Source organism: Peromyscus californicus, unplaced genomic scaffold (assembly GCF_007827085.1).
Source record: "Peromyscus californicus insignis strain IS unplaced genomic scaffold, ASM782708v3 Scaffold_22__1_contigs__length_63687245, whole genome shotgun sequence".
Lineage (NCBI taxonomy): Eukaryota > Metazoa > Chordata > Mammalia > Rodentia > Cricetidae > Peromyscus > Peromyscus californicus.
The window spans coordinates 58,637,582-58,709,670 of NW_026294525.1; the positions used below are offsets into that span (position 1 = coordinate 58,637,582).

Genomic DNA, 72,089 nt, shown 5'->3' on the forward strand with positions numbered 1-72,089 from the left:
CAGGAAAGGACGGTGACCATGCCATGCAGAAGCAGGGGGTGTGAATGATAATCTCCCCCACTTTGTCCCTCACAAGTGCCTGGGGAGGACAGGCCAGGACCAGGCCTCAGGGCCACCTCCTGTGACCGAGGCAGAGTGGATGAGTCTCTGTTTGAAGCAGTGTTTCTTGGGAAGAAAGGTCTCTGTGGCCCACACATGCAAACCCACAAGAGTACTATAAAGATTCCCCCCAGGGTAGCAGCTGCATCCCAGCCTAGCTCCTTAGCTCTTGGCAAGAAATGGCGCTTCCCAGGGTCTCCCTGCCTCACATGACACAGTCAGGCTGGAATCAGGATACAATGGAGGCCCATCCATCTCTAACATTTTTTCTTATAACCTTTGGCTGGCTCTGCATTGGTGAATCCCAGCTCCACTGCTCAGCTGTTTACCAGGGCAGATTTCCCCTCCGCCCTCATCTGTGATCACTGATAATATGAATGCCCTTGCAAGCATATTATAAGGATTAAAATAATGAACAAACTGTTCTGTGGCCCCGAGTAGCTGTTCCTCAAAGGGCAGTTACGACCTACCATGATTTTTATATGTACACCCATTAGCTCAGCCAGCCCAGTGCTCTGATTTAGCCGGTGGGTACCTGAGAGAAGGTTCAGCACCGTGTTCCTCCTACAGGGTTATGGGCAGCTAAACCTGCGGCACCATAAAAGGAAAGAGGGGGTAAATTTAATGTGTCTGTCCACTCAGGACTGAAGAAATTATGGGTTATACTTCTCTGCATATTTGCATTTTTAACTATGGGTGGCTGTGTTTATTAGTTTATCAAAAGTGAGTTATAGTTTACCCTTTTATGTACCTCCTCCTATTTCAGTTGATTCATGGTAAGTTCAATAAGTACTCTCACTTTGTTTTTTCAGACAAGGTCACATCCTAGCCGAGGTGTCCAGGAACTCTCTGTGTAGCACAGGCTATCCTGAAAAAACTCTAGGTAGACCCAGAAGGCCTTGAATGTGTGGTGACACTCACTCCTCTTGCCTCTGCCTCCTGAGTATTGGGATTGCAGGCATGTGTCTGCCAGTAATTTTTTCAGGTATTTTCTACTCCATACATTTATTGTTAAGCAAACATGTATAATTGTGGCAAGGTGCTGATAGTGACTTTCAGAAGGGGGCGGGAACCCCTCCCCCAGCTCTCCACAGGAACCCCTCCCCCAGCTCTCCACAGGAATTCCCTCCCCCAGCTCTCCACAGGAACCCCTCCCCCAGCTCTCCACAGGAACCCCTCCCCCAGCTCTCCACAGGAACCCCTCCCCCAGCTCTCCACAGGAATTCCCTCCCCCAGCTCTCCACAGGAACCCCTCCCCCAGCTCTCCACAGGAACCCCTCCCCCAGCTCTCCACAGGAACCCCTCCCCCAGCTCTCCACAGGAACCCCTCCCCCAGCTCTCCACAGGAATCCCTCCCCAGCTCTCCACAGGAACCCCTCCCCCAGCTCTCCACAGGAACCCCTCCCCCAGCTCTCCACAGGAACCCCTCCCCCAGCTCTTCCCAAGCATTTCCTCTTGTTCACTCTGCTCTTCTGGCTACACTCATTCCACCTGAATTAGTGGATCCTTCTAGAACCCTTCAGTGGAAACAGGCCTCTGATGCTTGCTTTCCTTTTTTTCTGAACACTTAACCAACCACTCAGGTGCACATCGCTCAGGTTCACCCTCCAGACATAAACCTGACCTCTCTGTTTGCAAGGTAAGTTTCTCAGCAGCTGGGGCTGAGCATGAAGATGGTCCCCTCCCTGTCCCCACACAGAGGGGTCTGCTCGACTTACATAGAAAGTTCAGACCACTGATGTTTTTCTATCTTCTTCTTAATATTGCTTGTCTTAGATACTTTTACTATGAAATACTTATTCTTTAGGCATGCAGGTCAGTGCCAACCAGATGTTTTCATCACACAGATTAAATTCTCTAGAGCACTGAGCCAATGTTAATCCAAATGTGCCAGATTTGTGGCGCAGGAAAGGAATTTGTAAGCAGGGCTGTCTACCCGCTCCTCACCTGTGAGCAGCCCACACAGCCCATGCTGAATGTCATGCTGCTTCCTCTGACTGCAGGGCCCCATATGACATCCTGTCACACCTGATTTTTTTTTCTGAAGTGTGCCAAACTCCACAGAACTCCCTCTCCTTCCCCCAACACTCCCATGCTTCTCAGAGGTCGCCCCCTCACACAATCCAGATTTCCCCTGCCCCTAGAAACTGTTAGAAAGTGAAGTAAGCTGCTTCCATCACGGAATTTATAGTGTGACTGAGCAACCTTGGGGACTTCTCAGGGAAAGCAAAGGTGAACAGAAGTGGTCTGTGCAGATTTTCTACTCTGCTGAGACTCCAGATCCTCTGTGTTTCCTTCCTCTTCCCTCCCCCGTCCCAGATTAATGTCAATCTGTGACCTACTGACCTACCTACTATGGGAGGAGCCTGGAAGCCCGAGGGTGTGGGTGTATGGGGAAGACAACCACCTCTTTCCCCTGGCTCTTTTCCATCCCAATTGCACAGGCTTTCTGCTCGGCATGAATCCACGTCACAACAGCCTCTCTCCGGCTGCTCAGTGGTCTGGAGTGAAGACTGAGACCCTTGATTCTTAAGGGCCTAGGACCTCTGATGCCATCCTCTAGGCAGAAACATGTATGAGGATGCTTGAAGGTAACAGAGAGAAGCACCTGGGAGCCAGGCTAAGAGTTCATCCTTGAAATCATCGTTGCTGCCTGCACAAGGCTGCTCGTGTCTAGAGTGCCTCCCGGGATGGTCTTCCAGCCCAGCCCTCAATGTCTTCCCTGTGAGACCCCGGGTCCCGGTTTTTCTGCAGCTACTCCAATCACTAGGCTGTGCTCTGATGAGTTCCGACCTTTCTCTGATTCACCAAAGGGCAAATCCTCCCCCCCACTAATGCTAAAAGTCTCTTCATTAGCAAGGCAATGGTGGTGCACACTTTCATTCGCAGCACTTGAGGGCAGAGGCAAATAGATCTCTGTGAGTTCGAGGCCAGACTGGTCTATGAAGCGAGTTTCAGGACAGCTTATCAGATATTTATATTACAGTTCTTAACAGTAGCAAAATGACAGTTATGAAGTAGCAGCAATGACATAATTTTATGGTTGGGGGTTACCACAACATGAGGAACTGTATTAAAGGGTTGCAACATTAGGAAGGTTGAGAACCACTGACTTAACCAAAGAACGTGGCTTACCTGGTCATCTCTCAGTAGCCCGTGGAGCCACTCTGGCATGCTAACATTTTGATTACACTACTTATAACATTATTACAGTTTCCCTTCCTTTTGGAAGTTGGCACACATCCTCTGCTCTAAGAGATAAAGTGGAATACTGGATGCACAGGATATCTCACAAACGCCTTGCGGAGAGGTGAGAGGCCAGTTTGTTTCTTCACAGCAGTCCACAGCTGCAGAGAAAGGGAAGACACAGTCGCAGAGACTTGGAGGAGGTGTTGAAGACAGTGCTCAGGACTGATCAAGGATAATAATACCAAAGTTTAGGATTGGTGGACAAAACAAAGCGGGGGTTTTAAGTTAAGAATTTCCAAGAATCTTAAGATGCAAACTGTTGTCTGAGGCTTTTTCTTAAAGGATAGTTTTTCCAGGAAGTGTCTAAAATGATCCATAAAGCCAACTCTGACTTCTATCTCCTAAGGAGTTTCCCGGGGGAGTAAAGTTATATAAACAAAGACGGTAGAAGAGGAAAATTATGTGTACACATTGCAATGTAGAGATTTGGTTCTCAATAGTATCAAGATCCAATAATGCCAACTTTACTGTCCAATTGTATCTCTCCATTCTGGTCCCAGAGAGCCAGCCTACCCTGCTGACAGAAACTGTAGACCTACAGGGTTCAGCCACTCTCACAGCTGCTCTGTCCTCATTCCCGTCACTGCCTGGAAGGTTCCCATTCCCAACCCTGTCCTTGAAGCTCATCGGGATTTTATGCAAACAGAATCCCATCCAGCCCTCCAGACAGGTCAGGCGTGCATGCTGGAACTCACACACAATAGCTGTGTGACATGGGTCCTTGCTCGACAATGGTCACAGGTAATTTGACAAGAAAAGGAAATTGTGCAATTCTGGTACATTCTAAAATGGTGCCAAGTTTCAGGGTACCATGGGAAGCAGTTGTTATTACAGGAAGTAGCAGAGATGAGAGATACCCACCAACATTCTCATCCCCTCTTTTGCAATGTAACATTCTTGCTAAGAGGTGGCTGGCCAGCCAGGGGTCCTGCTTTCCCAGCTTTGCTTACTCCTATGTGGCTGGGTCTCGCTAAGGGAATAGAAGTGACATCTGGCCTTACAGGTCCGGGCTTTGCATTCTCTTCCCCATTCCGCCAGCTTGAAAGGCTCCGGGGACAGCAGGGGAGACAGAAAGAGCCTGGCTATTGGTGTCTTAGGGTTTCTGCTGTTGTGCTAAAACCCCATGACCAAAAGAAACTTGGGGAGGAGAGGGTTCATTTCATCTAATAATTCCACCTCACAGTCTATCCTTGAAGGAAGTCAGGACAGGAACTTGGAGGCAGGAACCTCAGAGGAATGCTGCTCACTGCCCTGCTGCCTATGGCTTGCTCAGCCTGCCTTCTTTTACCACCTAGGACCACTTGCCTGAGCATAGCACCACCCACAGTGGGCTGGACACTCCCACATCAATCAATCTTATGGAAGCATTTTCTCAATGGAGGTTCCCTCCTCTCAGATGACTCCAGCTTGTATCAAGCTGAAAAAAAATAATATCAATTAATAATAATAATAATAATAATAATAATAATAATAATAATAAAACTAGCCAGCACACTGAAGGGCACCAAGCAGAGGGAAAACCACAGACCTCTATTATGGTAACCATGAAAAACATTTGCTCTCTGTGTTTCAGCAGCTACCCAAAGAAGTAAAAAGTGAAGTCCAAAGACAATGATTGCTGCCATGGATCTAAAGAAACCAACCCAGGAGAAATACCAGGCTCTGGCTTTGGGTGGCCTTCGTGGGAACTTATCTTTAAGCATGTTAATAAAGTATCAAGTATTTTTAGACCATTGTTAGCTGATAACTCTATGTGAACCAGCTTGCTTCTTGGGAGGGGTTTTGGCAGCTGTCAAGAGGCCAGTAAGTTTTCATGGTTTCTGTGTTCATGGCGGCCACTAAGATGATTCTGATTTATGTGCCCCAGGTGGAAAGAAAGACAGGAGTGAAGTCACATTCCAGCCAGAATTGCCTCTATGCACAGGCCATTTAAACCACAGTTGGGGTCGCTGTAGCATCAGATGAATATTCTCCCCCAGGGCCTTTCTAGACCATGATCCTATCCCGTCCCCCCACCATGGCCTGAAAGAATAAATACTGGGACCAAACAGGAGCCCTGACTTCAGGAACCATACTGCAGTTTTGCACAACTACACGAAGGCTTGGTCATGCTGCTTTGGGGTGAGTCTCACGTCAAAATACATTGCTGCCCTAAGACATCAGTCCTGTGTGCGCTGGCTCCAACTATCACTACAGCCATCTTATCAGCATTAGGGCATCTAAACCACCTTCTCCACCTCCGCCACCATTTTCTGTAAAACAGGACTGATGAAATTGGCCAAGTTCATGGGGGAGGGGTAGCTCATAGATGTTGGATGATAATGAGCTATAAACACAAAGATGCAGAGCACTGTATACAAACACTGCGTGCATGCTAATTAGTCTCAATGTTTCAACATCTTCCCACGAGGTATAAGAAATCCAATGGATTCAAACCAACGTATCTCCTCAAAATTTCCCTTCCTCAGCGAAACATTTACTTGGAAAAATTAAATGCAGCATTTGGCTTAAGGATTACAAAAGGAATCTACAGGCAAAATAATGTTATTAGAAGCTATCGAGTTCATACTTGCTCGTTCATTAGTAAGAGCTTGAGTGCTCTCTGGCAAACTGGTTCTGGGACATTCTATTATGAGGAAGTCACATGGGCACCTGCAACACATCTCCAAGTGTGAATCCTGGCTTCCCTGGTGCTGTTTGTGGGCAAAGCCTGATGAAAGAGTGCAGTTTTTGAGGTGGAGATGGGAACAAAGTTGGCTTCAGAGGCAGTTCTGTTTTCAGATAGTATTTCTTCAATCTTATTGACATGATAAATGCCAAGTTAGAAAGGACCGCAACGGACGAGGCCTGGTTGGTCCATGGAACACAGCAGCAGATAAGTGAGGGTGCTTTGCCTCAGTGTCTGCCATCCCTGGTCAGGTGTACCCAACAACTTCTAGGGAGCAGTCCACCTTCCCATACTTGAGGACCACAGGGAGTGTCTTTGTAGTCTTTTTAAATTTTTAATTATGTGTCTTTGTGTTTCTGTTTTTTGTATGTTCACCTGAATGCAGGCCAGTAGAGAGAGTTATAGGTGATTGGGAGCCACCCATGGGTACTAGGAGCCAAACTAGGGTCTTCTGTAAGAGCAATAAGCACTCTGAACTACTGAGCCACCTCTCCAGTTCCGGCTTAATTTCTTCATTTCTAATAACATGAGATTTTAAGATAAATTAGTAGACCTTCATTCGCTCTTGATCCAAATGTGCTTTTTGTCCTAAGCTTTCCAAATAAAATAAAAAGTCTTAGGGCCACTTAAGTCACCTGAAGTAACAGGGTGACTGTACCACTCATACACTTGGAGGCTCTCCCTGACCTCTTGACCTGAGGTGAGGAGCAGCCCAGGTATTCACGCTGTACATCTTGCCTGATGCCCCAGAGTGTCGGCCAAATATAAGAAAGAGCAACTGTAGTTGTTCCTACTAGACGGACAGAGACGCCTAAAGATAGCTGAAAGGCGATTGATTGGGGAAATACACAGGGGCCAGCAACAACAGTGCTTTAGCGCTATGGGGGGGGGAGGAACTGCGGGGGTGGGGGTGGGGTGGGGAGGTGTTGAGGATTTAGCTCAGTGGTAGAGCGCTTGCCTAGCAAGGGTTCAGTCCTCAGCTCCAGGGGGGGGGGGGGGCGGGAGGGGGGTGGGGAGGAACTGTAACAGACCCATCCCCAGCACTGCCACAGACTCCAGGCAGGCAGTGGGCCTCACGCCACACAGCTCTAAGATGTGCAAAACTCCCTGTCCAATCAGTCTCTCTTCTCTGCTCAAAATGTTCCAAAGGCCCCACGTCACTCATGGCCAGATGCAAAGTTCTTATCATGACCCACAGGCCCCGTGTGACCACATCCTTCCTCCAGGGCCTTTTAAGGATTTTTTTCTTATTATGAAGAAAGTTTAAACACACTAAAAAATAGTATAATGAGTCTCATTTATCCATTGCCCATCGGATGTCCGGGTTTTGACCATTTTGCTGACTCGGTTCCCCTTCAGCGTTTCCCTTGCATTGTGTGTGTACTGCCTGAGATGGAACCCAGAGCCTTGCACCCGAAGTCCAGCGCCCTACCACTCCAGCACTCCCTGCATCATTCCTAGGCCTCCCCAGCACCTAATATCTAGTTTTTCTCCTGATTGGTTTGTCTCCCCACTAGGATATCAGCTCCATGAGGGTTAGATTTTTGTCAGTTTGGTCCACTAATGGATCACTACTCCCCAGATGAGTGACTGACACATAAGAGAAGCTCATTAATGAGTTGGCTGAAGCAATCCTATCACCATGGCACCTGTTTTCCTTCCCACATCCTTCCTCCCATCTGACGTGCACCGCCATGAATGCAGTTAAGCACCCCCCGCCCCTCTCTGACTCCACCCAATGGCTGTCAAGTCATTGCACCCACTTGTCCCTCTCCCAGACTCTCAACAGTTCCTGGATCATAATCCCAAGAGGCAAAACCAACTGGTCCAGTTCTCTTTGTGTGTCACGTCACAGTACTCTGGCTCAGACTGTGAATGAACTCCCCTGCAGCCTTCTGGCCATCACTGATCACATGATACCCAAGTGGACAACCACCAGGGGCCATGCATGGAGCAGTTCCCTCATTAAGGAATACAAATGATTGACACCTCGCCCTTTTAAACAGGTGGGTGACTCTCCAGGCAGCCTCTAACCAGCCTAGCCGTCCTTGAGTTATCGCGCACACCTAGAAAAGATTGTTCCTGCCGGGTTCCACCTGAGAGTGGAAAGCATGCACGGGACAACACACTGTCGCTCGGTTCGGTTTCTTTCTTCCTCCATTTCCAAGGTTGCCAGGCAGCAAAGACATGTGGGCATCAGACACTCTTCAATTAAGTCTTCAATAAAAGCCAGGGGATGTTGCCAGCCACGATGACATGTTAGGAACCTGCAGGACCAGTAATGTGCCAGCCAGCTCTCCAGCAACCACAACCAGGATGGCTGGGTCACTGCCACTCCCTCCAAACAGTGTGTCCTGTCTCCCCGCCAAAGAGGAGTGCCTCCAGGTCTTAGCCATTCTTGGGGAAAGCAGGTCACGGCTGGGCAAAAGCAGATCCAAAGGAAAAGGCCACCACATCAAAGCTCACAGCAGGGCTGCCACAGTCTTCCCAGTAAAGGCCAGTGCCTCGACAGCTGGTGTTCCACCTGGGTGCCACATGTGACCATCTTGAAGGTCACTTTATTTCAACGTCATCTTATAAGGTTTTGAGGACTCAGTAGATGTGAGTGCTAATCCAGATTCCAACTTTAAAGTTAACAGTAGGGGCCTGGAGAGATGGCTCAGCAGTTAAGAGCTCTTGTTCTTGCAGAGGACCCGGGTTCAATTCCCAGCACCCACAGGAAGGTTCACAACCATCAATCACTCCAGTTTGAGGGGATCTGACATGCTTTTCTGGCCTCTGTAGACCACAGCATGTAATGCACATACATACATTCAGGCAAAACACTCATATACTCATATAAAATAACATTCATATAAAATAAATAAATGTAAAAACTAAAATTAATGCATACAGTTAACACTGGGACTTTTGAACAGTTAGCACCAACTGAGACCTCACAAGAGCATGTCGTTTTTCTAGAATCTTTTGGGGGCAGAATTGACACTTGAATGTTTTTTGTTCGATCTAGTCATTCCATGGCTACTTCTGTCTCCTCTCATAATCAATGTTCCAGCATCTCTTCTGGGAAAGCATCTCACCCCAGCCGCTCCAGGCTTTCTCCTGAGATCCCCGAAGGGATCGATGGTGACACCACAGTCACAAATGTCCCTCTGACTGGCAGGCACCTGTGCTGTACTGGGTGCTAAGAATTGTAAATGTCAGTCACTCTTGCATCTAAGTTAAAACCAACCACAACTGCTCCTTATGTGAGCCCCGCTGGCTCACCCTGACATGGAGAAAGACTTATTGGGGTGTGAATTGGACCAAGATCCCAATCTCATATGGATGCAGGGTGGCCGGAAAGAGCACTCATCATTCAGTCAGTCAGGCTATGTTTTCTCCCGCTTTGGACATCTCTCCCACAGAATGACAGGCACAAGGACAAGGGTTGCTGTGTGCTCTACAGCTGTATCAGCTCCCAGCAAAGTGCTTCAACAGAATCCAGGAAGTGTTCAATAAGTCAATATCGCTCCTGGAGCCCAGGTGTTGCCTGAGCTGACAAAGCAGGAAGACTCTTCAACTTGTTGAGATTCCTCAGCATCAGTATTTCCCTTAGTTATTAAATTTTTTTTACACACCAAACCCTATTCACCACGCCCAACACTGTCCAAGTCCCCAATAGGCAGCAGGTGACACTCATAGCCATTCCCTGAGACCTGTGAAGTATTTCAATTTCCCCAAAAGACTGTGATTTTTATAACCAGGTCATTAGCCTCACCCGTGACATCATTTTGACTAACTCAGAACTCACTTGAGGATTTCAGCTGGCAAACGTAAGAGAGGACAGTGACGCTCTGAAGTCACAGCTTTGTCACAGCAACAGTGACAATCTGGAGACTCAGCTCCATCACAGTGACACTGTCACAGGCCAGGGCACATGGCAATGCTTTGGAGATGCTCCAGGGCCGTGGATTTGGGTCAGGGACAAGGGAGAAGTCCTGTTAGCAGGCCTTTAAGGACCAGAGTAAGAAGAAAGGCCACGAGAGGGGAGTAGGTGTGTCCCTCTGCCACGCTTCAATCACCCAGGAGGCGTTGTTTCCCATCAGTATGGGGAAACAGTACAAAGGCATGAAGTCTCCAAAGGAAAACTTAGAATTGATGACATGTGAAAAATCACCTTTCTCCCGAGGAAGTGCCAGCCTGTGATCGGTCCAGGGGACTCGAGTTGGGGGTTGTTATGGTTTCAATATGAAATGTCTCAGCCAGTTCCATGTTTTCAGTGGTTGGTTCCCACCTTGTGGCCCTGCTTTGGAGGCTGTGGAGTCTGCAAAGAGATGGGACCTGGCTGGAGGAAGAAGGACAGAGGGGCCAGCCTTCAGCTATAACTTCGGTGGTCTCTCTTCCTGGTCTGAATTACAGGAGGGCTCTACGTCACATACTCCTACTGCTACCAACTGAGTTAGCTCAGGATCCCCCCCCTTGCCAACATGGACTGTCACTCACCAGACTGTGAGCCACACGAACCTTCCCTTCCTAAGCTGCTTTCTGTCAGCTGTCTGGTCACAGCAACACAAAAATAATGAATGCAGAAACAAGTGTTCCAACACAGGTTTTCTAGTGAGCACCTTTCTCCTCGGAGCCTAGCTCCTAAGATGAATTTTTTCTACTTCCGTACTTCAAAAAACCAAAACAAAATGAAAAGCACCTCCTTCAGCTAAGACAGCAGAAGGTTGATGGCCACAACTGAGAACAGAACCAGTCCTGCATGTCACAGGGCAAACGGCCAACATAGGTCTTCCTCTGCACTCCAGGGACACGTTGCTGCTTCTTCCTCTTGGCTCTCATGTTTTCTAGGAAGGTGGCATTGAGGCCAAGAATTATCTGCTTCACTTCTAAGCCCAACATAGATGACAAGCGACACAATTTACCAGGCCTCACAAATTACAGTTTTTAACCCCTTTCATCCCTGCATTGGCACGCAGCTGCTAACTTTAATAGCCCCTCACAAAGCAGCGAGTGTCATTATACCTGCACTAAGGTTGAAGAGTCACCCACGGGCCACAGGCTGAGTCAGTGCGAGAGCGAGTCTGAACTCCTGACTACCAAATGCCTTGCCCTCATCCCACTGCGGGAGCATGTCATACTTGAAGCTGGTGACTCCAGCTCAGTGCCTTCTTGTGGGAGGCCAGCTCCCACCTTTTAAAAGGGTTCCTAGGAGGAGGAGAGAGGGATCAGAAACTTTTAGATAGAAAGTTACTGAAGCAGTGAAAGACAGAAACACAGGATAACTTCGGGAGGACCTGGATCAAAACCCAACAGTCCCTTTTGCCGCTTCAAAGGGGCTTTTTATAACAATGCCAAGGAGCGAGGCAAAAAGACCTCCCCCTTGCTAGATCAAAGCATACTGCGCAGCCAAGTGTAGACCCTTCCAAACACCTGGTAACCAGCCTGTGGTCAAATCATCCCCTTATGCAGCCCTGCTGGGTAAAGCAAGCTCAGATTCTCGGACCCTGAGTAAGTTCTCACAAGGAAACCTCTGTGGGTCTCTACACCTTCTCTATGGTCTCATTTTTATTCTATAGCCATCAAGGTTGTTGTAACCTAGCAGAGGGAGAAGATGGAAGGGGTGCGACTTGAACACTCTCTCGTATTGGAGAATATCTGAGGAGCTAAGATACCAAGAATTTCAGCTTTGGATGCTCAGCAAGCAGGGCTTGGTCCGTATTCATTCTCTTGTCAAGATGATTTTATACAATAAAAAAAAAACAGCACAAGGGCTGGAGCTGGGACTCAGTGGGAAAGCCCTTGCCTAGCACTCATGAGACCCAAGGTCAGTGTCACGGATTGTCAAAAATCAAAGGAAAACAGACAAAATAAGACAAAACTGTACAGCCTAACCCAACAGCACTGAGGAATAACAGCACCTAACACGGGAAAGAAAGAGTGGTTTTCCTTTCCTTAAAGAAGGTAACGCCTTAACTGACCCTAACTAGGGATTCACACATCCAAGATGCTAGGAAAAGAGGATAGCATGATCAAAAGTGAGCAAAGAAGAACACATTATATGCAGGGAAGTACAAATAGTTTGGTACGTTCAAGTATAAGCCAGGGAGTGGTGGACAGGGTGTTGGCAGAGATAGACAATACGGGGCAGGTCTATCTAGTATACATAAGTTCCATGTTCAATCCATTCAGTGTCTTATACCAGATCTGCTCCTGGACCCTGTACGGCCTCATCCTCCCGCCTCCATTCTAGTACAGAGCATCAGTTGCCGACACCTGGCACTCTGAGGCCAATGATGGCATAGGCTCAGATAATCAGCCTTCCTGGCTTCAAGTTTACATTGAGACCCTGTGTCAAGGGCAGTCGTGTGGGGTGGTGGTGGTGGGGGGTTGTGGGAGGTGGGGACTTACTTGTCAACTACTGTTATGGTTTGGATCTTAAATGTCATTAAAGGGCATGTTAAAGGTTTGGTCCCCAGCCTATGGTGCTATTGGTCAGCAAAGGAACCTTTAGGAGGTGGAGCCTAGTGGAAGGAATTGGGTCACTGGGGGGGGGGGGGGGGCTGTGTGTCCTTGAAGAGGACAGTGAGACTCCAGGCCTTGACTCACTCTTCGCCTCCTAGGTGCATGGGTGAGTGGCTTTGTCCCACTGCCCACAGTGATGTCCCTTCTTGGCCCAGCCCCAAAGCAACTGGCCATATGACCATAAATAAAAATCTCTGAGCCAGAATAAATCTCTCTTCTCTTTATAGTCTCTGTCTCGAACATTTTGTTACAGTGAGGAAAAGCTAAAGCCAGATATTAAATGAAAACTTCAGTTTTGTTGCTGTTGTTACCCTTCTCTGGTCTGAAACCTGGTCTAACATTCCACGCCGGGGCTCACTCAGATATCTCAACAGAAAAAGAAATGGTCCCTCTCTGAAAGCAGAAAAAAATACTGCATAGCATTGGGACATTTTACATGGTACCGTTCTGCCATGAATATAAAATCTGCCACTTCAGAACAGTGTGGTCCCTCTCAAATGTCACCTTGCCTTGGAAAGCTAACCTGTACTTAGTGTATTAATCAAATGCTATTAAATTAGTGAATATTTATCTTTTTATATATCATCAAGACAAGCAAAATGGATATATTTCCAGGGCAACATTGTGAATTTATATGTAAAAACACAAGCACAGACCTGATAATCTGTTTTACTCATCCATCTCAACCTGGAGTGTTGGTCATAGCAACTGTCATATTCAATAAACAACTATCTGGCCAGGTGGCAGTGGTGCATGCCTTTAAGCCCAGCACTCATGAGGCAAAGGCAGGTAGATCTTTGTGAGTTCGAGGCCAGCCTGAACTACTGAGCTATTTCCTGGATAGCCATGGCTACACAGAGAAACCCTTCCCTGAAAAACTAAATAAGTAAACAAATAAACATCTGTTGAACATCTAATACAGTCCTAAAAGAGACACGACCTGAGTTTCCGCTACAGAAAGTCAGTCTGTAAATGGATGCATTCAGCTACCAGAATCACAAGGACGGGTTTGAGGACATGCACAGAGGAGGCTGGATGAAGGCAGGTTACTCCCTTGTCAGCACGGTGTCCTTGGCCATGCACTTAGGTCACACTTATCAGTGGTATTATGCTGTCATGGGATAAAAACCCATATCACAAAGCAAGGTGCCAGATATTTATAATTCCTAGAACCTCTTCCCAGAGCCTGTCTCCCTCCATACCTGCCGTGTGTTCTTGGACACACCTGCAGCAAAGGCTTGTTATCACAACCTGGAACAGCCTTCACTTTGAAAGCCCTCAGAACCTGTCAAGTTACAGAACCTGTGCAAGTCTATAAAACCCAGCCCTTGGGAGGTAGAGACAGGAAGAGCAGGAGTTCAAGACAGGCTCGGCTGCCCAATGAGGTCGTGGCCAGGACACGCTGCATCACACGGTCTAAATACCAATAAAAACCAATCCAGTGGTTGGATTAGAACTGAGGGAAGGTGCCAGAGTTCACTGGGTGCCAGTCTTTAGGGAGGTGTTTGAACTAACATTCCCAACTCCTAACAACAAGAAGAGGTGAGGCAAAGGGCCACCGTTGGGTTCCAGTTTCTAGCGTGACGCTGGAAGCTAGATGCTGCTTCGTTTTCTTAGGACGTATTTCTTTCTCCTGTGTGTGCATACAAGTGTGCATGTGCTATAGACACACGTGGAAATCAAAGCTTTGACAACTTGCAGTTGCTCCTTCCAGAGTATTGGGGACTAAAGGTGGGGGAAGGTGTGTTCAGTCCCTAGGCAACCTGTGTACAGCTAGATGCCTCTGGTGATAATTGAAGGGAGATCTGGAACTAGCAGAAACATTTGGGGAAAGGAAAAAGTTAAGCTTAATTGGCACATCCGCCAGGTAGTCTGGACACTTAAGTCTGTTCTTAGAGAGTACAGAGGTATCTCTGATAAGGTACTTCCTCCGTCTGGGGATGGACCTGGCCGGATGCTGCCAATGATGATAATTACAGGGAGACTTGAACTGGGGTTCTGGCTGTGCATAGCTGTCAGCGCACAAGGTTATCTAAATATTCCTTTAGCAGAGGGGAAATTGGTGCCCAATAAATCATGGGAAAGCTACAATAGCACACAAGAAACTCATAGCAGGAAACGGCTGATAATCAAAAGCCAAATATCACCAAGGCTCCTTGAACCTCAGCTTGACCTCTGGAAGGCCCCTCGGCTTCTTCCAGGTATTAGGTTTGTCATAATCAGCTGAAATCCTACTTTGTATATCTTTGCGGCTTGCAGCGCCAGAGACTGAGCTCAGGTGTTCAGCCTTGATGGCCATCACCTTCATGCTCTGAGCCATCTCATCAGGACTCCTAGCTGATTTCCAGAGCTTAGTAAGTGTTCCCCCAGGGCCCATGGTTTTCAGACATGGTCACCAGTGTTAGTGGGGCTTTTAGGAGTTGTGGCCCAGCAGAAGGAAGTTAGGTCATTGAGGGTGTGCCCTTGAAGGAGAACCTGGCCGCCTCTCCTTGTCTCTGTGCCCCAGCCATCATGAGGTGAGAAGCTCCCTCTCTCATGCTCTCCTCACTGTGATGGGCTTGGCTGCCTCATCACGGGTGCAAAGAAACAAGGGTCAACCGACTGTGCATTGAGATTGTCAAAACTGTGAGCCCAAATAAACCTTTCTTCTTTTCAAGACGATTCACCTCAATTATTTGTTACAGCAACACAGACTAACACCCCACCCCTGCTCACCTCATCGTTCCAAAGCCAGAGTGCTGGTATTGTGTTGCACTCATACCTGCCTCGTCCATTTGTCTAGTTAGTGGAGAAACGAGATTTGGAGCACATATTTTCTCATCTGTGGAAGTTCACAGGTGAAGGACTGAACACTTCAATATTGACAACGGACAGAAGCTGTCAGTCAAGCATCCCAAGGACTAGGAATGTAGAAAGGGGGAGACGCTGGTCACAAGAGATGAGGAAGGCTTTGCACTGAGCTCGTCATTAATAATCCACACAACACTGACTGTGACCGTCCTCTGTGCCTCTGTGTCTGGTGTGCTTACTATCTGTCCTGAGGGATGCTCAACGCCCAGACTTTTAACAACTGAGTGGTTGGGGAGAGGTGAGTGTGTTGTTGGGTACGCCATTTCTATCCACTCAGATGAGAATTCAGCTTGTCCTAGTGGGTGTGCATCTGAGAAAATAAGGAAAGCCATCTGATGATCTAGACGAGGAAGCAGACTTCAGTCAAGAGACCACAGATCTTTAGCACGTGTGTTCACACACGTAAGCATGGACACACACACTCATGTTCATGCTTAGGCATCTGCAGGACAGAAGCTTGGAGTAAGGTGACCTCCAATAATGGGAGGATATGAAAAAACAAACACATTTTATACCTAATGGCACCAAGGAGGTTTGGCTTAATCTTTTGAGATAGATAAATAAAATAGTAATAAAACATGTATAGAGCCCAAGAAATTTTGACCTTCACCCCTATCTTTTGTTCCATCCAGATTCCCTCTTGTTTCCTATATCGTTCCATGTGCTCCTTATACTGCTAAATGATTTCGTTACTATGGAGACAAGAAGATCTGCATAAAGCCCAAACACGATGTCAAATTACGAAGTGCTTTGACTTTGTCCCACAGCTTCAGAAGAATACAAGGAGAAATGACCACATCCCGATGTTGCAATGTGCTTAGATAAACACGTATCACAAATGCATCTTCTTTGGCAAGGGTGGATATGGGGACAGGCATGTGTGATTAATGAATTAATATCTCACAGATATCATTCTGAATGAAAATCAAGCTTGCTTAGAAAATTCCAGGCTTGTAAAATCATCTTCGCCAAGAGTTACGGCCAGCAGAGTTCAACCCTCACACACTGTCTGCCTTGTTTGTGCAACACACACATCCTAGCTTCCTAGATCTGCTTAACAACTGCACAGACATCTCAGGGGGATTCTTTTCCAGTAACTTCTTGAATGGAGATAAAGCACAGAGGAGTCCTCCTCTTGGAGTTCTTTTCCAGCCTTTGTCCTCCCAGTTTCCCCACTGGAGAGCGTGTTCTCATCCCCAAAGCCAAGTTTTGCCTTCAGACTAACACATATGTCCCTGATGTCATCTTTTGGCCTTGCGTCTGTATATGATTCAGCGGTAGTGGAATTTGCTGTAATACTCTGAAATCACTTATTACACTGATAGCTGGGGAGGGGGCAAGAGGGGAAAGCCTGGGAACGCACAACCAAAGCTCTACCGAGGCTGCTGATTTGTGGGAAAGCCACCAATCTGTGAGAACCCCTTCGACAGAAAAGACAGAACGTGACAAAGTGGGAGGAATGGGGGGGGGGGGGGTCAGCTGCTCTGCTCCCGGCCTCCAGCTCTCCCCCCCGAGCTCTCTCCCTCCCCCCAAATCATTCTCAAATGTATCATCACGGCCCTAGGGAACATTCCTGTCGGGTAACGAGAAAGCGTAATTATATGCTTCAGAGCGGTTGAGGTTTTTCTCCTATTTTCAAAACAATGAATATCTTGTGGAAAGATAGCACAATTTGTGAATAAGCTGGAATTCTTTCCCTGGAGTACATAGACAGTTGTTTGGAGGGGAACCCAGAAGACAGCTCCATTAATGATTTTATTACTTGGACAATCTAGCCACATTGTTCTATGGTACACCTAGGAACAAGCTTCTGAGATCACAATCACACACACACACACACACACACACACACACACACACACACACACACGCATGCACGCACACACACACACACACACACACACACCGAGAACACACAATCTCTCTCCTACACACACACACACACACACACCGAGAACACAATCCCTCTCTCTCTCTCTCTCTCTCTCTCTCTCTCTCTCTCTCTCTCTCTCTCTCACACACACACACACACACACACACACACATTGTTTATAAGTTCGCAGGACCCACAGCATGAAAAACTCAAGACTGACTTTCACAGACTATATTCTTCTTCACTCCTGTATTTCTACTTCTCACTTCCAACGTGGCTAATGAAAGTGTGGGCAAAGTTTTATGAGTCTCCATGTGTTCCTTGGTGGCCTCCGTAGATATAAAATCAGAGTGAAACTGCAGGAGTGTGCAGCAACACACAGTTCCAGTGGCAGAGGGTCTTTCCTGCGATTATCATACCAACATTCTTTAAAGTCCAGTTAAAAAGTCACAGACAACAGTTGTTCCTAGGGCTAAAGGAAACAGCATTCAGCATTTCAAAAATGCCGATCCTTTCAACGTTTCTGTCTACACAGCACTGGCATCCGATTCCACAGGTAAAGAAACCAAATCCCAATGAGAGTCATAGGTTCCCTAGCTCAGTCTTTGTTCAGACTGACTCTGAACCCAGATTGTCCTCTTCCTGATATCTCAGGCCACCTTCCCAGGAAGGCTGAGTTGCTTCTACAGTCCCAGGTGGGTGGGGCTGGAGAGATGCCCAGCGATGAAGAGCATTCATTGCTCTGGGGAACGACCTGAGCTTGGTTTCCAGCACCCACATCAGGCAGCTCACAATCACCTGTAACTTCAGCACCAAGGGACCCGACGCCCTCTGCTGGAATCCTCAGGAACCTGCACTCACATGCACATACCTGGACACAGAAACACGGATACACAGAATTACACACAATTCTAAATATAATAAAAATAAAAACAGATCATTAAAATATCATGTAAGTGTGATCACTAGTACCCTAGGGTGCTACACTCAGGTTACCCTGAATTCAGCAAGCTTTCACATAAAAATGTAAGTATTTATGTGAAATGCTATTGTGTAAGGCTCAGATTACAGGTATGTACAACCATCCCTGGATCTTTTGTTTCTTAGGAAAAAATCCCAGCCATGTGGGGAAAATGTCATAGCAGATGGAGCATATCTTGTCCAGACCCTGTCTGTGTTCTCACAACTGAGCATGATCTTCATATGGAACCCACTCACTGGTGGAAAAACAAATGAGTTCTGTAGTTGGACTTTTCTGTCCCACCTGCCAGCTCCCAAATCATGACACAGAGACTTATTATTAATTATAAAAGCTTGGCTGATAGCTTAGACTTGTTTCTAGCTAGCTCTTAGAACTTAAATTAACCCATTTCTATTAATCTGTGTGCTGCCATGTGGCTTGTGGCTGTTACCTCTCCTCCTGCATGTCTTGCTTCCTCTGCATCTGGCTGGTGCCAACACCTTCTTCCCAGCATTCTCTCTGCCCCCCAAATCCTTCCTAGCTATTGGCCACTCAGCTTTTTATTAAACCAATCCAAGTGACATATCTTTACACAGAGTAATGAAATATTTCACAACAGAGTTCCCTGAAGTATCACAGAGGATTTCTGAAATGGAACACAGTTGGGGTAGGACACACTTAGAACCAACTTAGTTTTCTGACAGTCTCTTTACCTGGACAAACAGTGAAAGAGGCTGAACCCTGGCCAGGTGGCCTTTGCTCTCCCTCATTCTGTGCCTGCTCTGCATTTGGACAAATGAAAAGTTAGAAGAGCCAGAAGTAAACTTCATAGTCCTCCTCAGACCATTAGACAAGCATAAAGACAACTCCAGTCTACATTCATATTACTTTTATTATTAGTCATCTCTTGACTATGTATGAGCATTTTTATTAGGTACCTGCTCTGCACCAGGCACTTTCCTAAATCACAGAAACATGGTATTAAAAAGACTATTCCCAGAGCATACATTGTTCTGTAAAACCCATCTAGCAGATACAGCATGGTCTTCATGTCCAATGAGTACAAACAATAAAAACCCAATCACTGAGGAAGATAAGCCATTAGCCTTACCATTCTTAGCTACAAGCAGTGTGTCCATTGAAATGTCCAACTCAATCCATGTCAGCACAGTTGTCCATACCACATCATAAAAAAACAAAACAAAAAAGCATAAAACTGTGGCATAAACATGGATGCCCTTTTCCCCCCATGTGACCCCAGTCAGAAAACAATGGTATAGAGATTCATTCAGTACTGCTTTGCTTTCAGTCTACAACATACCATATTTGGGCACTCTTCTGAAAGCCATTGAATGAAGCCATGTTGAACAATGAAGCAAAGACCAGATCACAAAGAGATACAAAAGCCACTAAAAAGAGTGCTTGCTTAGAAGAGCACTGTCCATGGTCAAATGATCCCAGCTGTGTTCTATGGTGGTTTCCAGCCAGCTGCACATTATAACCACATGGGAGATTATTTTAAGTGCCAATATCGGCACCCTTGTCTCAGAATGTCTGACAGTTATTTAACTGGGGATGGAGCCAGAGCACCCTTAAATGTGAAGTTCCCTTAAATGGTCTAAAATGCGGCCAACCAGGTGTGGTCACCCATTCTTATCTGTGGAAGGAGCTCCCTGTAGTTTTTGGCCCCTAAAAATCACTTTCATTGTTTTACTTTTTTCTTACCACCAAAGTGACATCTGTTCGCCACAAAGAACACTGTAAACACAAGAAAGAAACATCACTCCAAATCCCACCTCTCACAGCTTTCTCCTGCCAACATTTTGGTGTGTTTTCTGTCTGAGGCAAGTGTTGGTGCTCTTTTATTGCCCCCAAGAGGGAAGCCAATTTTTAAAATCAATAATAAACGTCAAAGAATTATCTAGTATCAGAGTTGTCAATTATTTTGCCTGTTGCTATAGACAGTCTCTCAGCCCCCCCCACCACTATAGCAGTTTCCTAGTTTTATTAATAAATAAAGCTCAGGAGCCAGATATTAGGGTTTAAACCTGATAGATCCACAAAGCAATGGAGAAAATATCAGTAGCCCTCCTCTCCACCTTCTCAGATTGAAAAGGTCTGAGAATCTTTCCAAGCCCCTCCTTCCTCTCTGTGTCTCTCTATCTTCATCTGAGTCGGCCAGAAAACTCTATGGTTTATTCCAGCCTGCTGAATGTGGACTCCACCCTCTGAATCAAGGTTTAATTCCTATGGCTGTCTTAGAGCGATGATACAAACAAATCTCCCTGCAACACCCTACATGCAGAAATGGGGTGGCTTTGTTCAGCCAAGCGTGTTTACTTGAAGGATAATTTTAGTTAAAAGGACTGACTGTCGTTCTCCTTGTACCTGACTTTCTTTTCTTTCTTTTTTTTTTTTGGGGGGGGGGGCGGTTCGAGACAGGGTTTCTCTGTACAGTTTTGGAGCCTGTCCTGGAACTCACTCTGTAGATCAGGCTGGCTTTGAACTCACAGAGATCTACCTGCCTTTGCTTCCCAAGTGCTGGGATTAAAGGCATGTGCCACCACCGCCCAGCTGTACCCTTCACCAGTGGCAGAGAGTCACTACTCTCAGGGACTGTACTTTATTCTCCAAAGAGACTGTCAGAGGTGAGATCTGTAGAGTATCACACCGCCTGCAGGACATGAGTCTGTCTTTTCCTGTGTGTGCAGAGCTCTAAACTCTATGCAGAATACAGGACCTTGGAGGAATATATATATATATCATGTTATTTTAGCTTCACATGAAGATGCTTTACCAAGACTTCACATCAGCTGCATATCACCAGCCTATATGAGGACATCCTAAGAACAGCTCCCGGAAGCTGACTGTCACGTCTGTTATGAAAGTATATGCATTATTATGCTAGACAATCCTTGCCACTTGGTTCTCTTTAAGAAAATCCACAAAAATGTTCAGGAAAAGAATTACAGTTTTCATGTGTGTCCTTCATCTCAGGGGCCTCACTACTCTTAATTATTTGTTTCCATCTTTTCTTTGGCTGCTAGGAAACTCAGTAAAATTGTAGCATCACCTAGCAATTATACCCAACCATGGTACGCGTTTGTGAACTTCTCCCTAGCCCTGCCTGTACGGTGGGTCTACCTTCAATCTCTCCTTAACTACTGAGCTTTAACTTTCAAAGTTAAATGTATGTGTGAGTGTGTGTGAGAGAGAGTATGTGTGATTGGATGTGAGTGTCTGAGTGTGTGTGTGCGGTGTGCGTGTGTGTGTGTGTGTTTGTGTGTGTGTGTGTGTGTGTGTGTGTGTGTGTGTGTGTGTGTAGTCAAAATAAACCCCTTCTCCCTAAGTTGCATCCTGTCAAGTACTTGGTTATAGCAACAAGAAAAGTTAAGCAGTACATAAAATGTAACAAGGAAAAAGAGAAAGAGAAGGGTGTGGAGGGAAATAAAAGGGGAGTCTTGCAGAAGCAGAGATGCTTAAAAACTGACTGCAAAACCCTGAGCTACAGAATGTGTTAGGAAAGGACTGATCACCTTGTGTCTGACCTGGCCAGTCAGTGAAGAGTTAAAGGGGCCCCAGACAAAAATAAGGCCTTATGCATTGCCCACATGTATATATGCTGTGGTGGGGGTGAGGGTTGCTGTGTAACAATACTTTTACTAGGGAGACCCACACACACATCGACTCACTCCAGAGAGGGAGTTCACCACAGACCAAAGGACAGATACCACCAGGTCCAACTTGGTGAACCAATGAGTTTTATTGGTCTTACTTAAAGGAACATACGTGAGGGATTACTTACTTTTAGTAAGGAGCAGAAGTAACTGAAAGACAGTTATAAGCCCAACCCGGCATGGGTGACAGCTCACAAAGCTCGGAACCTGGAACACACTGTACAGCCTGCAGGCAGCTCAACAGGTTGGAGAGTGTCCTCTCCAGATGCCTCAGCTGATCCAAACCTCTTCCAGGCAGCTGGTCTGGTCTCAAAATCTTCTCTGCCCCTTTGCTAATGTGAGAATCCTCTTTGCAGAATGGCTCTTCTTACCCTGGCAAGGAGGGGGCCTGAAGAATCCTGTTGGTTTCAGGGACTTCCTGGAGCTTCTTGAGTTGTTTACCTTCCTGTTTAAAGAGTCCCCCTCCACCATGGAATGTTTCAAAGTTGGAGGAAACTGTTTCACAAGAGGAGAGCTCTTCTGCATTTTTTTAAAGTTCGTTTCATCTGTTCTTCGTGGTTAACACTTTGAGGGAGGAACCATCAACATTTCCATTCTCAGATGAAAAACAAAAATCAGAAATACAGAAAAATGGAGTAACTTTCTGGTTAGTCAGCTTTCCATCATTGTCACAAAATCCCCAAGAATACCAACCTTGCGGAGGATGGGTTTCTTTGGCTCCGGGCTTCATTCCATGGTCACCTGGCTTCGTTGTTTTTGGCCTGTGATAGGGCAGAACACCATGGTGGGGAGGGTGCAGCCGAGCAAAGGAGCTCACCTCACAAAGGACAGGGGCCAGGGAGAAAGCAGCAGAAGGAGCCAAGGAACAAGATTTGGTCCTCCAAGGCACGTTCCTAAGTACAATTCCCTACTTGAAGTACACTTCCTAAGTGACACGTTTCCCACTCAGTTAAGAACTCAATATCCCATTAAATTATGAGCTCATGAATGAACTGATCCACTGATGAGGTCACAGCCTTCAGGATCCACTCACTTCGCAAAAGCCCGGTACACACTACGCACTGTGTGCGCTGAGCACAAAGCCTGCCTCACATGAGCCTGGGGCACCTCCAGATCTACCCTAAACGCTCATCCTCGTCTGCGCTGGGAGTGATGAGGCCGGGTTGAAAACCCAGATCTGTTCGCTACAGCTCACAGCCTGTAGTAAAGGTTAATTTGCTTCTATTTAAAAAATGGACTGTTAACCGTCTGAGAAATCAGAACTCTAGAGAGCCCTCTCCTCACATTGACAAGTCTCCCGTCTGTCCTGTTCATCTGTGTGTGGTCAGGGTGACTTTCACTTTGGTCTCTTTCTACCTCCCAAGGAAAGGAGAGCAAACTGGGGGAATTGGTCAGACTGGCTGGCTGGAAGAGCACGCAGGAAAGCCAAGGGACAAAGGGAAGGCTGACGGGACAGAAGGAAGGGAGTGAGGGATGGCGGCACAGACAGGAAGGGCCTCTCACAAAGAGCTCAAAACTTGACTGAGGGCCAGGGAAAAACAAAGAGGATCTTGGCAGGAAGCCTGGCCTGAGAAGTGGCAAGAGCCCGCAATAGCACCATGCTCAGAGAGAGACGAGGTTCTGAGGGGAGATGGGGGGAGAGAGAGGGAGGAGGGAGAGGGGGGGAAGAGGGAGAGAGGAGGGGGAGAGGGAGGGAGGGAGAGAGAAAGAGGAGGGAGGAAGAGAGAGGGGGGAGAGAGAGGGAGGGAGAGAGAGAGAGAAAGGGAAGGAGGGAGGGAGAAAGAGAGAGGAGGGAGGGAGAGAGGAGGGGGGGGGGGAGACACAGAGAGAGACACAGAGACTCCAGCACCTTTGCCTGCCCTTAAACCTCAGCTCACCAAGCAAACCCAACTTGATATGTGAGATATGGAAGACTGAACTCATCTCTATTTTTAGGAAGGACTTTCATCTCCAGTTGTGCAGTCGTTATACAGAATCTTAATTCCCCAGGCTCTCTAGGATCCTAGTAAAACTCGGTATTTTACAAACGTCTCTCTGTCGTAGGGGAGCTTTATCCTAATGCAGAGATCAAGCTGGCTCTTAGGTGCTAGTGGACAGCTGCGCAGTGCAAAGGGGGGGGGGGGCTAGTCACCAGCGCACGGATGCTGGCCACGTCGCTGGGCACTTCCGTTCACTCTAGAGTGGAGCTCGTTTTTCCCCTTTGGTGGGGGACAGAATCTCTGTTTCATCTGTTTTGTCTTTTTTTTTTTTAAATCACCCCACCAGTCATTACACAGCTGGTCTTAAAGTCAAAAGATTCCATTCAGGAAAGCACCCGACAGCCCAGCATGAAGACCCCGAGTGAAAATAAGTCAATTCACTCTTCCTCCTTCTGTGGATTTTGAAATTATTCAAAACTGCTGACAGGTTTCAAGAGGAATGAAAAGAATGTCCACCTACCTCCCACCTAGATAGACTATTGGGTGATATTCTGCCACAGCTCTGCCTCCTGCCTGTGACACACACGTCCTCGGTCTTTGCCAAACTTTTGAACCTGTAGAGAGGTGGCTGCAGATGTTATCACCTTTCACTCTACTTAAGTTCCTTAAAACAAAGACATATTCTTTGATAACCACAGTGTAATCATCATGCTGGTAAAAACGTTCCTGAGATTCATTATCTAGCATAGGATACATTCAATGATGCCATTGTATCTGAGCTCTGCCCTGATTATCTAGCATCTTGCCAAGAACAATGGTAGTTGGTTCTTGTTGTGGTGGGTTTTTTTTTTGTCTGGTTAGTTTGGTTTTGGTGTTTTGAGACAGGGTTTCTTTGTGTAGCCTTGGCTGTCCTAGAACTTGTTCTGTAGACCAGGCTAGCCTCGAACTCAGAGATCCACCTGCCTCTGCCTCCCGAGTGCTGGAATTAAAGACGTGCACCCACCACTGCCCGGCTTGTAGTTGGTTCTTACAGCCCTTTAGGCTCCTCCACTCTTCTCCCCACTCAGTCTTCTGCCCCCTTCAATCCTCTAATAACACTGCTTGAAACTCCAGGTCAGTTGTTTTGTGGAATACGCTCACTTTGGATCTCATTAGTCGTTTCCAGTAATCACATTCATGTTAAGCAACAGAAATATTATTACATTGACTCACATAAAATGGTTATTTTTGTTGATCGAAATCCAAAATTTTATATAGTTCAAGTTAATGAATACAGGCTATTGTGTCCTTCCCCTTACATGTCATCAAGAACATACAATGCTCACTGGGCTGTAATTGATGATAATAAGTTTGATCCTATGGTTAAGTATGCATTAGAATTTACCACTGTCTTACTCTCTTTTGAATTAATAAGAACTCTGTGGGGACTGTGTGAGTACCCTCTTCCCCAGGCTCCCATCTGGTATTTCATCACTCACTGATGACTATTGTCTATGCGGTAAAAGTAATGATTTTTTGTTCCTGTGATTGCTTACACATTGTCTAGGTGGCATCTTCTATAAAGCATTATACCTCCACGCTGTTTACAGAATCTTTGTTTGTTTTTTCAAGACAGGGTTTCTCTGTGTATTGCCGGCTGTCCTAGAACTCACTTTGTAGACCTCGAACTCAGAGACCTGCTTGCCTCTGCCTCCCAAGTGATGGGATCAAAGATATGCACCACCACACTTGGCTACAGAACCTTTTGTAGATAGAGTACATGTATTCTTTTTCATTTACTATGCCACATAATTCATTCTTACCATTAGCCCTTATAATGTTTTCCACATTTAAGATGCTTTGAAAAAATCACCAAGTTGCCATTACCTTTCTAATGCCAGGACATATCCCCTCATGATGTGTGTTATCTGCCAGATTTGAACCTGGAGCTCCCAAGGGGCAACTCAAAAATTGCTCATTTATAATCCTGGATTTTATGTTGTTTCTGCCTTACCTCTTCTAGATACATCCTCAATAAAAGAATTATAATTACCTTATTTTTTGGTTTATGTTTCCTTCCTCTCTCCTGTTCTTTCTCTAAGTTTCTCTTCCTTTCCCTTCTTTTTTCTTTCTGGTTATTTGTTTTTCAAGTCAGTTTTGAGTAACTGCTCTGTCAGACCATGTGATTAGTACCATCCCAACCTCAGTCTATTAAGATGCAAAGAGATCAAATTCAAAGTTATAATTCAAAATGAGCCAAATGTAAAACATTCATAAACCTACACAGGAAGACTCATATATTGAGTAAAATCTCCACATTTTGGTGTCTTAGAAGATAATTATTAAGTCCAATATCAAATCTTATTCTAATTTAATTTCAAAGAAACACAAAAATTTCACCTAATATTGCAAGCCCAGCATAGCAACACGCATAACATTGAAAGACCCCCGTAGGTAGTCTTCCCTCTGGAGAGACCCTCGCCCAGAGATCACACCGAGACCACAAGTCAGATGCAAACAGCAAGAGGCTTTATTCCGGAACACGGGTACCCGGGGCGATACAGTCCCTCCAGAGGCTGAAGAGACTGGCGCGCCGATGGGCTGGAGTGGAGGGTTTTTATAGGGTTGGGCAGCGGAAGGGCGGGTACAGAAGCAGGAAGCATAGTTTACAGGGTTCTGATTGGACGATTCGTATGAGGCCAGGTTCTAACTCAGGACAGCTCGTGGTTTTTCCCCCGAGCTCGACAGGCCTGCTGACTTGGCTCTTATCCAGGGTACAAGTTGTTTTTCTGACCTTTAGTACCCTGTTCTGGGGCCAGGTGGCCGACCGCAGATACCCTGTTTGTTCCTGTGCCCATGAACTTTCCCCGTACTTTTCAGGCCTTGCTCAAAAATGGCGTTAGGCTAAGCAAGCATGCTGGGGCCCCTCAGCACCACCCCAGAAGAGTCCCGGGGTCCCAGCCTGCACCTCCCTGCAGGGCTCCCCAGTCCTCAGGCCGCGCCACCCCCACAGGGTCCCCGAGTCCCCAAGCTGCGCCACCCCGGGGGTACCCGGGTCCCAGTTTGCACCGCCCGGAGGGTCCCCGGCCCTTGGCCTGCTCCGTTTCCGACCTGGGCCGGTTCACCCCTCCTTAGGCAACCTGGTGGTCCCCCGCTCCCGGGAGGTCACCATATTGATGCCGAACTTAGTGCGGACACCCTATCGGCATAGCGCACTACAGCCCAGAACTCCTGGACTCAAGCGATCCTCCTGTCTCAGCCTCCCGAGTAGCTGGGACTACAGGCGTGCGCCACCGCGCCCGGCGGCGGCACCGGGCGCTGGCGCCGGGCAGCGGCGCCAATCGGGCTCGAGGACACGGCGGGCCCGGGCTGGGAGCCTGCGGTCTCTGCCCGCCGCGCTACGACGCGGGGCCCGGGCGCGCGGGCCGCTGCGGGGCGCGCATGGCGGGCGCGGGCGGCTGGCGCGGGGACGGAGATGCGGCCCGGCCTGCGCTGCCCGCAGCTCCGCTCCTGGCGGCCTTTCAACATAAAAAGGAGACATTGTACATGTATCACACGGAATTTCTAATAAACAGAAGTCAATTTTATTATTTATCCCTCCCCTATAAAAATTAGAATGCTGTGGTTGATGCTGTCACTACTAACACGCCTCATACTGGCTAATTTCTTCTGAACCATCTTCCAATTTACTAATTTTCTCTATATCTTTATCTATTGTTTTAAAACAACATTGTTGAAATTCCTGGCCACTCCCCCAGCTACGTGACCACACATGCACAGTTCAGTAGCCAAGTAAGAGGCCTTATGTCCTACATAATCCACGCGCAGCTTGATCACGCAATCTATGCACATGCGTGGTGTCGCTCTATAAGTCCATATGTGCATGTGCAGGAGAATCCATAAGAAGCAGGACACAGACTCCTCTCCCTCCTTCCCAGCTTGTGACTTCACATCTCTTGAATATTCAGAGCCTGATGTTGTGGAGAGGCTTCTATCCAGATAAAACTTGCTGCCACATCTGCCAGGCTACCTGGAGCCACACCAGCCTCAGACCTAATGGAAATCTGGGCTTGTTTTTCTTTTTTACCTGCAATCCTGTTGATCAAACCCCAGGCTTTGTGCATGATAGACACTTTCCCACTGAGCCACGTCCTAAGCCTGAAGCCTGAAAAAATTGAAACCATTCAAACAAGAAGACATTTTCACGAGAAGGCAGATTTTTGTGGCTAACATGTGTCTGGGCCACTTCCCCAATGCTATCTCTGCTTGGAAACAAGGCCACTTCCTTTGCGTGCCTCTGGAGGTGGAGGTGATGTGCCCATTTGTAGTTACCTAGCCCTGGGAATCTCAGTTGCAGGGGAGAGTTCTCCTGACAGAGGTTCTTTGCTGGTCAGGCCCCAAGCTTTGTCTGCTGGGCTTTGGCAGTTTGACAAAGGTCTCTGCAGTTTGGTAAAAGTAGTTTCCTCTCAGATATTTTCTCTTCACTAAGAATGGCTCTTTACAATATTCATTTTACCCTTTAATCTTCTTGAAAGCATCTCTGTCTGCAGAACTAAGTTTTATCATTGTTTTTAATAAGAACATCCAGCCAGGTACTTGCTTGTTTCCTAAAGAGGCAAAATTAATGAAGTTGAGCTGGCTGTGATGGTGGTGCCACACGCCTTTAATCCCAGCACTCGAGAGGCAGAGGCAGGCGGATCTCTGAGTTTGAGGCCAGCCTGGTCTACAGGGTGAGTTCCGGACAGACAGGGCTACACAGAGAAACCTTGTCCCAAAAAACAAACAAACCAACAGATGAAAGGGGGAAAATACTGTTTGCTTAATTCTGTGCAATAAATTAGGTGTGCTTGGGCTAGTTCTGATTTTATTTCCTAATAATCCCTATTTCCCCGAACACCTTCGTGAGGAATTCTCCCTCTCCCACAGGCCAGGAAATGCACTAATACTTGTTCATTCAAACAGGAAATGTCCATTGTGAAGATGGCTGAGCTGTGCTTCATTCCCCCTGCACAGCTTTGGAGCAGAATTCAATTATTTTTTAGAACCCTGGGAGAAGGGTCAGGTAGGAATTCAGTGTCAAGAAGCCCTAACATACGAGCGGTGAAGCAGGACCAGGAAGAGAGTCGTGTGACCCAGTGGATCTGTTCCTAATTACTTCTTGGGCACCTGCTTGAGATGCACTGATCATTTCAGAGACATAGAAACTAAGACAGAGTTCCTGCCCCAAGGAACGTAGTGTCTAAGGCAGACTAAGACTTCTAGGTGCAGTGAAGAGGATAGCTTTTCTTCCCATTCATCTTCTGGTTGCTCTCTGTGATTCTTCCTTGCTCATCCAACCGAGGGTACAATTTGAGAGAACAGTAAAGGCACTGGGCTACCCCATCACCCCAGCATCTCTCTGGTTGGCCAAGGACCCAACCTGGTCTCATTTCCTCATAACCTCCCTCGAAGTCCTTCCCATTCCTCAGAGCTAACACGGTAGAAGCTGTTATGAGACTTTGCCCCCATATGATCAGAGTAGCTCCCCGAGCAAAAGCGGTCCTCTTGACAGAAATCTGTCCAGCCCTAAGTGAGTTGCAGGGGCTGATATTAGAGAGAAGGTGAAAACAGAAAAAAAGAGTGGATTTTCTCCTAAGCACGTAGAACACATATGAGGATTTCTAAATGTAGCTGGAAGCCAGGCATGACCTTACTAATAAGCAGAGGTAGCAAACTGGCCAAGAGTTGGCATTAAACTTAAAGCAACTTCATCTCATCAAAGCCAGGGACATTCAGGACGCATAGATTGACTTCTCTTCCCAACATATAAATCACAAAGAGCAACAGGGATCAGAGAGGGCCTTGTTAAATCCCCAGAGAGAGCCTTCTCCCTGATTCTCATTTCAAAGGCCACAGGGTTCCCGGCAGATACAGGCAAAATTGTGAGACTAGGTAAATTCTGCTCCACAGTGGGTGTCTGGGGAAAGGATATGGTTGGAAGTGATAATGTTGAGAAATCAAAAGAAGCAGGTAGCATAGTTTGGGAATATGTTGAAAAACAAAAACATACGGACACTGTCTTGGTTAGGGTTTCTGTTGCTGTGATGAAACATCATGACCAAAGCCACTTGGGGAAGAAAGGGTTCATTCAGCTTATACTTCCATATCGCTGTTTACTGTTATGAATTATGCCACACGTGGGGACCCCCCCCCCCCCCGCAGCTGGCCAGGCCAGGGTATCTATGTGAGGGAAAACTTGCTGGCATGCTGGGCAGATGCACGCCATGTGGCCAGGGCAGTCACTAATTCACAACCTAGACTCTGCATTTTCACAAAAAAAAAAAAAAAAAAAGTTTATTAGAAAGATAGAAAGGAGTGAGAGGAGGAGAAAGGGGGGTCCAAGGGGTGCACACCTCGTGGGAGAAAAAGCAGAAGAGAGAGAGAGAGAGAGAGAGAGAGAGAGAGAGAGAGAGAGAGAGAGAGAGAGAGAGTTTTTCCTTAAAAAGATGCTTTTACGTCAGGATGCCAGGTGGTGCCAAGGGGTGGGATTTCAAGGGACAGATCAGAATATTAACATTTACCACCAAAGGAAGTCAGGACAGGAACTTGAGCAGGGCAGGAACCTAGAGGCAGGAGCTGACGCAGAGGCCATGGAGGGGTGCTGCTTACTGGCTCGCTCTCCATGGCTTGCTCAGTCCGCTTTCTTCTTTCTTATGGAAGCCAGGACCACCAGCCCAGAGAAAGCACCACTCACCATGGGCTGGGTCTTCTCCCACTGATCACAAATTTTAAAAAAAGCCCTACAGGCTCATCTACAGCCTGATCTTATGGAAGCGTTTTCTCAATTGAGGCTCCCTCCTCTCAGATGACTACAGTTTGTGACAAGCTGACATAACTCTAGCCAGCACAGACATTAACTGGAACCAGGAGAGATGCCCAAGACATGCTAACACCAGCAGGAAACCTGAAATCCGCCCCCAGCCCCCACACCCGACAGTAACTTAGACCATCACTGCTCCCCACAGCCCTGTTTCCACTCCTACCCACCACCACCCCACATTTCAGGTCAACCCCAACAACCAATCTACCAGTTTTAGGATCTTGATTCTCAGCCTTAGCTGTACGTTAGAACTACCTAGGGAACGCTTAAAAACCCCAATGCCCAGGCCAATTAAATCAGAAGCCAGACGTAAGCATTGGCAGAATTTAAAGCTCTCTTGGCGATCTCAGTGTGCAGCCAAAGTTGAGAACCACTGTCTTAGGAGTGCACCTCATTAATAGTAAATTGAATACTGCCCAGCTGTTCCTCCAAAGTGGGGTCATTAAGGAAAACAGACTGGGTTATGGGGGTGGGGAGGGGTGGAGCGCAGGAGGTAGAGTTTCACAACAGTAATAACAGTGGCTCTGTGTGCAGTGTGACGGACTCACTCAATTTAGAACGAAACCATTGAGACCTTAAAAGGGAAATACATGCACAAACAAACAAAAAGGTAAACAAACATGGGAAAACATCCTTTTTTCTAACTGAAAAATAATAATAATTTAAAAAACCTCAAAAGCAATCTTGAGTTTGGATTTTGTAACGATGAAAGTCAGAGGGAAAAGTTTTCAATGACAATTTTGATGAGATTGCAGGGAAACCAATATGCTCACAAATTCGGATGGTTTTGTACGTGGGGTTCAGAACACCCCTCGAATAGCGAATGGCTGTAGGAAGGAAATGGGAAAGGTGTGGATGAGGACGGGATTATCTCCAGGAGGCATTTCAACTGGAACATGTGTGTTTGAAAACAATCTCTGCAATGAATTCTCAATAGAAAAGACAACATAGGAAACAACCTCAATGTCCAGCATCAGGGTAATGCTTTAATAATTCACTGAGACCAGCACTATTGTCATTGAGCTGACAACAGGAGGGCCGTGTGGAGGAAGAACATGCTCCCCTGCCACTTCTGTCCCTAAAGCGGCCAACCCTAGGCTCTGCACATCCAGGCCTCTGCACACCACAGCCAACTGCCTTGGGGCTTTCCCAGAAGCTATACTCTGATCCAATTTCCCCTCCCAGAGGCCTCCGATCAGGCCTCACCCCTCCATTCCTAGTCTACCCAGAGCGGGGATATGTCAGGGAGCTTATGGCAAGGTCCACAAAGGAGGCCCCCTGTCTGGAGTCTCCCACCTTCCCACCTCCCAAGGCTCCCAGCGTGGCCGGGATCCACTGGTGAGTGTCCCATTCGGCTCTCTCAGCACTCGGACACTGCGGAGGACCGTAGGCATTTGGAACCGTGAAAGGCTGTTGTCAGAACGATGGGGTTTTTTTTGCTTCTGCCAAGAGGATAGAATGTGCTGGAAAGAGCAATGACGCGGTGAGCGCCAGACTGCCAGGTGATGTGGGGAACGGTATATAATTTCAGGAACCGCGAATTTAACTGTTCCACAAATAAACCAAATGTATGTTCACCTGGTTTTAAAATACACTGAATTTTCCAGAAATGAGATTTATCTATAGATTGAACTAGTCTTTGCCTCATGCACATCTTGTGAGTTGCACACCACTCCACGTTTGGACTCAGCCGCTGGGGCCCAAGTTGCAAAACACACAAATAAAAAACCCAACAACTCAGTTAAGCCTTTTAGTGTCGTCATTTTTACACTTCAGAATGAAATTACTTTGCCTTTTATCTTTGCATTGCAACATACCTGTGTTAGATCACAGACCCTCTAGTTCTCCCCCTCCCTGCACACACACACACACACACACACACACGCACACGCACACACACGTACACACACACACACACACACACGCACGCACGCGCGTGCGCGCGCACACACACACACACACACACACACACACACACACACACACACACACACACGCTTCCCATAAACCAGGCCAAGCCTCCATGCAGCTCACTTTGGATAAGAAAGCTGAGGGCTGGAAAGATGACTGCTGAAGTCAAAATTACTTCTCTCAGTATTTACACCTGGAGACTCAGAATCTCCCGTCACCCCAGCTCCAGGGACTCCAGCACCCCTCTTCTGGCCTCTGAGAGCACCCCAACACACACATATACATGAAGTAGGAAAGAAACCGTGTGCAAAGACTGACTGGAACTGAGTGCTGGAACGGCAATCCCACCAGGTGAGACTAAAACCTCCATTATGATATTTGAGCCAATTTTGAAGTAAGTTTTATTAAATACTGGCCAGGTCCAGACCTAGGATTCCCAGAGAATGGCCACGAATTACATTAGCCAGAGGATTAAAAAACAAAACAAGCCGGGCGGGGGTGGTGCACGCCTTTAATCCCAGCACTCAGGAGGCAGAGCCAGGTGGATCTCTATGAGTTCGAGGCCAGCCCGGGCTACCAAATGAGTTCCAGGAAAGGCACAAAGCTACACGGAGAAACCCTGTCTTGAAAAACCAAAAAAAACCACACAAAACAAAAAACCAAAAAACACCTTTTTGAATCTATTAACTTAGCAAACCACCAGCTTCCATCGAACCCAAAGCTAAGTGTGTCATCAGATAGCGTCTGTAGCAGAGATTCTCCCATCTCTCTGTCACCTCCTCTCTGCTGCTGCCACCAACGGATTTTTTAAATCCCCTGATTTATGACTTTCTTTGTTCTGCTACCATAAAATCTTATGAAAGTGCTTCCGTACAGGAACATGGAAACTGGGTTAACCCAGCTCCATGTTTCCCATGCATGGTGCCTTAGTTACCTTTCTATTGCTGTGATAAGACACTGTGACTTAAGGCAACTTACAGAAGAAAGAGTTTATTGGTGCTTACAGTTTCAGAGGGTGAGTCCATGACCATCCTGCCAGGAAGCATGGGCTGCCGACAGGCCAGCACAGTGTTACAGACCCCCAGACTTTAGTAGACCCTCAGACTTTAGTAGACCCCCAGACTTTAGCATACATGATGCCATATGGAAGTAACATTCAGGCCATGGACCCCACCACATAGCAGCAAAACCTGCCAAAAGGAGAACAAAGACCCAATCCATCCAAGTCCACAGCTCTGGGAAAGTCCCGAAATGTACTAATCTCGCCTTTCAGCTTCTGTAGTTCTGCTTCTGGCTGTGGTTCTTGCTAACTGAGGTGTGTTGTGCTTAGAAGCTCATCCCGGGAAAGGCTCGGGACTGCACTGGGGTCCCAAATACCAGTGTAGTCACCACCGGGCTGATAAAGACTTCCTGTTGGCTTGAACCCTGTCCAAGTGGTCTCCTCTGGTGGATACCTCACACAATGGCACTGTAACTGTAGCTGAGTGCTCACACAATCCACAGGCATAGTGCAGAGAGAGCCAGCAGAGAGTAGTGTGGGGTTTTGAAACCTCAACCTCCCCCTCCAGTGACACACCTCCTCCAACAAGGCCATAATTTCTAATCCTTCCCAAACAGTTCCACCAACTGAGGACCAGGTACTCAACATATGAGTCTATGGGGCTATTCTCATTCAAACCACCACACACGATCACACAAACTTGGCTCTGGAATAAACTATTTGTTATTCCTTTTAAAGTGCAAGCTGTAATTTTTGCATCAGTGAAAGCAAGCAAGTATACTGTGTGGGCCTGAGAGTCCTCTTATGCTGAAGCTACAAGACAAGATTGCTCCCTTTCTAGCGCCTGTCTCCATGTCCACTGGCTCACAGGCCAGGCCAGCTAGTCCACGTGATACTCCTGTAAGAGCCAGAAATTTTTGTTCTTCAGACTTGAAGGGAAGACATGCCTCTCTCTCCATTTCTCTCTCTCTCTCTCTCTCTCTCTCTCTCTCTCTCTCTCTCTCTCTCTCTCTCCCTCTCTCCTCCTCCCTCCAAACATCATTATGGCTGTGGTGCTATCTCTCTCCTAAACTCCTCTTAGGACCCGAAGGCTTGCTCTCCTCCTTCTTGGCCCCACCGCCTGATGAATATCTTGTTAAGGTAATTTATGTCAACTTTCTACAAACTTCCTTTTCTTTTCTTTTAAGTTATTAAGACTAAGAAGTTACAAAATCTTGGTTGTAAAGGGGGCATTCGGAGACTAACAAAGATGACCACAAACTTCCCATGTAGCTCTTTCAAGTGGAAACTGTTTCTCTCACACATGTCATACCAGAGCTTCCAGCTGGTGTGACTCCATGTGGCCCCCATAAAAGCAAAAATCTCAGCTCATTTTGAAGAACATAGCATTAGAATGTAAGTGCCAATGACCCCTTCCACAGGCTGTGGGCTACTGACTTCTGGATTGAATCCCCTCCTTTACTGGTTTTTAGTACCTGGCTTTTCACCCTCCCGGCTATCAGTACCTCTGTCCATTGTCCTGGGCGGTGGTGGCACATGCCTTTAATCCCAGCCAGGCAGATCTCTATAAATTCAAGGCCAGCCTAGTCTATGGAGTGAGATCCAGGACAGGCACCCAAACTACACAGAGTGAGTTCGAGGCCAGCCTGGGCTACCAAGTGAGTTCCAGGACAGGCGCAAAGCTACACAGAGAAACCCTGTCTTAAAAAACCAAAAAAAAAAAAAAAAAAAAAAAAGAAAAGAAAAGAAAAAGAAAAAAAAAAAACCCAGCTACCATTGATAACGCTGCCTTTGCAATTCATTGATCACCTCACTTCCAAAGATAATGACATTTCCTTTTCCTTTTGCTTCTTCTTCCTCTTTTAGATAGGGTATCATTTATCCCCCAGGCTGACCTTGAACTTCTGATCATCTTTCCTCTGCCCGCTGAGTGCTGGGATTATGGGTAATTACCACCGTGCTTGGTGCTTGTTTTAAATGGTGCTGAGGGTAGAACCCAGGACTACACACAGGCTGGGCAAACACTCCACCAACTGATTCAGCCCCAGAAAAAAACTTCTTCAGACACTTTTCCACCCCAGTTGAGCCATCCATGCCAGAGCCACCCCTCTAGAATGTGCATTTTAATCCTCTATCTTTTGAGTATCATCTCCTGTCTCTTCTCACTTGCTCCAGTACAACACTCCCTCCAACAGTTCTTAGTGCCCACAGAGACTTCCACCTCACTGCTCTCATATTTCCACGTCCCCTCTGCTCTGCTCTTGCCCCAGCCTAGCTTTCCCTTCACTGCTGACCTAGTTTCGAGTCTCTAGCCCACAGTTTTACGCAGACACACACTTTGTCACTTGCTCCATCCATTACATTATCTGGAAAAACTCGAATCCCAGTTAGTCATTCTACTTCCAGATGCATATAGCAGAAACGAGGCAAAAACACACCTCCATGAAAATCAGTGTATCTGGAACTTGTGCCAAAACATTTCAGGTGAGCTTTTGCTCCTTTGAGCAGACAATAGTAAATTTATATGGTATTATTTTCTGACAAACGGCTCTTACATGTTCTCCCTTCCTGACATCTTCCACCCAGTCTTTGTGATTAAATCTTTATGTTTCATTTACAAAAACACCTAATTTGGTAAGAATCACTTCATCTTTCCACTAGTCAATCTAATAACCTATATGTAACGGTAGCTGTGCATTACAGTTTTGCCAGTGTGAGACAGATCAAATGTCCATATTCTTGTGTATGTATGGTATATGTGTGTGCTGATCCTGTATGCTCACATACACATGTGCTAGCATGTTGGGGTCAAAGGGTTCTTGGAGGGAGGAGGGAGGAATTGAGAAATAATAATAAGAAATATAGACACAGATGGAGAGAAAGACAGAGACACAGGATAGCTTCAGGAGAGCCCTGGGTTAATACCCAGTCACCCAGAGTTTATTCATGATGGGCTTTTTATACATCAGAAAGGGGAGGGACAAAAGACCTCCCCCTTTTAAGGTTGAGGTATAAACCTTAATAAAGTACCAACAAGGGTAGACCCTTCAAAACTCCTGGTACCCACGCCTTTGGCCAAATCATCCTATTATGCAGCCCTGTGGGCAAAGCAAGCTCAGACTTTCTGACCCTGAGTAAGGCCTGACTAGGGAGCCTCTGTGGGCCCCCACACTAGCATACACATTTGCTTCCTTATTATTTGAGATACATCTTCTCGCTGAACCCTACCTAGACTGGCAGGCCATTAAGCTCCAGGGATCTGCCAGTGTCCTCTCCCCTCCTGCGTTCTCCAGTGCTCCAGGCTAGAGGCAGAAATGCACTCAGGCTTGCCTAAGTGAGAACTCACATCCTCATACACACACTCCACTGACTGAGCCAAGTCCCCAGACCTGAAATACCCACATCTTTAACCAAGACTAAGTCCTTCTCTTGCAAGCTGATTGCCATTTCCATCACTTCTCATCTACTTAGAGCTTTGACCCCCAAAGTCATCCCCCTCTGTCACCAAACAGTGTCTACTGTTTCTCATCCACAATCTCTCCCATCTCTCCAAATCTGTTTTCTTTGACCAAGTCCTCTAAGTTAGGACTCCACATGTTCTGTCTCATGGCTCACAGCCATGGAGCCTCCTTTCCTCACCTCTCACTCTCTCTAATACCTTTTCACTAGGATTTCAATGTATCACAGAGCAAAGCTCTTATTGGACTCCCCAGTCACCCCGAAGAAGGAAATCAAAGTTGCCAGTCCTCCCCGATGGTAGGTCTAGCATCGAGCTGGTGGTCACTTTCGTTGTCTTCTGTTGATTAATAGTCACAGGGAAAGGAAAGAACTTTCTAAAGCAAGCTCTTTGACAAGGCATTTAGCCATCATGTCTGCCCCTAGTGATTTGGTTTTGGTGATAGTGGTTGCTGATAAATGCTTATTAACCAAGGGAACAATGAGCCCGGCCTTCTGAGCTGACTCTTAACCAGTACTAGAGTGCCGAGAATCAACACTGGTAAGTTGGAAAACAAAGTTCCAAATGTTTTGCAGGCAATCAATGCTTATTGAATATCATGTACCAGACAGTAGAAATGCAGAGGTGACCAAAAGAGATACAAAGTCACCGGGTGGTGGTGGCACACGCCTTTAATCCCAGCACTCCGGAGGCAGAGCCAGGCAGATCTCTGTGAGTTCAAGGCCGGCCTGGTCTACAGAATGAGATCCAGGACAGGCACCAAAACTACATAGAACAACCCTGTCTCGAAACTCCCCTCCCCCACCAAAAAAAGAGATACTCAGAGAATGTACCTTCTGCTAGGGGAGTCAAATAATAATAAAATATGTAATACAATGAGAAGTGAAATTAAGAAAAATATAATAGGCCAGTGGGATGGCTCAAAAGGTAAAGGTATTTGCTGCCAAGCCTGATGATCTGAGTTCAACCCCTTGGACCCAAGGTAGTGGGAGGAGAGAACTGGCTCCTGGAAATTGTCTTCTAGCTCCACTTGCACACTGGGGTAGTTTGAATGTAGGTGGCCCCCATAATCTCATGGGAGTGGCATTATTAGGAGGTGTGGCTTTGTTGGAGGAAGCTGTCACTGTGGGGGCGGGCTTTGAGGTTTCTTATGCTCAGGATACCATCCAGTGTGTCAGTTGACTTCCTGCTGCCTGCAAGATGTAGGACTCTCAGCTACTCCTCCAGCACCATGTCTGCCTGCACGCCACCATGGTGATAATAGACTGAACCTTTGAAACTGTAAGTGAGCCACCTCAATTAAGTGTTCTCCATATAAGAATTGCTGTGATCATGGCATCTTTTTACAGCAATAGAAAACCCTAACACACACACACACACACACACACACACACACACACACACACACACACACCCATTGACTAAATAAAGAAATGTGATTTTAAAAATTAAAAAAAAAAAGAAACAGAGTAGGCAAGAGTGGTGAACATACCCTCTTAGGCTAGGTCAGTCAGAGGAGGCTGGTCTGAGAATAGCACACACAGGAAACCAGCAGGGGTGAGTAGAAACTAACTCACAGAGCACTTGCCAGGGCCCAGGCATACCTTTTGTCAGAAGGGAGATACATTCACCACACAGATACTCCAAGAAAGTTTCTTGGATAGCACATTTAATTCAGTAAATATAGAGTTTTCTTGTTTAGACAAAAGGGGGGAGATGTAGTGGGTAGCTGTTTCAGCTTTGACCTTGAAACACTGCCCCTAGAGTGACAGCAGGTAACTGCCACACCTGCCTATGCCCTGCCCCTATGGCATGGCTGAGAGGGAGCCCCTTAAGACTCGATGCCTACATGTTTGGCCCTTCTGGATACCTCATGATCCTGGAAGCTGGATGGGACACCAAGCCAGAGTTCTCCGCTGGATGGTACCTCATCTCTCCCAGATCCTGTAACCAACCCCTATTGGCTGTCAGTTATCCCAGAAATAAACCTCTCTTGATTACCAGGTAAATTACGTGGAATTGCCTTGTTAATTACAGTAATAGTCCTATTGCTCTAAAGAGACACCATGATCAAGGCAACTCTTATAAAAGAAAGCATTTAATTGGGACTTGCTTATAGTTTCAGAGGTTTAGCCCCTTGTCATCATGGCGGGAGCATGGTGGCATGCAGGCACATGCTGGAGCAGTGGCTGAGAGTTCTACATCCTGATATGTAATCCACAGGAAGAGAGGGGACTGGGTCTGGCATGGACTTTTGAAACCCCAAAGCCCACCCCCAGTGACACACAAGGCCTCCAACAAGGCCACACCTCCTAATACTTCTCAAATAGTGCCACTCCTTGATGACTAAGTGCTCAGATATGTGAGCCTATGGGGACCATTCTTACTCAAACCACCACAAATGGTGTCAAGAAAAAAAATAAATAAATGTAACAATGGGTAGGTGGGGGAGAGGAGGTGCAGACAAACAAAAGCAAATGACTTTGGGACACTCACTGGTCTTTTCATTCACTTCCACCTGTAGATGGCCTGAGGCACGCATGATGAACCTGCTGCATCCTACCTGTGACTCAGGACAGGCTTTACAAACTGCCTTCAACTCTGATGGCCACTGTCCGGCCAGTGGGAGGGGACACTTTTCAGAGCCACGTTCAAGAGAACCTCATGAGTGTGTGGTATGCTTTAGGGTCCAGGGAAATATCTAGAGGGGAAAAAAAAGAAAAGAAACTCCCTTTACACATTGGGAGAAAGAGCACCATCTTCTATTAACCTTTCTACAAAACTGATTCACTGATTTGGACTTCAAAAAAATTACAGTGTTGTTGGTTATTTTTACTCTTTACTCTTTTGGCTCTTTTGGGGGGTCTGCCACCCAAATAAATACACACAGAGGCTTATTCTTACTTATAAATGCCCAGCCTTAGCTTGGCTTATTTCTAGCCAGTTTTTCTTAACTTAAATGATCCCATCTACTTTTTGCCTCTGGGCTTTTATCTTTATTCTCTGTATCTTTCTTTACTTCTTACTCCATGGCTGGCTGTGTAGCAGGTGGCTGGCCCCTGGAGTCCTCCTCCTCCAGCTCCTAGATCCCCCTCCTAGATTTCTCCTTCTCTTCATTCTCTCCCTGTCAGCCCCACCTATCCTTTCTCCTGCCTCACTATTGGCCGTTCAGTTCTTTATTAGACCATCAAGGTGTTTTAGACAGGCACAGTAACACAGCCTCACAGAGTTAAACAAATGCAACATAAAAGAATGCAACACGTCTTTGCATCATCAAAACAAATGTCCCACAGCAGAAACAAATGTAACACATCTTAAAGTACTATTCTACACCATTATAGAGAGTTGGAACATTATAAGTCCACAGCCAAATTATCTCGGGCCATTTTCAGTCCTTTAATAGCCATTGATTACTCTCCTCTTTACGTGACCTAACAACATCTTGTGACCATTGGTACAGATACCTCACTCCCACCAACTAAGAGCCTAAGAAGGCCCACAGACAGCATCTGAGGCCTATACTAAAGACATCCCCTCTCTACCCTTCTCTCTACTTACCTAACAGTTCTACCACTCCATTTTAAAAGGACCTTTATGTATGACTTCCTTTGTTCTTTGTCAAACTCTTCCCATGTTCAAATATGGAGTTTGGGATAACCTAAATCTGTGTTCCCAGGCCGTGGTCACTTATATTTGGCTCCAAAGTAAGTGGTCTCTTGTCCTCTTTAAGGTGAGAGTTGTGTTTTTGCATTGACGCTGGGGATTTTAACAAGGGAGCCAAGACAGCCTGGCTGTAACTCAAGTTCATTCAGTAACCGTGTCTCGAGGGACTGCAGAGGAGCAGGTACGGTGCAGGTGCTGAAAGCCTTATTCCTTCTTTTCTCATGCTTCCCCCACGACCCAACCACCGCCTTAGGAACTAGGAGGAAGGCTGGGAGAAGGGCGAGCCTGCAGAGCAGTAGTGGATGTGGGTTTTCATACACCCCTCCCTTTACCCTTCCTTCTGCCAGAAAGCATAGACGGCAGCCACCTCAATTTTTCTAGCCCACAGTGTGTAAAACAACATCAGAACTGGTGTTCTTTGTAAGTGAGTCTTTCTAAGATGCTACATACGAGAAAGAGGCTTCGTAAGTACCAGTTTTAAATGCTAAGCCCCCTCTCATGATACATACCATCTTTGTTCTCCATCAAATGCATTCAAGTGAGAGAAGGAAGAGGTGCTGGTTCCCTGGCAGAGCCCCGGGGCTGATGAAAGTGTTGACTCACTGGGTCAGAGGAACTGGTCCCCAGGGACGCCATCTAAAAGCACACAGACAGCCCGGTGCCCAAAGTCCCCTTCAGCCTTTGAAATGGGTAAAGGGAGTCTGTGATCAGCAGAGTGAATGTTACAGAGAGGTCAGAGGCACCAGATTAGTCAGACAACCCAAGTCATCCGTGAAGAATACATTGTTTTCTTTCCTGAGGAACAAAATATACCAGGGCTACCGCCAGGATGAGTTTATCCAGGCTCCAGCAGAAATGGCAGGAAATGCATGTATGTGGAGCTGTACAAGGGTATAGGAGACACTAGTTTATATGACCCATAAACGTTAATTTAATCTCATGTGTCTATGAAGGAAGTGATTGGAATTAGTATTTTACAGCCAAACAAACAAACAAAAACCACAACTGTTGAAACACTGTAAGTAGATAAGCGGAAGAAAAAAAAGTCCCTAATATTTTCCTTCCTTGTTCTATCCATCAGAAAAAGTAGTTTTTATCTTGAAGATGGTTATCCAGTTGCTTTAAAGCCTGGGGAAAGATCTGAAAAATGGCAAAGAGCCTAATCTCCGGGTTCTCTTGGGAAAAGAAAAGTGGAGATAAGGGCCTCTTCTGTCAATGGAGTAGCAAGATGAACTTTCAGCCAGGAATCCAGCCAATTCATTACTTCTTTCCCGTTGTAAAGAAATACTATAAACGGACACACTAAGCTCCAAAGAAACTAGTTAGGGGGGGAAGGGGAAAAAAATCAAAAGCTGAGTAAGATCAGATTTGCTGGGTTTCTATCCAAATCCATCCAGCTACCTGTGTGGCTGGGCTGGCAGCGGGTATCAGCTAGGCTGTCCCCAGGAGCTGGCAGGTTGAGTCTGTCACTTTCCCAATATTGTGGACACCAAAGCAACCTTGTGTCCAAAGGGGACCCTTCCAGAGAACCATCTCTACTCTTCCCTTCAGGGGCAAGCCTTCTGAAAAAATAGGATCTGGCTGTTCTTGTCCCTGACCCCACCCACCCCAAACCCCATCCCACCCACCTCATCCCACCCACCCCGACCCCCATCCCACCCACCTCATCCCACCCACCCCGACCCCCATCCCACCCACCCCGACCCCCATCCCACCCACCTCATCCCACCCACTCTGACCCCCATCCCACCCACCTCATCCCACCCACCCCAATCCCCATCCCACCCACCTCATCCCACCCACCCCAACCACCATCCCACCCACCTCATCCCACCCACCCCAAACCCCATCCTTGGCCCCATTCACTTTCTTTTCCCACTGACTACACAAAAGACTGCATTTCATTGTCTGTAACTAACCTGACTGTGCTTTCTGCACCAAGAACATGATTTCATAGAGAAGATTACAATCATTTGTGGCATCCACAGAAACGTTTGAAGAGAAGGTCAGTTAGAGTCAGTCTTGTTTCCCTCTCAAGTAAGCACAAATGGAAAGGTTACAAAAGAGAGGAAGTATCTTCCCAGCTTGCTCTCATCCTGCTTCTGTTTCTCTCCCAGCCCCAGCCTGGAGCATCGAAGTGAGAGGGGGCTTGAGGGGTGCCATCCTCTCCTCTCATGGGGAGACCCTCCAGATGCAGAGTGAGAGTCAAGGCCCAGGCTGGTTCCCAGGGTCTGGTTGGTACCAGCCACTCACCCCTCCTCTTCCTCTGTGTCAATCAGCTCCTTCTCTGCCAAGCCAGCTGTCTGCACCTGGACATCGCTGTCATCCCGTTCCCTCACTCTGCCTGGCCATGGGCCAGCTTGGCAGGGTCTCTGCTGGGGTCTGTGCACTACTGCAGGCAGCCAGCTGGAGTTGGGTGGGGGTGGGGAGAACAGTTGGGCAGCTTTTCAAGCCCACAACTGGCTGACCATGCTCTGGCCTCACCTAGCTCTTCACCCAGTGTAAACAAGTCTCCTGGCTCCAGAGAGCTTCGGAGTATGTGCCCCAACCGAGCAAACCAATGGCAATGGATTTTTATTCGTGAACAAAAGTAGACTGGAGACAATTGACAGGCATATCTGTGAACCAAAGTTGAAATTGTCACCACTTCTAAATGTGGTTTTGACACAATTTTAAACAGTCAACAAAAATTGTAGACATTTTTTTTTCCCCAATAGTCTGCAAATTGCCTAAGATTTTAAGTCTTCATGGAGCCATCCTCCCAGATACCAGAACTATACAGAAGTTCATGTTTTAGCAAGTCAACATGGTCTTCCATGAATGCTCTTTGGGTCATAACCAACAGAGAACAGATCTGCTAGCTTACGCAAGAAGAGGGGCCATCACTGGGAGATGCTTGAAGTCAGCATGCTGGACAGGAAGAGAGCAAGGCGGCAGTGCTGAGGCTGGAGAAGTTCTCTTTTTAAATACACTCCCATTGCCCCAGATTTTCACTTGCTGCCTTTTATGGCTTGAATCTGAAATGTCCCCCACACGCTATTATTATTATCATTGGTGGGTTTTTTGTTGTTGTTGTTGTTTTTCTTTTTTTGGTTTGTTTGTTTGTATGTTTGTCTTTTGAGACACGGGTTCACTGTGTAGCCCTGGCTGTCCTGGAATTCACTCTGTAGGTGACCAGGCTGGCCTCGAACTCACAGAGATCTGACAGGCTCATGTTAAACACTTGGTTGTAGGAAGCCATGGTTGTGTTGCTGAAATGAGCCATGTCAAGGATCCCAGTGCCTCCGACCCCTGGGAATAGTGAGGCCCCCCTGAGACAGGCTAAGAGGACTGGGAAAGCCTTCTTCTAGTCCAAGTACAGATGTTAAGAATGATTGACCTTTATCTAAAACCAGTGTATGCAAAAAAACTATCAACCACAGCTTCCTCCTTCCAGATGACTGCAACCTGAAACTGGTTCTACACAGAGACCTCCCACAGAGATAGATATTCCTTATTCTTCTCAGCTCCCTAGGTATTAAAAAACATGTGCCACCTTCCCCTTAGTTAGACGGAAACAGAACAGCTCCACTCACTCTGAGCTTGCCCCATACTGTGAGATGACCAGAGGAGTATGGACAACGCCTTGCTAATACTAGGTGGGTATATTGCTTAACTAATTAGAGAGACAAAAAAAAAACAATCACCTCATGTTCCCAATTCATACTCACATTGCTTGGTAGTCAGGCAGCATCTTGGGTAACTTACATTTAGTGCTATACTTTGAACTTCGTGCTCTATTTTATGATCCAATTTGCTATTCACCCCATAGACACTGAGAAAGTATGTACATACTATGTATGTACATGAATAGCTTTTCTATTCATTCTGGATATATATCTATCCATCTCTATCTCTATGCCTTTAGAGTACTGGGATTAAAGGTATGCATCTCCACACCCAGCTCTAAGCTTTGCTTTAATTCCTTTTCACAAGTTGGAGACAGCTGGGTGGGATCTTGCCCTGAGGTCACCACTCCCTTTATTCCATTTCTTAATCTGTTTATCTCCTTAGCTCCTTTCCACTTCCTGGGGCTCCTTTTCTCCTCACATAGTTTTCCTTGTTCAGCTTGCTCTTTTTTCATTATATACCTTCATTAGAGTGAATACTAGTAACCACACAACAGAGTCTATACTAGGCTGTTTTGAGATTTCCTCTGCCAATGGAATTAATCCAAAACTCTTCACTTTAGCCTTATGCAGACTCTTCAGATAAGGCAAACAGCAGCCACATTCTTCACCAAAATAATCATATGACTGGTCTCTAAGTTGGTACCAGGGACTGGGGTAGTGCTGTGATAGGCCAGATCATGTTTTTGTTGAGAGTAATATGGACTTGGGGACTGCAAATTAGGAAAGCAGTTGAACACTTTAATTGCTGCTTCATGGGCTTACTAGTAGGAGCATGGACGACAGGGTGCTGCTGTGACTTGAACTGTGGGTGCCTGGAGCAAGAGGTTTCAGAGGGGAATGTTAGCATGTGGCCTAGAGACTGGTCCTGTTTGGTTAGCAGTGCATCCCTACAATGGGCTCTAAGCTTTTCTTTAGTTTCTTTTTCACAAGTTGGAAACTTAGCTGGGTGAGATTTGGTCCTGAGGTCCTCACTCCCTTTATTCCATATTGTAAAATAAATGAATACATTTAAATAATAATAATAATAATAATAATAATAATAATAATAATAATAATAATGAAGCAGGCACCAGCATTGCCTTCATAGGAATAGAGTCACTTGAGAATAACTTGACAGGAACTGGACCTGTAGAAAGATTGAATTTGACAGTTTTTATCTAAAGCTCCAATGTAGTCACTCTGCAATCACATGTCTAGAAATTTATCCTGTCCTTCAATAAATGGCATTCAGCATTTAAAAAAGAAAAAAGAAAAGAAAAAAATGATGACAGATGTACCATGTATAAACATATATATATAGATACATCTCATTAAAAGCTAAGATGTCAAATCTAAATAAATACTTAAAGTGAAAAAACAACAAAAAATAAATAAATAAAAATTAAGCAAATCTTTTCCAAAAAAAAAAAAAAGAAAAGAAAGAAAGAAACTGAGACAAGCTGGGCGGTGGTGGCACACGCCTTTAATCCCAGCACTTGGGAGGCAGAACCAGGAGGATCTCTATGAGTTCGAGGCCAGCCTGGTCTACAGAGTGAGATCCAGGACAGGCACCAAAACTACACAGAGAAACTCTGTCTTGAAAAAAAAGAAAAGACAAAAGAAAGAAACTGAGACATGCCTACTTCTGGCAGAAGAACTTGTGGCCCTTTCATGAACATATGACTGATGTCTATTAACTTGTCAAGATCAATGCTAGCTTCTTCAACCCCTGATGACAAGCCACACCCCAGCTCACAGCTCCCTTTCTCCCATTTAATCCTGTGTACAACTATAGAGTATAAAAGGTGTATTCTTTTTTCAATAAACACACTGGCAGCCATCCTGGAAAAAAAAAAAAACAAACAAAGAAAGAAATTTATCCTGAAGAAATGAACCTTAAATGTGCACAAAGTTTAAACTATTTTTAATGCTGAAAAGTTTAGAGGGACTCTGTGTCCCGTGATGGGACACTCTGAAACTATTGATACACATTCAAAATTCCATTTCCTGACATGAGATTTAGTATTGCATGTGTGAACATCATTTGCTGAGACTGAGTTCTGATCCACAGGATGCAAGAGTGGAAGTATTTAAGCCAAGGCTGTTAACAGCTAGGTTTCAATAAAAACCAATTCTGACAAACTTGGAGGGAGAGGAAGAATTTTCTGGAAGGAGTTCAAATAACTCAGAGAAAAGAAGGAAACCTAAACAATCAGGCTTTGGAAAGAGAGAAACCAAGTGGGTGGGGCATCCAGAAACAAGAGCAAACTGTCTCGAGCTGTGTCTCATTAACGCCAGCTCAGTTTGTGTGTCCATCAGTCTCCGTGGGTCCTGCTTCGGGCACACTCCGATCCAGATCTCCAGGAGAGAGTCTGCTTTGGCCAGACTAGGTCACTGTGATTGACAGCTTCAGCAGAGCTACGCGCAGCAAAAGAGCTGCATTGCCCCGAGAAAGAAGTCAGGGGACAGACAAAATCAATAGGTGTCAGCAGTAATGGGTTTTCCGGACAGTAGTCGCCTTGTTTCCTTTATTCGTCTGTGTCTTTAACTGTTTTGAAACGGACTGATGTCACTTTTCTAATAAAGTTTTCTTGTAAGTTCAGAAACCTCAAAAGCAAACAAGCTGCTGAGTATCCAAAATGGGTTACTTCCCAGCCTGATCTTGCGTTTGTTTTTATATACCCATGGCAGGACCTTCCGCAGCAAACCTCGTCCTCGGACCCGGGGCTCCGCTCACACGTCCACTTGTCTATCTGAGCTGTTTTAATGGGGGCATTCATGAACACAACAAAAATAATGAAGACAGAAGGCCCCAAATAAGCGCACAGCACTGGACTTCCAAACTGTGACAGGCAGATTCCCAGACTCGTAGGTAATAATAGAGTGGGTTTTGCACCATAATCCATGACAGTTATTGCAAGCACTTGCTAAAAGCTCACTCTGTGCCAGACTGGCTAAGCACTCTGCTTCCTTCCTGTGACTTCAGTGTGAAATGTGTGATTCCAGCTGCACTTCCCTTATCCAACATAGCACTATTACTGGATTATCTCTTTTCTGGAAAGCAAATTCCTTCTCTTCCCAAATATTCTATATTAAGTCTTCTCTCTACATCCTTAGATGGGACGTTAATTTTTCCTTAGACCCTAGAAGCCACAGAGGTCCGATTTGTTCAAAATCACACAGCTAGCCTTTGTCATCTCCCATTTGCTGACTGAGAGCCAGCCCCTTACCTTGCACAGTGTGTGGTCCTGCTCTGCCAGTGCACACAGGCTGTGCTGAGATCTGGCCTCTGTCCTCATCATGCAGGGGCCCTGAGGGCCATGGCAGGGGTGTGGTCATAGTTCATAGGTAAACACAGAGAAGACATTGAGCTTAATATGTAGGGATGAAAGTATGTTTGAGAAACTGTAGTGGACATGAAAATACTGAAATAAGACAAAATACATTAAACAAGAATACTCTGGACAAACTTAGGGGAAAAAACACTTCTTATCTGATGCTTGAAACCACAACTGTAGGATTCCAGATTTGGTAAAATTTATTTATACCTAATGAGATATTTGGGGGATAAGTCTAAACACAGAATTCCTTTGTGTTATCTACACCATACACACAAAGCCTGAAGGAAATTTTATACCATATTTTTATTGTGTCTGCATTTTGACTACCACCTGTCACATGAAGTCAGCTGTGGACTATTCCCCTTGTGGAGTCATATCATTGCTTAAAAAAAAAAAAATGGGCTTCTCAACATGTAGATTAAGGATGCTCAACTTCATGTCACTGAAGTTGAAACTTAAAAATGGTTAAAACAGAAAGCTTTATTTAATGTGCATTTTACTCTATAAAAAATGTCATTTTAAAAACCCGAAAGTTGGGCCGGGTGGTGGCGGCGGCGGCGGCGGCGGCGGCGGCGGCGGCGGCGGCGGTGGCGGCGCACGCCTTTAATCCCAGCACTCGGGAGGCAGAGCCAGGCGGATCTCTGTGAGTTCGAGGCCAGCCTGGACTACCAAGTGAGTTCCAGGAAAGGCGCAAAGCTACACAGAGAAACCCTGTCTCCAAAAACCAAAAAAAAAAAAAAAAAAAAAAAAAAAAACCCGAAAGTTGACAGAACAGCCAAATAACATTGCCTAAGCATCTATAAAATTAAGAAAATTGTCACACACACACACACACACACAAGCATGCATGTGCATATATTTAGTCATTTTTCTTATCACTGTGACGAACTACCTGACAAACACGAGTGAAAGGAATGTTTAAATTTGGATTACGTTTCCATCCTGACAGAGTGCGCAACTCCCAAAGACTGAGCTGTCTGTGGTGGGAGCCTCCATTGTATTTGGTGGATCAGGAAGCGCAGAGCTCAGACTGTAACCGGAAGTGGGCTGCACCTTCAAGGCCAGCCCCCAGCTACTCATTTCTGCTTGCCAGGCCGCCATCTACATCCCACCACAAACACTGCCACACAGCTGGAGACCCAGTGTCCAAACAAGGGCCTGCGGGGGCATCCCACACCCACACCATGGCATGGTTATATCATTTTCGAGCTGTAATGCAATACCCTTTTCGTGATTGAGGACACTGTGGTCTACTGTCGGTGGACACACTTTAGACGACCTCTCCACAGTGAGGGTTTTGTACTACCCTCTCCAGACTCTGGGTAACCACTCTCCTCTTAGGACTAAGAATGAGTAAAGTTATGTAGCTGCTGCAGAAACTGATGCGTGGGTTCTTAAAAGAAAAGAAAACAAAACAAAAAACCTGAACATAGAGTTACTAGATGATACAGCAAACTACATCTGGAAATACGCCAGAAACATTGAATGCTGGGCCTCAAACTGATATTTGTATACCCATGTCCATATCAGTGTTATTCTCAATAATCAAAAGATGGAAATAGCCATGTCCACTAATACTGAGTAAACAAAAGGTAGTGGATGGGTATGTATAATAGAATATTATTACTCAACCTTAAAAAGGGGTGAGATCCTGATGTGACAGGGCAAGACAGAGCAGCTTCCTCCATCTTGTATTCTTGCTCAGGCCATTTCAGGTTTAACTAGAATTTGATCTACTTGCCAGCGGTGGTGACACACGCCTTTAATCCCAGCACTCATGAGGCAGAGCCAGGCGGATCTCTGTGAGTTCGAGGCCAGCCTGGACTACAAAGTAAGTTCCAGGGAAGGCACAAAGCTACACAGAGAAACCCTGTCTCGAAAAATAAAAAAAAAAAAAAAAAAAAGAATTTGATCTACTTGATGAAGAACCCCACAGAAAATTATCCAACTCTATCCTAAGAACCTGAGGTCAAGATGCCTTAGTTTATCTTCGATTTTGTTAGACTGCCTGCTTGTGCAGAATCCTCTCCAGCTAACTGCTTGTTTTAGTTTCTGTTTAACTGCCTGCTTCTGTGACTCGCCCACCCGCCCCAACCCCATGCATCTGCCAAATGAGATGCCAGGACATGGCTTTTGCCTTCAAAAACCCTGTGCTCTGAACACTCAGAGCTATACTTAGGATCTGAATACCTTAGTGTAGTCCCAGCTGGCTGGAATAAAGACTTTCAATTGGCTATAAACTATGTCTGAGTGGTTATCTTTGATGGGCTCCCCATTACACTGTCACATGTTATGATATAGATGACCCTTGGAGACATCAAACTAAGCAAAATAAATCACTCACGGAAGGACAAACACTATGTGATTCCACTTCTATGAGAGACAGTATGAGGTATATATGAATTTGTCAGATTTATATAAGGTAGGGTAGTGACTGCCAATGGGCTTGGGGGGATGGGAACTGAAGGGCAGTGACTGTTTAGTGGATACAGAGTTTCAGTTCAGGATGTGGTGGATAACACTGATGACTAAACACCAACACAAAACAACATGTCACTGAAGTTGAGACTTTAAAATGGTTAAAATTAAGGGGCTTTTTTGTTTGTTCATTTGCTTTTGTTTTTATTAGAGACAGGATTTCTCTGTGTAACGGGCCTGGCTGTCTTGGAAATAACTTTGTAGACTAGGCTGGCCTCAAACTCACAGAGATCCACCTGCCTCTGCCTCCCAAGTGCTGGGATTAAAGGTGTGGGCTACCACTGCCAGATTCCCCCCCCCCAAAAAAAAGGTGAGCTTTATATTATGTGCATTTCACTGTAATAAAAATTTTATTTCAAAAGGCCAAAGAGTGTGATCACAAGTGGATTTGGTGTTACTGAAAGAGAAATAAAACCCACTGTGAGCTCTCACTGTGGTGCCAAGAGCCATCCCACTCTCACGGGTGCTTCCAGTCCCTGCAGTACTGCCCAGCATCTAAGACCAGCCCATGCTACTGGTGACTCAATACTTTTCTTCAAAACAAATTACTTTTAAAATTCATTTCTAATTTCCTTCTTTCTCAGCAAACATGCACATGAAATCACGGTCCTTGTGTAGATTGTGTTTTTCTTGACACACACTAGTAAGTAACTTACGGATGTTGACCAGCACACAACCCTAGAAACCACTTCAGCTGTGGCATCTCTTTTTTGCACTGACATTTATCTCACTCCTTAGTCAAACACTGCAAAGAGAATGGGTTTCTGAATGGTGAGAGCTGGGTGTGAGAGCTGGGTATTCACTGTCTTCTAATAAGAAACTGGTGGCACACTCTAGTTCCAGTAATTCAAGGAAAGCTTATTTACGAACATGGGAACGGCAGGGCAACCATAGGTCTCAGCTTGCCCCAAGACACCGTAGTCTCAACCTGTTTTCCCCGTGTGGAAATTAAGAGCATTCTCTTTACTCTTGAGAGCAAAGTGGATACTATTAATTAATGTATAATTATCATGTGTCAATTAAAAATTTTAATGTTAAAGAGCACTTCATGTTGGATGACAAATTATATCTTCCTCAAGTCAGGGAAGTCACGAGGTAGAAGGCGATAGTCCAGGGTAAGGAATTATGAAGGAGTCACCAGCCCTGGGCCTGAGGGCTGAGGGAAAGGAGCAGGTCACAGTCTGAACTTGGAGTGTCCCCCACAGGCAAATGTGTTTGAACACTTGGTCCCTGGCTCCTGGTGCTGTTTTGGAAGGTTGTGGAACATTCAGGATGTAACTCTTGCTGGAGGAAGTAAATCATTGAGGGCAGGCCTTGAGCTTCCACAGTCTGGCTCCACTTCCTGTCTTCTGTCTGCTTCCTGTTCTACCAAGACTGGGTTCAGGGATCCCAGTGGCACTTTCCTGCTGCCATGGAGTGTTCTGCTGCCACGCTGTCCCCTCCGTGGTAGACCATAACCTGAAGAAAGCGTTTCCTCTCTTACATTGCTTCTTGTCAGGTATGCGGTCACAGCAACAAGAAAAGTCACTGTGGAAGAGCAGTAGCTGACAGCCCAGGTTAGTCCTATCCAGTCTGCCATCTTCACAGGAACCATGCCATTGGCAGAGAGACAGTCGACTAGAGACAACCTTGTGGGGAGAGAGATGGATGGGAAGAGAAAAACCTGGACTCACCTGCCCCCAGTTTGATCGCCTGCCACATTTCCCACTGACCAGGAACTCTTTGGTGCAGACACTGGGTCAGCCTCCTGGGCTTCCAAGGAGGCAAGTGAGGAGGGCAGCAGTGACTCTGAGTTGCTGCAAGCCGCCGAAAAAACGTTATGGAATTCAGCTACTATCACAAAAGTTACTACTTGGAAAAGTCAAGGACTGCTCCAAAGGTCAGGCCGTGGCTTAAGAAGTCTTGGTGATATTTTAGCTTTTGTATGTATATTAGCTGGTTCCTACAGTGATTTTCTTGTAATGCTATGCATGCTTCCAAGAACTCCTAACAGTGTATTTATCTAAGCACCCAAGCTATCAAGCATCCAAGGCCAAATGGAACAACACCTGTCTCCTAGGTCAGGAGGATAGCTTTATTTCTTGTGCAATTTAGGGTGAGACCCTCCTTCCTTACAGCCTTACTAATAGACTCCTAATTTCTTACCTAACCACTTCTAGGAATGTAGATTGGGCACATAAATTCCCTTCTTGACTAACTGATCATTAGCACTCATTTGGGTTGTAAAAGAAAGCCTGATGGTCACTGCCTGAGGAAAATTCTTACCTACCTTTATGACCCTGTAAGAATTCAAGCCTGGTGACCTTGCTCTGGCAGAGGATTGCTATGGCTTGGGTTTATAACTGAACACCTCAGAGACTGAGGGGAACTGAGGTCTAAGGAGAACAAAGAGAGGATATTGAGGATTTTGGCGGGAGAGGATTTTTGACTAGAGAACTAGAGGTCAGGATGGAAGATGAGGAAGAGCCAGACAGGAAAGTACTAGATGGGTAAGAATGAGATGAGAAGGACCTAGATGAGGCAGAACTAAGATGAGAGAATTAAGATAGAGCCTAGAGGGGACAGCAGATAAATGTAGAGAGAAATCAGGCAAGAAAGGAACTAGGCTTGAGTACAGAACTATAGCTGTATAGACAGGATTTTATCCCAGAGGAATAAAGTAGATGGACAAAGAGCTTGGTGTACTTAGATTCATTTCCCAAAAATAGTTCTCACCATTCATAGTTTCTCTTCTGAGCCCCTGGGAAGTATATTATTAAGGCTGGTCCTTTAATAATATACAAGGCCAAGGGTGGTCAGAGGTGTATTAATCTGGGTTCTCAAGAGAAACAGAACTTATAGAATAAATCTCCCCTCCCCCCCTCTCATACACACACACACACACACACACACACACACACACACACACACACACATATTTACAGGCTGTGGTCCAACTAATCCAACAACGGCTGGCCATGGTGGATAGTTCAAGAATCCAGAAGTTGCTCAGACCACGAGGCTGGATGTCTTCAACAAATGCTGGAATTCTGAAGCAGTAGGCTCTAACACCAGTGAAGGAATGGACTCACTAGCAAAGCAAAGAGCAAAAGCCTTCTTCTTCCATATCCTTATACAGGCTTCCAGAAGGAGGTGTGGCCCAGGTTAAAGGTGTGTCCTCCTACCTCAAAGATTGGGATTAGAAATGGCCATTTCTACTTCAAAGTAAGCAAAAATCTCTCACAGGTATGCCCACCAGTTTTTGATTTTAGCTAATTCCAGATGCAGTCAAGTTGATAATGGAGACTTAGCCATCACAAGAGCCAGAACTGCTGGTCATGTCACTCACTCATGTCTGTGACAAGATCCTTCCACCTCTTTGAAATCAGTTTCTTTCTCCTTGTCATGCAGCCTCATTCCGGACACCACTCGAGATCTCCCAGCTTCAATGTCATATTAAGGAAAACAATCATTGTTGTAGTCTATGTGTGCTCCTGTTAAGAATTGAGGGAGGTTTCCTTCTATCTCTCCCACCTCCTACAGTATGCTTGGTGTTAAACCTGTTTGACAGGAATCCAGGCAACCTGGTGAGTGGGAGAGCATACTTGAAGGACAGAAATGCCCATGAACTAACGCTCTGAGACTATTACCCTTGGTGTGCACCTCACAGTGTTGTGCCCAGATTGAGACCCCCAGAGAGACCACCAAAGACGAGCATGCTGGAATGCAAAAGCAAGGTTTAATTCCGGGATATCCAAAAGCAATACAAGCCTAGGCAGGGACTTTGTCCAATACATCCAACGCAGTGGAGGCTGGAGGAAGTACCCGCCTGTCCGCAAGCTCAGTTTTTAAAGGGAAAAATCACAAGGTTACATCATTTAGGGGTGCTAGTATGGGTACAATTCTGATTGGCTCGTTTCTAGGGGCTTCTAGAAATTACTTCTAAGGGAGTGGTTGCCCGCCACCATTTCTCATTGGCTGCCCTCAGGTGGGGGCATTTTTATGGTGAGTTACCCTGGAAACCAGGGAGAGGACATTCCATAGTCTGGCAGGCATTACCTCGTGACTACCTTGTGACTCTGTACTTTTACACTTCCTGGTTTCTGGAATCTGGACTGACTTGTTTCAGTAACTATTGGCCTATTCCTAAAAGGAGAGATCTTAGGCCTTAGTTTTTGGGTGAAGGCATTTTGGTCTTGTTTCTAAGATGGCTCATTTTGGTCTCACAACAGGACCCCTCTGCTTCAGCAGCCAATAGTCAGAGACAGGCACAGATGGTTACAGCATCTTCCCTTAGACGAAAATGCTACTTTTACTACCAAACGACTGAGGAGCAAGGAGATGAAAGGGGAAGGTGACTTCCTCCAGCTGCTTCAAGGATGCCAATTGTCATTGGACTGAGAATGGGATTAGTGTTTAAATCAGGGAGCCTGCCTTGTGTGAATCCCAGCAACTCAACCGTCCAGTGCAATATATCCCTCACTCAGCAGTGCTGAATGCGCCTGAGGAGAACATAAACACCAATTGGAGAGGATGAGAATTTCCCGGTACAAAAGGAGAGAAGAGGTGTTTTCTTATTCAACAAAAAATCAATAGTGTGTCACTGCCCATTTTATCCACGGTTGCATCATCCCTGCAGAGTTGCAGCTTTGTCCTCTTGACCTGAGCAAGTGGGAGGGGTGGCAGGAGGCAGTGTGCTGGCTACTTTTTGTTACCTTGACCCAACCTAGAGACACTGGAAAGTTAGACCCCAACTGAGGTGTTTCCTCTAACAGATCAGCCCATGGGCATGTCTGTGGGGCAGTTTCTTGATTTTTTAATTGACGGAGGAGGGGCTAGCTGACTGTGGAAGGCAGAACCCCTGGGCAGACAGTCCTGGGTTGTATGAGAAAAGTAACTGAATGTGAACCCGGAAACAACCAAGTAAGCAGCATTGTTCGATGGTTCTTGCCTCAGGCCCTGACTTCCCTCAGTGATAGACTGTGGCCTGGAAGTGTTAGATGAAATGAAGCTCCCCACCCCTAGTTGGCTTTGGTTAAGGAGTTTTATCATGGCAATAGAAAGCACACTACAACAAGACGTCATTGGTGTGACAAGATACCCGGAGGAAGGGCCCGTCTGGGGATGGTGGCTTCAGGCTATTGTCAGTTGTCTCTGTTGTTTGGGAGTCTGTGGAGAGTGTGAATATTATAGTGGGAACACGTGGAAGTGTGCAGCTGCTCACCTCTTGGTGGCCAAGAAGCAGAGCGAAAGAAGGTCCCATTATCCTTCTCAAGGGCAGACCCTGCAGACCTAACTTCCTCCCACAATGCCTCACGCCCTAAAGGCTCCATCACCTCCCAATAGTGCCACAGTTACTCAGGCCTTCAATGTACATCCCTTTGTGGACATTTGAAATATAAGTCGTAACAATAGGTAGTCTGATGAAGAACTCAGGCAGTAGGCACAGGAGGTAGCTGCTAGTGGCCAAACCCCGGCTGTCGATCACGGGTCAGATGACCTTGACGAGTTCTGTAACTCTTCTGCAACTTAGTTCTTCATCAATAAAACCAGGCCAGGTGCCTTCTTCCATGACTGTAATATGTAAAGAACATTTATTAAAGGACTAATTAAATGAATAAAGGTAGAATAGTACTTAAAGTATAGAAGTACAATAAGCTTCCCCAAACAATTGTGCCTGTGGGAGAGCAAAGAGAAGACCCTCAAACATAAACTCTAAGCAGATGGCACTGAAGAACCTAAGCACCCCCATTTCAAGCAAGCCCCTCACCCCAGCTTGAAACAGGCCTGAGTTTCAAAATTCTCAGAGCTGCTGACATAGGTCCCAGGACAAAGTCAGGATGTTTGAAGAGCCATCTGGTAGCAACCGATTAACCATAGAATGCCCCAATGCCGGAGATGGTCAAAAGTACAAAGTCAGGATGTGAGGGACTATCTGGTAACAATTGATTAACCACAGAATGCCCCAATGCTGGAGGTAGTCTATAAAGTTTGACAAACAACAGGTTAAAACTACAAAGAAAGATAACACAGAAATTCTGGAAAGCCCATGAAACTTGAGCCAATCAGAATTGTACCCGCACTAGTACCCCTAAATGATGTAACCTTATGGTTTTTGCCTTTAAAACCTGAGCTTGCAGAGGGGCGGGCACCTCCTCCAGCCTCTACTGTGTTGGATGGCTTGACCAGGTCCCTGCCGCGTGGCTTGAACTGCTTCAATAAACCTTGCTTTTGCATTTCAGTGAGTTTGTGTCTCTGGTGGTCACTTAAGGGGTCTCACGCCCAGGGCACAACAGCACAGTTCCTTAAATAAAATGGAAAAGGGGAAGGTAATTTCTACTGGGTTGAACGAACACCCAGATAATTAAATTCATGCTCAAAAAATTATTAAGTTTTGCTTCTTTTCCCTGTATTTTTACAGATGTTGAACAGTATTTGGCCTGTGATTTTCATTTATTACAGCAGCCACACATGCATATTTATGTGCATATAAATAGACACATACATATGGACTCAAACTCTCCCAGAGTATAAATTACTGTCTGTGTGTCATTCACTTATAGTAAAAACGTACCGAATCCAAAGTCACTACTTTGGCTCTAATGAATGTCCTCAAAGAGTCCATATGCTAAAGACTTGGTGTTCAAGATAGTGCTAGTCAAAGGTCACGTGGATAGGGGCTGGGGCCCTGTGGGGGACAGTCAGGTGACTGAGGGTGTGCCCTTAAAGGGGATGGGAAGACCTCAGTCTCTTCCTATTCCTGTCTTACTTTTGCTCCTCTGTTGGGCTGGAACCTCCAGAACCATGAGTCAGAATAAATATTTTTCCATTATAAACCAATTGCCTCGGGTATTTTGTCACAGTAACAGAACACTGATGGACACAAACACATTGGATTTGGGATCTAGGCCTTTTCAAACGAGATCCTAGTCAGATCTAGCTTTGGGATATATTTCACCGTCTGATGTCAGATATGAAACAACTCCTCACAGTCTTAGAAGACCAAATGAGATAATACAAGAAAAGCACTTAGAGCAGTGAGTCACCACTTAGAACAAGAAGAGAAAACAAGCTACAGATGATGAGAGACAAGGTGATTCTCTCTCTCCCTCTATGCCCCCCTCCCCTCCTCTCTCCTCTCAGCCTTTCACTTCCCCTCTTCCCCTCTCCCCTTCCCTGTCCCTCTACCTCCTCTCTACCTTGCCCCACCCCTAGCCATAGTCCATGTCTTGCAGATATTTGAGAAGCTATAGGAAAGTCTACACGGTAGAGAAATGGGGCCTCCAGCCAACACCCACACCTGCTGAATGACTTTCCAGTCTCATGGAGCTTTCAGATGACTACAGTCCTAACCCGTCACTTGACTACAGTGGCCTTAATGACGTCAAGGCAGAACCACCAGCTATATGGTACCTGAACTTTTGACCCATGGAAACTGCAAGATAGTTGTTTTAAGTTGCTAAATTTTGCAACAATTCATTACACAGCAATACATGGCTAATGCCATAGAGACTGGGTTCCTGGTCTCCTAACAGTGGAACAGAATCCATGAATTAGAGAGCATGTAAGGAAGCACTAAACTGTGCACTACAGGATAGGAGGTGACGTGGTAATTCTAAGGAGTGAAAAGTGAGCTGCAGAGGACTGGGGATGCAATGCTAACCAGCAGAGCAGGTACACAGCATCTTCAAGGCCTTGGGCTTGATCCTCAGTACCACACAATTAAACTAGCAAAGGACAGGAGAAGGAAAGGGAAGGGGTGGGAGAGGAGAAGAAGAGGGGAGGTATGGTGATATTGTGTTCCTCAAAATATTGTGCACCCTAATAAACTTATCTGGGGTCAGAGAACAGAACAACCACTAGATACAGAGGCCAGAAAATGGTGGCACACACGCCTTTAATCCTAGCATTCCAGAGGCAGAGATTCACCCGGATCTCTGGGAGTTCACGGCCACACTGGAAACAGCCAGGCATGGTAACAAGAGCCTTTAATCCCAGGAAGTGATGGCAGAAAGCAGAAAGGTATATAGGGCGTGAAAACCAGGAACTAGGCAGGTTAAACTTTCAGGCTTTTAGCAGCAGTCCAGCTGAGACCCATTCGGATGAGGACACAGAGGCTTCCAGTCTGAGGAAACAGGATCAGCTGAGGAACTGGCGAGGTGGGGAAGCTGTGGCTGGTTCTGCTTCTCTGCTCTTCCAGCATTCACCCTAATACCTGGCTCCAGGTTTGATTTCATTAATAAGAACTTTTAAGATTCGTGCAATAGGGAGGAGATAAGGGCAGGGGAGGAGAGGGATAAACTAGAGAAAGAAGACATCAGTTGCTAAAAACAAAGTAGGGTGCTTGATGTCTTTTTATCTTTGCACCAAATGAACTGAACACCAACTGCGCTGTCTTTTGAGAGGAATTTGAGCTATGAGGATACAAGTCCTGCCTTCAAACAATCCAAGTTTCATGTAAGCCAGATAGATAGAAGAACAACATGAGTGAGAAGATCCCTGGCAGTCCCCTGTGGTTTGAGATTAGAAAAGGCTCTCCTGACGAGGCGGCATTTGACAGGATGGCTGGGGCTGTGCTTGCAAAGAAGAGGAGGTGAGGGACGTTGGTCTAGACAAGGAGAAGAACATGCGCAAAGACAAGGAGGTGAGAAAGCAGGCCCAGGTATAGAATGAATCTAGGGGAGACTAAAAAAAGGTCTAGAGAAGGCAGCGAGGCTGGATCCTGTACACAGCGTAAGTCCTACAGAGTCTGCCCACTATCACAGGCACGGGGTGGGGAATTCAGAGCCTCTTTTTTTTTTTTTTTTTTTTTTTTTTTTGGTTTTTCGAGACAGGGTTTCTCTGTGTAGCTTTGCGCCTTTCCTAGATCTCGCTCTGTAGACCAGGCTGGCCTCGAACTCACAGAGATCCGCCTGACTCTGCCTCCCGAGTGCTGGGATTAAAGGCATGCGTCACCACCGCCCGGCAATTCAGAGCCTCTTAAACTCCAACATTTGGTAGAATCAGGGACAAAAGCAACATCTTTCATATGGGTAGTGCTCCCTAGTCTCCAAGTGCTGCGGCTCCTCGGCTTAGCCTTAAACCCAAGTGTAGCTATGTCTCTCTGATTTTCCAGCGTTCACCCCAATAACTGGCCTCAGGTTTGATTTTATTAATAAGAACTTTTAAGATTTCTACTACACCCAAGCAAGCTCCTGTGAGCCCCACATGAGCAGCAGGCAAGTGAGGCTGGAGAGCGTTAGCACCTCATACAAGGTCACACGTCACATGTAAGAGGTGGAGCTGTTAGTGTCAGATTCCATAGGGGATGGATGCCTATGGATTTGTGTAAGACCCACTATAACCACAGAGGGCTAGAAAGGATTCTGGCAGGTTCGTTTTGCCTTCTCTACAGTGTGTGGTGCTTGTCATGTTTCCTGATCTAAGTCACAATAAAGCCAAGGCAAGTGTGGTGGACACAACTCCATGGCATGCCCTTCACTGCAGGGGAATCAGCAATGCTCTCCAACAGCATGGGCTTCTGCCCAGCCAGCCCTGCCTGTCTGCAGCCTGCTGTCCCTGAGAGTGTTCCTGTCTGGGTGTGGAGGAGCAAAAACAGCAAAACACGCCTGTTGAATAAAAAGATTCTTCGAAATCATTAACAACAGCAACAACAAAAATTCTTAGCTGCTTTCTTGAGAATGGTATTTATCATTTTCTCGGAGGCCCTTCACTTATGTAATTTACCCATGCATAAATTCTCAATTACTTTTAGGAATTTCAACCAAGAGGCTTACAAAATACCCAGGCAAAGTTCCTTTGTATTAACTGCTGTCGTGAGCAGCCCCCTGTCCTGACACCCACTCAGATGTCCTGCCTGCACATTAAAGTGTTTCTATACAGTATGTAGCTTCTTGTTGTCTTCAACACTGTGGTAGCCTGAGAGGGAGGAGATGAGTATTTGCCTTAGGAAATGGGAAAAGGCTGAAAAGATTAAAGAGAATAGGATGAAAAGATTTACATTTAAAACTATTTGACAGATCTGTTAGCGCAGAGACTAACCAACAATGCAAATAAAAATGAGTTCACTTATGATACAGGGATTCTCTTGATAGTACCTGAACCCAGTCCCAGCCTCAGAATTATTAAAATGCCCGACAAGGGGCTGGGCAGGTAGCTCAGCATATGCTTAGGACATGCAAGAGGGCTGGACCTCAGATCCCCAGAACCCACATAAATGCTGGGAGAGTGTGGTGGCCTGCCTGTAATTCCTGCCTTAGAAGACAGAGACAGGAATCCCCAGAGGAAGCTGGCTAGAGAGACTAGCCTCATCAATGAGCTCTGGGCTCAACTGGCAGAGCCTGTTTTAAAGAATAAGGTGGAAGAGTCATCGAGAGAATAACTGACATCAACTTGAAGGCTAGCCTACAGTGGCAATCCCCCATGCACCCACAAACACCAGTGTACCCTCACACACGTGAACACACAAATGCATATGCACGCCCATTATACACACGTGAGAAGTGCAAAAAGGAAAAAAGATAGCCAACGAGACTTTATACACACAATTCTGCCTCGAGTTGAAAAACTGAACTCAGACCTGATCTAGACGGATCTCTGTACCTATTCAAAGAAAACATAGAGAACAGATAAGGACAACAGAGGCGGCAATTAGCTAAACCAAGAACGTGGGATGTTTCTGGTCAAACGGCCTCTTTTATCTCACAGATCAATAGCATCAGAAGAAAAATGCTGCCGGGCGGTGGTGGCGCACGCCTTTAATCCCAGCACTCGGGAGGCAGAGCCAGGCGGATCTCTGTGAGTTCGAGGCCAGCCTGGGCTACCAAGTGAGTTCCAGGAGAGGCGCAAAGCTACAAAGAGAAACCCTGTCTCGAAAAACCAAAAAAAAAGAAGAAGAAAAATGCTAAGCATGAATGGAACACAAGAACCAAAGAGGTGTGTGGACCTTGTCTCTATCCCATCTCAAAGGAACAAAGAAGACATCTTTGGAGTGGGGTGTGGTAACTTACACCAGCGTTTAGAAAGCTGAGGCAGGAGAAGTGCCTTGAGTTCTAGGCTTGTTTGGGCTACATGGCCAACCTGGACTACAGGATAAGAACGGGCCTCCCAGCTGGGTGCAGTAGTTCACACCTTTACCCACCCAGCATTTGGGAGGCAAAGGCAGATGTATCTCTGAGATGAGGCCAGCTTGGTCTACTTACCAAGTTCTAGCCCAGCCAGAGATACATAGTGGGATCCTGTCCTGAAAAAAAAAATTTTTTTTAAATGAAGAAAGACATCCTTGAGACAATCAGAAATTTTGATTATATGAATATTAGATACTATTGAAAGATTCTATAGAGGACAGTCTTCAGTTCTGCTAGATGAGACAATGGCAGGATGGTTATATTTTCTCTATCTCTAAGTGTGAAACAGAGATGAAAATTTGGATTGGTGAGTTAAATATTGCTAAATGAAATTTTGGATTGGTAAAATAAAAGAATATCTAGGATTTCGGAGGAAGAAGACAAGAAAGGGTAACAGAGTGTTACTTTTCTGTCGCTATGACAAAAGATCATGACCAAGGCAACTTGCAGAATGAAGAGTCTGTTTGGGTTTGTGATATCAGAGAGATAAGAGCCCGTTATGGCCAGGAGGCATGGCAGCAGGCAGGTATGGCAGCCAGAGACCGAAGTTGAGAGTTCACACCTTAAACCACAAGCGCAGAGCAGGGAGAGTGACATGGACGTGATCTAAGGCTTTGCACTCTTTTTTTTTTTTTTTCAACTTTTATTGACTCTTGGTGGATTTCACGTCACGCATTCCGATTCCACTTATCTCCCCGTCTCCTCAAATCCACATCCGCCCTCTGCCCTCGCAACCTCCCCTCAAATTAAAGCCGAATTTACAAGAAAAACCAAAACCGGAACAAAACAAAGAAATAAAACAAAACAAAAACAGTGACAGAAGAATCTTTTTGTAGAAGCTGTCCTGTGGCCCACTGAGTCACACAGTTCAGCCTTTAGTCCCTCCGTCTTTACTTGCAAGTCCGGCTGGAGGCCTCTGGCTTCTGCTACACCATCAATAACGGGCTCTCACTGGGGCTCCTCTTGGATATCCTGTTGTCCTGCGTCCTGGAGATCCTGCTGTAATGAATCTGTGCAGCCCCTTCACATGCTCCAACAGTTCATAAACGTGGTGGATGCTGGGGTGGGCTGTTAGTATTCTGATCCGCCCCTTGAAACCCTGCCCCTTGGTGCCACCCTGCGTCCTTACGTAAAAGCCTCATTTTAAGAAAAACAAAAACAAAAGCCCTCCCCTTCCTCTCTCTATTCCATTTTTCCCTCTCCATGCCCCTCGACCCTCCTCTTCCTCTCTCTCTTCTTTCTGTCTTTCCCTATCTTTCTCTTCATCTATTATAATAAACTCACTTCCACGCGGATGCAGCACCTGGGTTGTGAGTAGCTGTCCATCCTGCCGTGCCACCCGCCGCTGCCATGCCTGCGTGACGTGTCTCACCTGCCGCCCACTGCTGCATCTGCCCAGCAGGCCAGCATATTTTCCCTTGAGCATGATCTACCCTGGCCCTGCCAGCTAGGCGTTCCCCTTGTGATATATCGTAACATGGGCCAGTTCATAGTCCTGGTTCCGGGCCTGGGTAGTAGTAGTAGCTGGGTTGGTCAGCTTGCCAGCTTTCCCTCAACATCACTTCCCCGGGCGAGCTCTCCAGCACTGCCTTGGCTAGCTCACCCAGTGCTACCTGCAGCAAGGAGGAGGACAGTTTTTCTGCTTTCTGGCCCTCTGATTCAGGTCCCCCTCACTCACATCGCCAAGGCCCATTCTACTGTTTTGCCCAGGCAAGGTGCAGGGCCTTCTCTCCTGATTGCTGTGGGGGACTAAGAGGGTGTGGTGGGGTCAGTTCTCCTGCTCCCATACCCTCAGGGCTGGCTCATCTGCACCACCGCCCCCATAGCTCTAGTGTGCTGCCCAGGCGGGGTGCAGGGCCCACTCACCTGTGTGCTGCAGCTCATATGGGGCAGGGCTAGTTCTCTCACTCTGGCATCACAGGGCCAGCTCTCTTGCCTGCCACAGGAGCAAGGGGTGGGATGGGGGAGGGCCTTACCCATGCCACCACATGGCAGACAAGGGGGTCGGGGTCAGTTCTCCTGCTCTAGTGTGCTTTCCAGGTGAGGTGCATGCCAATGGTGAGGGGTTTTTGCCATCTTGCCAGAGTACATGGAGGAGCTTTCCCCTGAGGAATAGGGTCAGCTCACCTGCAGCAGTATCTAGTAAGGACCATCTCTAAATTGAAATTTCTTATAAAATAAAAACCCAATTGCATATCTCTAACATATAATGGCATACACTATGCATTATCATTCCAAAGGGAGGAAAGGGGGGTATAGTAGGGAAATACTAGACCAAAGCAAGACTGGAATCCAGCAGGGCAAAACTCCAAATCCTGTGGCTCCATGTCTGGTGTAACTCCAGTGTTTTGGGTTCCCTTTCACAAGTTGAAAGCTTAGCTGGATGGGGTCCTGCCCTAAGGGCATCCTTCCCTTTACCCTAGTGCAGAGCAACCCTTTCCTTAATGGTCCTAGCCTCCATAACAATGACAGCCTCTCTTCCAGTATGTGCATTGTCTGTAACATTCTGCTTTCTAGCACACATTTTCTCTTCAAACTGTATAGCTTGTATCTCTTTCTGTCACACTTGCTCTTTTTTATTGAAGACCTGCACAAGCATTGTCAATAATAACAAGACCATAGACTCAACATTATACAGTCTTGAAATTAGCTGCAGGCAAGTTCTCAGGGCATAGGCAGAAAGCAGACAGTTTCTTTGCTGAAATATCATCGTGATGACCTTTGGCTCAGTTTCTGATCCTCTCTAAAATTTCTTGAGCTGGCCATCTGCCATCTTGCATTGTTCTTAGCACCATTGTCTCCCAGGCTTCTACTAGAATGGTCTTTTAAGCTCTGCTTGCAGCATGCAATTGCTTTTCTAATCCAAAGTTCCAAAGTCTTCCACGTTTCTCCAAAACACACGTGATAGACACTGAGAAAACAACAACATGGAGACAAAAGGGTTTATTGCAGCTTAGAAATTACAGTTCATTACTGAGAGAAGTCAGGGAAGACATTCAAGGCAGGAACGTGGGGAGGCAGTAGCTAAAGCAAAACCATGGAGGAATACTGCTTACTGGCTTGCTTTCCATGGCTTATTCTGTTTTATACTACCAAAGACCATCTGCCCACAGGTACTACCATCATACTAGCCTGTTCCCTACCATGCTAACCACATTAATCTTGAAAATTCCGAGAGTGGATTTAAAGTACTCTCACCACAAAAAATAATAACTATGTGAAAGAAGTATATGTTCTTTACCCTGAATTAACCATTCCTTAGTATGTGTGTGTGTATGTATGTATGTATGTATAATGTACATACAAAAATGCATAGGATTTTATTTACCACTTAAAAATTAAAACACTTAGGGGATTCAGTGGGCCAGGTGTTTGTTGTACAAACATAGAGATTGGAATTGAGTTCCCCGTTATGCTGTGTGAAAAAGCCAGGTATGATGGTGCTTATAATCCAAAACAGGAGGATTCCTAAGTCTCAATGACCAGCCCACCCAGCCTAATCAGAGAACTTTAGATGAGTGAGAAACCCCTCTCAAAAAACAAGGTGACTAGCTCTTGAGGAACAGTGCCAAAGGCTAATACACACACACACACACACACACAGAAGGAACACACACACATACACACACACACACAAGAACACACACATATACATACACACAGAATATACACACAGACACACACATATACACACACACAGACATGCATACATAAACAGAAGGAGCACACACACATACACACACACACAAGAACACACACATATACATGCACACATAAGAATATATACATAGACACACACATATACACATACACAGACATGCATACATAAACAGAAGGAGCACACACATAAGAACATACATACACACAAACAAGGAACATATACACACACAAACACACACAAAATAAAGATTAAAAAAATATATTGTGGGTTTTGTTTTGTTTTATTTGTTTATTGCCAGAGAAAACAAGATAGTATTGAAATTGATTTTTTAGTATACAGGCTCTTTATATTTTTTCACTATTTTTGTGAATGTTGGAAATTTTCAACATAAAAATTGAGAGGAAAGATAAGCTCACATATGGATAATTTCTGTGGTACATCATGTCCACATTCTGCTTTAACAGGGGTCTTGGACATAAAGATGCTGGAGTCCAGCACAGCCTTAGAGTCCCTTCAATTCATTGAGAAACTGATGCCAACGTGGCAGCTGAGGGATCAACTCACCGCCCACCTACGAAGGACCAGGATTCAAATCCGAACTGTCAGCCTCATTTTTCCTTTCTTCCTTCCCCACATGGAAAATCAAACATCAGTTCCACTTTCGCTGTCATTCCAAACTGCCCTGGGATGGGATGAACACTGTGAGCGGGGTTTGCAGCAGCCTTTACAACTGCAGGGGGATGGGGGGGGTGGCAACTGTTATTTCTCTGTTCTCTTTTCCCCACACAGCAGAGCAAAACTCAAGAGTTCACCATCAGAGACCTGGGGAAATGCCGAAGAACAACAGAACAGAAGGGGCTTCAGGCTGCCAGGACAAATTCTATACACGCGTCCCCTGAAGGAAATGATGATTTGAAGTGGAGTCACAATAGCTCTGAGTTATATCCACATCAAATAACAGCCCACCCTCCAGCTTTACCTGTGAACTTCATCAGAAAGGGCCTCCCATCTGACACAGGTTGCCCTCAGGGGCACCCCCTGTTTCTCCCTTGGCAAATCTTTTTTTGTGAAAGCCATATGGCTCTCTGCCGTGGTCTCAGGCACAATAGCATGTGCCTGCCAACCAAGAGGTGTGACTTGTCTAATTGGCAAAGTCTGTTCAGATGTCTGGCCACCAGCTGACAGACACCAGTGTTGACAGTCAGGAAAAGTGCAGGGGGAAGGGGTGTGCTGTCTCAGAGGTAGAATTCTCCATCCTCTCCACTCGCCATTGAGTCACTGTTCCCTTTCTCCATCTCTGGAGTGGAGAGACGTCAGCAGCATAACGAGCTATTTGCGTAAAAGGCAATACAGTATGAGAAGTTGGATGCCCACTCAGGGACATCTGCTCTGCAGAGATCCTCCCCAAATCACTCCAGCATGGAGAGGGAGAGACCGAGGCTGGTGAGTCCCAGAAGAAGGGAAGAGGAGGGATGGCGATGAGTGGAGACTCATATGCCCTCCTCGCCAGATCTGTCATTTCCCACTGGCAAGCAAAGTGCCAGTGGTGAGCAGGCTTGCCAGGGGAAGCAGAGGAAGTTCTGGATGCTGAGTCAGTAAGCCATCCCTGGGAGAGATTCAGACAGAGTGACTTCACAGTCAAGGACCAGGAGCTGATCACTTCTGCACCTTCCTGAGTCACCCTCTCCCTTACTACCTAGCCTCCAGCTTAGCTATTTTGGAAAAGTGAACCCCAGATCAGTGGTTCTCAAACCTTAGCAGGCACTAGAATCCCTCAGAAGGCTCACTGACACTCACCAGTTTCTAACTGAGGAGCTGTCCGGTAGAGGGTGGAAGAATTTGAGTTGTTATCAAGTGTTCATGTGATGCTGATGCTTTTGGAACAGACATCACACTCTGAGAACAATCAATATATAGCTTTGATCCTGAGGGTGAATATTTAATATGACATTTATCCCTAAGCTACTGTTTGCTCCTTAGTATACATCTGCCTCTTTTTCTGCAATAATAATTATTTAGCTGAGCACACAACCAACCAAAAGAGAAACAAAAATTTTTAGCTTCCTTCCAGCTGGGTGTGACATGTGACCATTCCCATTGACAGGATGGATATAAGCAGTCTCAATACATGCTACCTTCAGGTTATGGCCTTGAAGGGTAGAGCAGGCTCTTCCACGCTGTGGAATCGAAAAGGCAGGAAGCCAAGTTCCCTAAAGACTCAGTGAAGTAGATTCCTTGAGCCAGCTTGGGCTGAATTTGGGAGAACTCAAACTCTGGCCATTATTTAAGCCTCTACTCTGCAGTGCATCTCTGTCCACTGCAGCCAGATCTACATCCTAACAAACAGACGCATGTCAACAATATGGTAGACCACAGAGGAGGGCAAACAGACAAGCGAGGGGAAGCAAAATCAGATGACTGAAACTTGATTGGACAGCCATCAGAGCCTGGCATGCAGCAAGTACCAACCTGGGTGGCTAGATGTCACCCCAGTCATCTTCTGTCGGTTCGGGGAGGGTTTAGCATTGCCAAGTCATTTAGCTGTTTCTACAGAGTTCATTTCAATTTACAATTTTAGAAAATGTTCCCTAGTCATTTTCTACCCTAAATTACACCTATAATCTTCCTATGTTGGATTGTTAACTGATACACAATTATGTTTCTAGAAGGAGACCAGAATCCCAGCAGATGATTTAAAATAAAAGCTAAATGGATGTAATTTGTGTTTATTTTTGTCTTATTGAAACCAAATACTATAGAATTGCAACGTCAGTTTTACTGTGATGGTTTGAGGTAAGTAACTGGAGCCGCCCTTTGAAGAGTTTCTCTAAGGAAAATATAGGGTGAAGACCAAAATGGTCCAGGAGGAAAGGCGGGAGAGGCTGGGCCTTACCACGGTCACACACGGTTTGCACAGCACCACTTTCATCCGTGTGTCTGTCCACAATGGTAACTCCTGCGCTGATTTCTGAAAAACACTAAATCTCTTGAGTCACCAGAGCATCTCACTGCTGGTCATGAGACCAATCAACCTAGGGAGGAAGGAGCATTTGGGCTCATGATCCAAAGGGTCCCTTGCTCTGGGGAACGTGAGGAGACAGAGTCTCATGTCAAGGTGCACGGTGGAGGTGGCTGCTCTTCGCTTGGTGGCCTGGGACTGAAAGAGAAATAAGAGGGTCATAATCTAACTGATATAACTACCCTCCCAATGGGCTACAGCTCTTTAAAGGGTCTACATCTCCCAGTAGTACCACAAGTTGTCGATCAAGCTTTTAACACACAGCCTTTCGGCAACACATCTGTCTTAGTTAGGGTTTTCATCGCTGTGAGGAGACACCGCGGCCACGGCAACTCTTGTAAATGAAAACGTTTCATTGAGGTGGCTCACTTACATTTCCAGAGGTTCAACCATTATCAATATGGTGGGGAGCACGGTCGCATGCAGGCTGGAGAGGGAGCTGGGAGTCCTACATCTTGCAGGCAACAGGAAGTCAACTGACTCACTGGGTGGTATTCCAAGCATAGGAAACTTCAAAGCCCGCCCCACAGTGACATACTTCCTCCAATAAGGCCATACCCACTCCAACAAATCCACACCTCCTAATAGTGCCACTCCCTATGAGCTTATGGGGGCCAATTCCATTCAAACTACCACACCATCCAAGCATAGCAGTTACTTTATCCTAAGAGGAAAGAGTCCAGGTATCTTTCCTTCTTAAATACATTTCTGGTACTTACTACTCACATTGCATGAAGTTGCTGACAGTTACATAGAAGTTTTACAGCAGTAAATTTATTCACAAAATTGCTGGCCAGCCCCTCTCACTCTTCAAGGCTCGTGGTGACTGCTCCAGCTCAAAGGTGGTAGTTAATTAGATCTGGACTGAAAACACTGGGTGAACTGCCTTCTGATACTTCTGCCTTTCCTCAGAACCAGAACAGTACCTGATATACAGACATTGCTCACTAAAGATAGAAAGAACAAGTGAATACATTGTACATGAACAAGTACCGTTGGTATTGAGATAAACAGATTGAAGTCCTGGATATCCCACAATGCAATGTGCCTGATGAAAGAGTGCAAAGCCAATGGAAAGGATCCCATCTTTCCCTTTGTAATTAAGTCTTTGGCAGAGCTGTGCAGTGATTAAAGGTGAACGCATACGTGGTTGGCATTCAGTTCCACGGAGTAATTAGGAAGCAAATGCATATTTATAAAAGTCACTGACAATGCCTGTGGTGTGACAGAACGCGCATGCTAATTACAACTTGCGAGAAGTACACAGAAATACATATTTAAAACCAATACATGAACTAACTAAGCAGCCTCCAGATCATTTTCAAATTTCTACAAGGGTGTCTCTTGCAATACCCACTGTGATTTCATCAGATTCCAACTGCAACTTTCAAATTACTCTGTGACCACAGACCTCCCAAAAGTCTGATGTCACTGATGACCCATAATTTCACTGCTCTATTAGGAATGTTTGCCTAAGAAACTAAAAATAAAGTGTTTTTATCCTGGCTTGGAAATTATGATGAGAAGATGTCCTCCCAGACGTTCATCATTCTTTTTGAATAGCTAAATCTGTCTTTTTAAGATATAAAGAAAATAAAATGGAAGAAGGAGGCATAATAGGAAACAGGGAAGTTTGGGGTACAGGTCTGGAGAGAAGTGACTACCCACTGTCTCGGTGGATTTCTTGGGACAATCAGAAGTGGGCAGGAGGTTGCTGTGGAGATACACTTTTCAGGGGCCTGCAATTACATTACAATTTTATTTTATCTTATCTTATCTTATTTGAGATAGAGTCTCATTAAGATGCCCTGGCTGGCCCGGAACTTGCTGTAAAGACCAGGCTGACTTTGAATTTGTGGCGGTCCTCCTGCCTTTGCCTCCAGAATGTTGGGTTGCAGATAGGTTATAATTTGAAAAGTAAGCTTCCTAAAGGAATACTGCTGAAAGTTTAAGAAGTTATAAATTTGATCATGTGATTGGTTTTGTTGTTGCTGTTTTTGTTTTTTTTTTGGGGGGGGGGTGTTTTTGTTTTTGTTTTGTTGGTTTGTTTTTTGTTTTGTTTTGTTTTGTTTTCAAGTCAGGGTTTCTCTGTGCAACAGCCCTGGCTGTCCAGGAACTTGCTTTGTAAACCAGGCTAGCCTCAAACTCACAGATTTCCATCTGTCTCCGCCTCTGAAGTGCTGGGATGAAAGGCATAGCCACCACACCCAGCTCTTGGAGGCTTTTTTGTTTTGTTTTGTTTTCAATGTTTGTTTGGTTTCAGGTTGTGTGTGTGTGTGTGTGTGTGTGTGTGTGTGTGTGTGTGTGTGTGTATAGATGCACGGGTGCCATGACTCTAATGTAGAGGTTAGAAGATAACTTGTGGAGTCACGTCTCCCCTTCCACCGTGGATTCTGCTCAAACTCTTATCATCAGGTTTGCATGACAAGTGTTTTTACAGACTGAGTCATTTACTGGCCTATGGCTGTTTTGTTTGTTTGTTTGTTTTGCCTGTTTGCTGTTTTGTTTTTGTTTGTAGATAAGATTTCTTTATATAACCCAGGCTAGTTTCTAATAATCTTCCTGAGTACTGGGATTCCAGGCATGTGCCACCACACACAGTAAGAAGATTTTTTTTTTAAAATTTGTTTTTAATATTTTTATTTCTGCATATGCATGTGTGTCTGTGTGGGACTATGCACACATGAGTGCAGGAGTCCGGGGAGGTCAGAGGTGTTACAGGTGGTTGTGAACTGCCCTGTGTGGGTGCTGGAATCGAACTCTGGTCTTCTGCAAGAGCTATACCTGCTCTTTACCGCTGAGCCATGTCTCTAGTCCCTGGAGGATTTTTTAAGTAAAGAAATTCAAGTTTTTCAGCTAAGAGACGGGTCTTAGTCCTGTTGCTTTAGAATTCAGCAGCACGCATTGCAAAGCTCACTGGGTTCCAGGAAGACGAGAAACAAGAGACCTAATTACCGGATGTTTTAAAAAATAATACTCGAGTAATTTTTTTATTTGTCAAGTTGATTGCAAGCAATAAAAAGTGATTAAAATACTTATTGTGCTGTAATTTCCTTATGATTTGGTATTTCTCGAGTCAGTTTGCAAATGATAGCATCTAAGGGATTTTTTGGAATTTAAATGCAAAATTAAAGCGCTTGTACGACAACACAGATGCTGCCAGGCTCTGCTGCCTATCAGCCCGAAGGGAAGCAGGTTCTGGTATTCGTCAGCTGATAGGTGGGAAGTTATCTCAGAGCAGGGAGAGGAAAACAAGCGGGTGACCAGCAGCCAGCCATAAAGGGGCCAACATTTGCCCAGACTCACAGATAGACACTCAGGAGCTAAGCCAAAGGGCGCAGTTTCAGATGGGGCCCTGGTACCGGGAGGGACATAGAATGAATGAGATGAATGAGTGAGTGAATGAATGAATGGCCAGCTCTGGGCAAGATACCATTCATCTTAGGAGAAAGAGTGAAAGGATTTTAGGAAGCTTGCTATTTGATTGGTAGCATATCTTTCCAAACTAATTTACATGTTTTACCTTAATGACTATACTGGGCAATCATTACAGAAACTGATCCTCAGATCCCACACTGCCTGGCCAGGAGCTTCTCTCCCAAGTATCACAGGCCCCTACTATCCATGAACCAAACACTCAGCCTCTGGATTGACCCCATCCCTCCACTTCTCACCTGTATCAGGCCATTGGTTTTGACATAATAGCTAAGGGAAGAAGAATTATAAAATTAATCCTCTGGGTGACAAGGAGCCATCACTGAGGGTTTCTGTCCCTTTAGAAATCCTCGGTAGTCTTCTGCCTCTTTCTGGCGTCTGACATGCCCAGGTCATCCAGGAGACAACCAGATGGAGTCTGGTGACAAGTGTGAGTAGACGACGGACAGGTGTCTCAGGGGAGGGGGCGGGACAGGAACTTGTGCCGTCGGAGAGCCTCCAGGCAGGTTCACAGTTACAGCACACTGAACTTGAGAAATGCCCCCTTTGGACAGTTTCCAGTTCTTCCCGGGTGCCAGCCCCTCCCTCCCTCCCTCCCTTCCATGACACAGGTTAAGTTTCCAGCCTACGTTATGCTGTCAAAACTACACCAGTGCTGATGTTTGGTTAACTTATTTTATTAATTAATAATTATTGTATGTGTGAACGAGGCAAGGGGTGGGGGC

At 46.0% G+C, this 72,089-nt stretch overlaps 2 long non-coding RNA genes across 3 annotated transcripts; both read right to left on the reverse strand.

The window, feature by feature from the left end:
• Window positions 1-17,257: 17,257 nt before the first annotated feature.
• On the reverse strand, window positions 17,258-24,628 carry LOC128118172 (uncharacterized). 2 transcript variants are annotated; one of them, XR_008221037.1, is made up of 4 exons: window positions 24,327-24,628; window positions 19,322-22,648; window positions 18,924-18,992; window positions 17,258-18,120 (listed from the first exon to the last, which is right to left on the reverse strand). It is a non-coding gene; the product is annotated as an uncharacterized LOC128118172 (long non-coding RNA). The 2 variants fall into 2 exon arrangements; XR_008221036.1 differs by lacking the exon at window positions 24,327-24,628 and having other exon boundaries at window positions 19,322-23,431.
• A 13,783-nt stretch (window positions 24,629-38,411) lies between these two features.
• LOC128118174 (uncharacterized) lies at window positions 38,412-42,879 on the reverse strand. Its single transcript, XR_008221038.1, has 3 exons — window positions 42,595-42,879; window positions 41,185-41,311; window positions 38,412-39,713 (listed from the first exon to the last, which is right to left on the reverse strand). It is a non-coding gene; the product is annotated as an uncharacterized LOC128118174 (long non-coding RNA).
• Window positions 42,880-72,089: the final 29,210 nt, after the last annotated feature.